Source organism: Micromys minutus, assembly GCF_963924665.1.
Source record: "Micromys minutus genome assembly, chromosome: 32".
Classification (NCBI taxonomy): Eukaryota; Metazoa; Chordata; class Mammalia; order Rodentia; family Muridae; genus Micromys; species Micromys minutus.
This window is the reverse complement of record NC_137967.1, coordinates 11,483,220-11,553,214: the sequence shown is the minus strand read 5'-3', so window position 1 is coordinate 11,553,214 and position 69,995 is coordinate 11,483,220. Positions and strand designations below refer to the sequence as shown.

The 69,995-nt window shown below is 48.8% G+C and overlaps 3 protein-coding genes across 5 annotated transcripts in view; 1 reads left to right on the top strand and 2 right to left on the bottom strand.

Annotated features, from left to right (window-relative positions):
* Positions 1–13,443: 13,443 nt before the first annotated feature.
* RGS9BP (regulator of G protein signaling 9 binding protein) lies at positions 13,444–14,157 on the bottom strand (the record flags this gene model as incomplete). Its single annotated transcript, XM_080908385.1, has 1 exon — positions 13,444–14,157. One exon carries the CDS (start codon positions 14,155–14,157, stop codon positions 13,444–13,446), a length of 714 nt encoding a protein of 237 aa, XP_080764511.1.
* A 1,026-nt stretch (positions 14,158–15,183) lies between these two features.
* ANKRD27 (ankyrin repeat domain 27) lies at positions 15,184–64,043 on the top strand. Of its 3 annotated transcripts, none has more exons than XM_080908351.1 (29): positions 15,184–15,304; positions 20,576–20,709; positions 29,283–29,393; positions 30,393–30,549; positions 31,314–31,465; positions 32,274–32,333; positions 32,419–32,472; positions 32,559–32,624; positions 32,927–33,003; positions 34,244–34,365; positions 35,537–35,615; positions 36,754–36,886; positions 40,487–40,579; positions 42,095–42,222; positions 42,699–42,781; positions 43,521–43,636; positions 44,575–44,667; positions 45,366–45,563; positions 47,317–47,376; positions 47,499–47,618; positions 49,119–49,163; positions 52,463–52,585; positions 54,045–54,242; positions 55,062–55,181; positions 57,904–58,065; positions 59,711–59,822; positions 61,482–61,560; positions 61,737–61,806; positions 62,853–64,043. In XM_080908351.1, exons 2-29 carry the CDS (start codon positions 20,608–20,610, stop codon positions 63,060–63,062), a joined length of 3,123 nt encoding a protein of 1,040 aa, XP_080764477.1. In that variant the 5' UTR covers positions 15,184–15,304; positions 20,576–20,607; the 3' UTR covers positions 63,063–64,043. The 3 variants fall into 3 exon arrangements, with proteins under 3 accessions (XP_080764477.1, XP_080764478.1, XP_080764476.1); XM_080908352.1 differs by having other exon boundaries at positions 31,311–31,465; positions 32,422–32,472; XM_080908350.1 differs by having other exon boundaries at positions 31,311–31,465.
* A 1,950-nt stretch (positions 64,044–65,993) lies between these two features.
* The window catches only part of PDCD5 (programmed cell death 5), a 5,085-nt gene continuing 1,083 nt past the window's right edge, over positions 65,994–69,995 (bottom strand). Inside the window, exons 2-6 of the mRNA XM_080908907.1 lie at positions 69,750–69,787; positions 68,759–68,820; positions 68,027–68,118; positions 66,994–67,065; positions 65,994–66,768 (exon numbers count right to left, since the gene is read on the bottom strand). Of these exons, the coding sequence (XP_080765033.1) occupies positions 66,721–66,768; positions 66,994–67,065; positions 68,027–68,118; positions 68,759–68,820; positions 69,750–69,787 (312 nt within the window). The 3' untranslated portion in view covers positions 65,994–66,720. The remainder of the gene's footprint in view (positions 66,769–66,993; positions 67,066–68,026; positions 68,119–68,758; positions 68,821–69,749; positions 69,788–69,995) is intronic.

The window sequence follows — 69,995 nt, the reverse complement described above, 5'->3', positions numbered from 1 at the left end:
AGAGCTCACTTAAGGTTATTAACTATTTCCTGGCTGTGGGAGCTTGAGGCGTGGCCTGCCCTAGAGAGTGCAGCCATCTCTGTTTCCAGCCTTCCAGGTAACAAATGGGTCAGAGATCTTTTCCCTTGAAAAGACAACGCCTGCGCGCTTAACTGGTTTCCCTAGTGCTATCCCGTGAGTGCAAAGACCTTTGTACTCCCAACCATTCATTGTTGGGCTTTTCAGTTAAGAGAGTGGAGAAACTATGCTGAGGGTTTATCTCAGTGGTAGAGGATTTGCTTTGACCCTTGGAAAACAACAGCCTGGGTGCTAGAGATGGTTCAACTGGTAAAAGACACTCTGCCAAACCTTCGGGACTGAGTTTGGTCCCCAGAACCTACCACCAGGAAGGAGAACACTGGCTTCTGTAATTTGCCTCTGACCCTTCATGAGTGCATAATGGCACAAAATAGAAACTTAAAAAGAGATTCAGGAATTATTGGGTTTTTACACTTAATTCATGTATGTGTTTTGCCTGCACGTCTGTTCACTGCATGCTTCCCCTGTGCCCGTGGAGGTCAGAGAGGTCATTAGGTTCCCTGGAATTGGAGTTACAGTTGTAAGTTGCCGTGTGGGTGCTGGAATTGAAGCCAGGTCCTCTGTACTCTTAACCTCTGAGCAGAATAATCTATTGCTTGTGCTATAGTGACTCAGTGGGAGATGTCATTCTATTTTGTAAAATGGAAACTGCCCTAAATCGTAAATTGCGAATAAAAACCAATTTGATCTGTGTCTTAGTTACTGTTCTGTAAAGCTAAAATTTAAATGGCACTTCCCCGGAATTTCCAAAAGATACATTGGAGGGTTGGAGGGTAGAATGGATGGCAACCAGTAGGGACCAGGTAGTCCAGCAGTGGCTGCCTCCCTGTCTGTACTCTGGAGAAGCTAAGAACCTGGTGGCCTCTCAGTCCTCAAAGTTGGATACCTCAGCAGTCCCACTGTGGAGCTGAAGGCCTGGCAGTTCCTGTAAAGTTGCTGGCCTTTGGTACACATAAGAAGGCTGAAGAAGCCAGGGTCTGATGTCACCAGAAGATTGGAGGGTTATGGAGCAGTAATAGATGGACTTGCTCTCTTTATATTGGGCCACCTGTTGGAAGGTGACGCACTGAGGCCAGACCTCCCTTAATCTTGACAGACACCCTCAGAGGTGTGTTTGCTGAGTGATTCTGAACTCAGTCAAGGTGGCGATCAAGCCATCATACGGCTCATCTCCCTCATACCCGGGAGACAAGGCATCCCTTTGTCCAGTGTAGGCACCCATCATTAGACTCTTACTGTTTCTGTCAATCAGACTATCACCGGATTATGATGCTTGCCTTCAATAATTCTTACTGGATGCCAGTAAGGAAGCTTAAAAAGACAGACCCCAAAGGGTTAAAATTTCCCAGGGAACTTCAAGGAGGGAAAGACTGAAGTTCTGGCACCAAAGGAAGAGAGGTGCTTGCCTTCCTAGAAGACTTTCACACAGCTTTGAGAGCTTCTCTCCGAGATAAATCACGTGATTCTTGTTCTTGGTTTTATATTTATTCTCTCTGTGGTGACTTAGGAAAAGAAGCCTGCAAGAGAGTGTCGCCACTGTGTCTCTGTTACCTGGGTTGCTGAGAAAAGCAGGGAAACTCCAGGCTCCTGATAAAGCCAAACTTACTTTCTGCACAGCCCATATTTAGAACTGTTTCAAATAAAGATGATGTTTTTAAGGGATATGTTCAGAACTCAGACCCACTTACAAAAAGCTATATTATTGTGCTCTAATAACATATATTCAAGTCAATATATATTTATACATTATAACATGTATAATATCTTATTATGCATGATACATTTATTTTATATGGCATACATATACTCTCTATATAATAAGTACTTTAATATATAGTTTAATAATATATAGACTTGTCAATAATATATACTTCTGGTCAGAAGAATAGAATACACCTCTGACCCTGGATAGACATTCTGATCTGGTCCCAAAAATAAAATATCACATACTCTGCTTTCTTCTCCTTCCTTAGGAGTTAATCCAGCTGGGCCTGTCAATCAACCACCCCTGAGAAAGGCTGACTCACCAGAAGACATGCTAAGAAGAGGGGAGGAATAATGATTTCCTTAACGAGATGGTGTACTTAACCTCCCAGAGAGCACACTCCTGTGCAGTTGGCTTGCAGAGTCCTTCTGCCCTGCATTTCAGATTTTTTTTCTTTCTCTTCATTGTTTTTTAATCTTCTTCTATTTTTGAGATACTTCCAAAGCCTAGGCATGCCTTCCTCTGTGTTCTAAACTTTCTTGCTCCTCTCTGACGATACACACCCCCTTGTCTTTTGTAGCTACAGCTGTCATGGCTTTCCCTCATCCTCTCCCTACTCCTGGCAGCTGTCGAGATTACAGCTTGCCTGCCCTGTCCTCATAAACTATAGTAAAATTGTCCTCAAACTTACACACAGTGGGAGGAGAGAACTGACTCTTGTAACTGGTCTCTGACCTCCACACAAGTGTCATGACACTCACACATGCACACACATGAGTTCTAAGTGACAGATAGATAGATAGATAGATAGATAGATAGATAGATAGATAGATAGACAGATGATTGATTGATGTTGGACAGATAGATGATAGATGGATCATAGACAGATATAGATGATAGATATAAGTATATGGATGATTCATAAGTGATAGATGATTGGTAGATGATGATAAATGATTAGAGAGATGAATGATAGATGATAGAGATCGGTAGGTGATAGAGATCGGTAGGTAGAGAGGTGACAGATATAATAAAACTTTGAAGGCATAACTCTGTCTCCCCCTTCCTGCCACTTTTCTTTGTCCTCTCAAACCCTGACCAAGTTGTCCTTGAGCTCCCCTCCTGAGTCCATTTTTAAACTCTTTTCTTATTAATGAGACTAAAAGTCTCAAAGGAGAATACCGGATTCTCTATAACAGGAGTATGTGAAGGAGGTTTACCTTAGTCCCCTCTTCTGATAAAGGGAAAAACAGAGGTCCTTGAGAACTTTCTTGCTCTGGGTGAGCAGTAGCTCAGTGGCTGGGGTCCTGGAAAATCAAAGGCCATCAAAGCCACACCAGTCCCAAAGCTTCCAGGTCCTCGGGAACTTGAAGAATGGGTTTTGTGGACATTGGGGAAAGTGTTTTGTTTTGTTTTCTAAAGGAGCTTGTTACAATAGGTTTAGGGCTGGGAGTTTAAGAGAAGGGAGCAAGTGGACCTCCTGTAGAGCAAAGGCAGGACTCAAGAGAAGGGTTGTCACCAAGGGCCTCTTGCTAGGGTTTACCCTGGTTAATCCAGTTGTCTCTCACATGGAATGTTCATGTGCCTTTCCATCCTAGTTGGACTGCTGGCCAACATGGTCCGAGGGTAAAGTGCTTGCTGCCAAACATTTGGTGGAAAGGAAGAACCAACACCTTCAAGTTGTTTTCAAACTTCCGCACACGTGGAAGTCGCACACGTGGAAGTCGCACACGTGGAAGTTGCACACGCATGCACACACAAACACACACATACACCCAAAAATAATAAATGAAAAAAAATGTAGAAGAGGAAGGAAATGATAAGTAGGAGACTGGAGCCATGGCTCAACAATTAGGAATATGTGCTGGTCTTGCAGAGGACTTGAATTCAGTTTCCAGCGCCCTTGTTGGGTGGCTCACAACCGTCAGACACTGAAGCTCCAGGGATCCGATACCTTCTTCTAGCCTACATGGGGCTACATTCACACCACTCATATGCACACTCACTCACACACACACACACACACACACACACACACACACACACGAGAGAGAGAGAGAGAGAGAGAGAGAGAGAGAGAGAGATTTTTTTAAGATGAAGAAAGCTAGCAAGCAAGAGAAGAATTCAGAACCCAGATCAGTGTTTCTCAAGCACTTTTGGCACCACTGGCCTCCAGTAAGGACAGAATTAGCCATAGAACCAAGGTTGCTTCTATTTATAAACTACAAGAAAAAGGAAAGTAGCCAGGCACGGTGGCGCATGCCACTCAGGAGGCAGAGGAAGGCAGATCTGTGAGTTTGAGGTTGATCTACACAGTGAGTTTCAGGACAGCCAGGGCTACACAGAGAAACCCTGTGGGAAGAAGGAGGAGGAAGAGGGAAGGAGGAGGGAAGGAGGAGGGAGGGAGGGAGAAGAAAGCACAATTGGTTCGTGTAAGAAAGGACGCATGCACATTATTACGTTTGAGAGTGAGGGGACTATTAGTAAAGGGGTCTTGCCTGAAGCTATGAGTGGCTGTCAGGTGGGAGAGCATTAGTAAAAAGGGGTACAGGGGGTACTGCAGAGATGACTGTCCATCCATGTTCACTGCCACCTTATTCACAGTAGCCAGGAAATGGAAAATCCAGTGACGTGGGGATCACAGTGTGACAGCCAAAGGGAAGGTCAGGCGTCTCTTTAGAATATCTTCGTTCCTGACAGAGCTTCACGGTTAGTGTGCACATGAGAATTAACTTTTGAAAGAATCCCTTGCAATCCTGGCTTCTGCAGAGTCTGAGAGAACAAAACAAACACACACACACACCAGGTTTCTTTCGTGCCAGGACCTGAATTCAAATCACTCAACAGAAGTTTACTCTCAGCCTTTGAGCACCTGGAAAGAGCACAGAGCCCCTAGTCACCATTCCATAAAAGCCTGACTCTGGCATCCAGGAGACAGAACAGGGAATCCAGCTCAGCTGCAGAGAGCACTAGTTACTTTTCTTTGTCCTTTCCTTTTGTTTTTGTTTTTTTTGCTTGTTTGTTTGTTTTGAGACAAAGTATCTCTATGTAGCCCTGGCTGTTCTGGAGCTCCCTAGGTAGACCAGGCTGGGCTCTAACTCACAGAGATCCAAAGGTGTGCACCATCACATCTGGCCACTGGCTGCTTTTGCAGAGGACCCAGATTGTTTCACAATGCAGCTCACAAAGCCCTGCAAGACAGTGGCAGGGGATCTGTTGCCCTCTTCTGGCTTCAGTGGGCACTGCAAGCAGGTGGTGCACATGCAGGCTAGAACACCCACACAAGAAAAACAAACAAAAAACTTTTTAAAGAAAAGAAGTATAACATATTTTAAAAACTGGGTCTGAAATAAAGGCTTTTATTTAAAATCTGAAGAGGCACTTCAATATGAGTGAGAATGAGATTGGGGGGGCGGGGAAGAGACACAGACAGAAAGAGGGAGAGAGGTAGGGAGAAACAGAGATAGGGGAAGGGGAGGGAGAGAGAGACAGGGAGGAGGAGACCGGGAGAGACAGAGGGAGAAGAGTAGGAAAGGGGAAAGGGACGAGAGGGATAGAGAGGAGAGGGGAAGGGAAGAGGAGAGAGGGGGAAAGAGGGCTAGAGGGGGAGGGAGAGAGGGGATAGAGGGGTAGGAAGAGAAAGGGAAAAGAGAGGGGGAAGAGAGAAAGACAGACAGACAAAAAGACAGAGAAAGGGAGATACATGCATACACATACACACACACACACACACAAAGAGACAGAGATGGAGATCGTGGGGAGAGAGATACACAAAGAGAGATAGAAACAGAGTGAGCTCCCCAGGGCAGAGAAAGGCCTTTAGAGAAATCCCCCTGCAAAAAAAGGAGAGCTGGCCTTACTTTGTTTTCAAGGGTGTTGGGAAGTTTCTTACCTCTTGATTAAGTATGGGAGAGAGATTAGGGGTTGCTTTTAGACCACAGCATAGACACACAGCTTCCTCCTCTCTTTAATACATTTATTTTATATATGTTGGTGTTTTGCCTGCCTATCTGGCTGTGTGAGGGTGTCAGAAGCCTTAGAACTGGAGTCACAGACAGGTGTGAGCTGCCATGTGGGTGCTGGGAATTGAACTCGGGTCCTCACACACAGTTATCTCCCATTTTATTTATTTGTTTATTTATTTATTTTGAGACAGTGCACCACGCAGCCCAGGATGGCCTCCGAGACACTATTGATCATCCAATCCTCCCGCCCCCCAGCCCCTAAGTGTTGCGATCATGGGTCTAGACCTTTCGCTCCTGGCTCCTCCTGCAAGAGACCCTAAAATGTTTTTCTTTTTAGAATATAAGTCAGTGATAGGAAACTGGTCTAGCATATTTGCAAGGCTCTGATACCATCTCCAGCAATTCGAGGTGGGGTGATGAGGTGGGAGGGGAGAAAGACAAAAGAAAACTGTTTTACTATTGAAGGAAGGAAAGTTCTGGTTATTTCTCATTAGACTTGAGAGCTTGGTTATTGCTACATTTTGTCTGTCTGTCTGTCTGTTCCAGAGAAGGTCTTAACCATGTAGCCCTGGCTGACCTGGAGCTCTCTATGTAGACCAGGCTAGCACTGGAGCCCACAGAGATCTGCCTGTCTCTGGAGTGCTCCAAGTTGCCTGTAACAAACCTCGTGTTGTGGTACATACCTTTAATCCCAACACTCAGGAGGCAGAGACAGGCAGAGCTCTGTGAGTTCCAGGCCAGCCTGGTCTACGTAGTAAGTTCCAGGACAGCCAAGTCTACATAGAGAGACTGCTACAGTTTGAATGAGAATGACCCACATAGGCACATATATTTGGATACTAGGCCACCAACTGATAAACCAGTTGAGTAGGATTAGGAGGCATGGCTTTGTTGGAGGGAGTGTGTCATTCACTGGGGGTAGACTTTGATGTTGTAAAACCTGGGCTAGGCCCAGTCTCTCTCTGTCTCAGTCTCTGTGCCTGCTGCTTGCTGCCTGTGGATCGGGATGTAAAGCTCTCAACTACTGCTCCAGTGCCATGCCTGACTGCTTCCCACTATGATGATGATGAACCAGTCCTTAAAACTGTCAGCTCCTCCCTCCAATTAAATGCTTTCTTTTATAAGGGTTGTCAAAGTCAAGGTGTCTCTTTGCAACAACAGAACAGTAATTAAGACTGAGACTTTGTTTCAAAAAACAAAACAAACAAACCCGTAGGAGTATACCCAGTTAGACACCCTGATTGTTTAAAACTTAGATCTTTAATAATATAATAACAATTTCCAGATGGTAATAGCATTTCAAGTTTTATTGTAAAAGCAATGTAACATTAAATAAAAACAGTGAAAAACATAATTCCTAATCTCACCACCTTAACAAACATTTCCATTCTTGTGTATGTCTTTGTAGAACTCTTCCACATACCTAATACATACATATCCACACAAGCAACACTCAAGTCTGCTTTCTGGCACCAGAATGTTCAAAAGACTCTTTGAGATCATTTAACAACAGGATTTGGACTATTTACATAGGTCATATAAACTTAAGGTCTTAAAATTCTCAAACACTAAAGAACTTGGGCATCCTCTCCCATAGTCCTACAGGGAAAACACCCAGAACCTTCCATGGAATGAGATGGACGTATATAAATGACAGGAGTATTTTTCCAGAGCTGTCTACTGTTCCACAGGCATTTTGCCAGTTCTCAAGAACTAGAAGAAACTGCATTTGAAGAACGGCTTGATCTGCGTTGTCCGCGGCCAAGCTTCCCGTGTTAATGGCTGTGTACGTCGGTACCGCAGAAGGATGCATGATGCATTTAGCTGTCTGGAAGCCTCTGGGCTCTTTTTGCATCCGAGTCTGTGGTGAGTAAGTCTATTGGTGGGGTGTACATCCCCTTCCAATGTTTGTGAAGAAAATTAAGCATATTGTTTAAAATTGCAAGCCGATAGTGGGCTCATTTGAAGTCCTTTCCCTGAGAAGTTATTAATGCCACGTATTATCTTCCATTTTTACTTATTCACAGACACTGTGCTTAGAACCTGTCCGCACAGCATGGAGATGTGAAATCTTTAATTTCATTACAGATCCACCGTCACACATTAAGAACATCCCTCACACACACACACACACACACACACACACACACACACACACACACACTCCATGGTAGGGAGCTAGTGTAGCCCCCAGACTTTGTGATTAATAGCAAGGGGCTCGTCTTCTCACTCTCCCAGAATCCCTTGAGGTGGCCTGATGGCTGTAAAAATAAGATTGGATTATTGTACTCTGCATGACTGGATGCATGCAGTGTCCTTGGAGGCCAGAGGAGGGCAACAGACAGCCTGTAACTGTATTCCTGACAGGCATGAGCTGCCCCGTATGGGCGCTAGGAACTGAATCCCCGTCCTCTGCAAGACACAGTCATAACCTGGGAGCCATCTCTCCAGCTCCCAAAAATCAACAAAGACTCAGAGTCAGACTTAAGAGTCTGAACTTAAGTCCCTTGTCTATTTCAACAATATACTCAGCATATACACAGGAACCTCTGTTTTCCCTCCACATTGCTGCCGCTTGAATCCAGAGCTGCAAAAATGCTGGTCAAGCTAAGCTGTACCCCAAATCCCACACTTGCGTTTTTTAGGGTCTACACTCTGTGTGTGCACTGAAGCTTAGTTGGTTTTGATTTTTTTAAACTAAATGCTTGTTATTTCTTACACGTATTGTTTATTTTATGTGGCAAGGAGGCTGCATACATGTCTCTCTCTCTCTCTCTTCGTGTGTGTGTGTGTGTGTAGGTCAGAGAACAACCTGTGGGTTCCAGGATGGAACTCAGCTTGGCACCCTTAGCCCGAGCCACCTCATTAGCCTGGCTTTTAATCTTTTTAAACTATTTCTCAAATATATTATTCTCAGTTATGTGTGTGTATGTGTATCTGTGTGTGTGAATGAAGGTGTGCACAGAGACCAGAGGTACCCAATTTGCCTGGAGCTGCAATTATGGACGGTAGTGAGTCACCCAGTGTGGGTGCTGAGAATTGAACTTGTGACCTCTGGAAGAACATCATGTGCCCTTAACCCCTGAGCCATCTCTCCAGCCCCTAAACTATTTTTAGGCAATAACCACTAAACTATAGGATTATATTCTGTGAGAATATACCTAAACCAATCAGCAAAGTAAAAAGTCCCAAACTAAATCATCCGACAAAACAAGCCTTTCTCGCTTTAGTGCAATCTGCTTGGCGTCACAAGCTCACAAGGGCTCCACAAGGGTGACAAGACCCCGGTGCCACCAGTGGAGGATGCGAGGCACAGGGATATCAAATGACTTGAGGTACTTGGAGAGAGTCAGAGTTCTCTGCCCAGGGTAGATGGCGGGCCTTCAAGGGAGAGGCATACCCCAAGGGATGCAGAAGTAAGCTCTTCCTCATCAGCCTCTTATACACTTAAAAAGCATCCGACATTCAACATGCCAAGGAGGAAGGAACAGTTTTTAAAAATGGACCAGTGTGCACATGGTAGGGGGGTGGGAATGCAGCATTACCAGGGGCCTCATGCAGATTTGACATCTCTCCAGCCAAAATTGCCTTCCAGAATGACACATCACATCCTTTACACAGCATGCTGTAAACCACAGGGGGAATCACAAAGCCGGGGCTTGAACTCTGCCCTAAGTATTTTCCCTTGTGGCATTTAAAAGCATAACCTTTTATATTACATTAAAAAAAGAAAAGAAAAGAAATCACCCAGCTGGCTGTGGGGGTCCACACAGGTAGCATATTCTGAAGAGGCCAAGGCACGGGGGCTCACGACCTTGAGGCCAGTCTGGGCTAGACTTTTAAAGCAAGGCATGGTGGCACATGCCTTTAATCCTAGCACTGAGAAGGCAGAGACAGGAGCATCTAAGAGCTGTCCTAAAGGTTTATGGGCAGCTTGGTCTATACAATGACTTCTAGGCAGCTAGGACTACGCAGTGAGATCCTGTCTTAGAAAAAAAAATTATCTGGGCATGTTCTTGCTGCAATATGACTATTGTAATCATTAGTGTTTCGCTAATGACCCAGAGCACATTCCCTTGATAGGTGCCTTGACACCCCAAGTTTTAATATTAGTTCATACATTTTGGGAAAGACCAGGGTTGAATCTGAACCTTCCAGCACGCTAAGCAAGTGCTCGGCTGTTAGGCTGTAACCCCAACCCTCTTTTCATTCTTTTATTCTGAGGTAGAATCTAAGTTGCCCAGGTTGGCCTTGAACTCACGCTCCAGCCCAAGCTAATTTTGAACGTGTGATCTTCCCGCGTCATTGTGAAGTAACAGGCCCGCACAAAATCCAGCCGAACTGATGCATTTTGAATCCTTTCTTGTCGATTTTACCAGGTATGAGAGCATACCAAATGTCTATAGACAAATTACCTCAACCGTCAAGGATGAATAGACCCAGAATTCTATCAGCAAGCTAGCTCCTCAACACAAGTAGACATAGCAGTTAAAAAAAAAACAGCCAGTTTTACAACTAGGCCTATGTCCTATAGCAGTTTTCTTAGACAGCATCATAACACCAAACTCCACCTCAAATTTAACATTTTCAATCTCGGTGTGTTTCCTGGGCTCACAGCTCTACTGGATTGGAATGTTTACTTAAGCCAGCCTCTTTTTGCAACATTGCGATAGATAGATTGCAGTCATCAAAGGACCATCCCAAACAGGTGGACATCTGATGACCCAGCTAATTAAATATCCAAAGAATGGCAAAGGGGTGGAAGGAGTAGCAACAGGAAGCTTGTTTGTCCCCGGTGCTCTTAACACGGCGGTTCTCAACCTGTGGGTCGCGACCCCCCAGGGGCTGCACATCTGATATCCCGCATACCAATATTTGCATTATGATACATAACAGTAGCAAACATTACAGTTCTGAAGCAGCAATAAAATACGTTTACGGTGTGTGTGGGAGGGGGAGGGTCACCACAACACAAGGAATGGTATTAAAGGGTGGCAGCATTGGGAAGGTTGAGAAACACGTGTTAATGGATTACCCAGTGCCAGATGGCTTGTGTCTTCAATACACTCTACAGAACAGTTCTAGGAAATGTCTGTTTGTGTGTGTCACCATGCATGTGCAGATACTCATGGAGGCCAGAAGAGGGCGCCAGATCCCCTGAAGCAGGAGTAACTGGTGACTGAGAACTGACCTTCAGTCCTTCGTAAGAGTAGCAAGTGCACTTAACCACTGAACCACTTGGAAGCTCCTTGACAAGAACAAAGAGTCACAGGCTAAGAACAGCAGGATGCCTTCCTCAGCTGGTTCTCAGATTTCCTAGCATGATGTCACCAAATGCCTCCAGACTTCTCTTGTCTGAGAGATAAGTCTCTAGAGAAGGTGACAAAGATCCCACGTTATGGTTTGTGTGGGAGGCAGAGTTGAAAAGTTTCTACATCGTCTCTAAATGTATCTTGGGCCAGCAGGGACAAAGGCTTAAAGTGGTACCCAATTCTTGTCAGTAAGTATTTAAAGGGTTCAGCCGGTTTTAAGACCTGTGGGTCTTTCAAAAAGCACAAAGACTCCTGCAGACAGATTCCACGTTTCTTCTTTGTGAGGCACCAGAACGTGTGTGAAGGGAGTGCATGTGGCCTAGGGTCGAGGTGGGGAACAGCGCCTTAAAACCAGGCGTCCAGATAGCAACCTGCCCCTATTCACTTGTGACCATCAGCCTCCCAAGTTGACCTGGTAAAGAATACTCCTGGTCCTCTTTCTCACTTAAACAAATCATCATCACCACCACCACCACCACCACCACCACTACCACCACCATCACCTCCACCACCACCACCACCATCACCACCACCACCATCACCTCCATCACCTCCACCACCACCACCACCTCCACCACCACCACCACCACCATCACCTCCACCATCACCACCACCATCACCTCCACCATCACCTCCACCATCAGCACCACCAATCTTGTGTTTATGGGGCTTTGCCTGCATGGATGTGGCCTGCTTGCAGCTTTTCCAGGAGGCTAAAATAAGGGTGTTGGGTTATCTGGGACTGAAATGACAGGAATCTGTAGCCACCAGGTGGCGCTGAGGATCAAGCCCAGGACCTCTGGAAAAGCCGCTTGAGCTGTCCATCCAGTCCCCTTCTCTCACTTGCAGAGGTTTAAAAAAAAGAAAACCCCATTTTGAGCCAAGCAAATCTTTGCTTTCGCTCCAAATAACCATTTGAAGGTTAAATGCATCCGCTTTCTCGGGACCATTTCCCCGGGGCTCTAAAGGAGCCCCGCCAGGAAGGTGGAGAGCATTTCTTACGTCTTGCCCTTTACCGGTGGAAAGCAGGGGCTGTTTCCGCCTTTCATGTGGGTGATTCTGGCAGTGTGAGCTGTGATCTCAAAATTCAGTTTCCTCTCAGGAATACAGATTCGAAATTTTTGGTTTTAGATATGTGTATGTGTGGATAGTGTGGATTTGTTAGGGGAAGTACCTGAAGAGTCCAGAAGAGGACGCTAGACCTCTCCTGGAGCTGAAGTTACAGGCAGTTGTGAGCAGCTGGTGATGGGTGCTGGGAACAGAACTTGCATGCTCTGCAAGTGCAATACGGTGTGTGTGTGTGTGTGTGTGTGTGTGTGTTTAGAGCTCTTTAAATACCAAATTAAAGCTGTTATGTTTTGAACTCAGCTGCCAGGCTCACAGCCCCTGGTTACCAGGGATACCAGCATCGCCCTTTCCTGTAGCACAGGGTCAGACAGTTGGGCAGCTCTCTAAAAAAACTAGCGCTCCTATTGGCTGCCGAGTAAATTCCAGGGATAGATAGGATTAAGAGCTTCAAAGAGGATTCCCCAGCCCTCCCTCAAAGGAGGGTCAAACACTGTGGTCTAATTCTGGGATAAAGTAAACCGGTGAGAAGGAGAACGTGCCTGTTTACATTATCAGTTTGGCCCTTCCCAAAGCAGCAGCATCCTATTCCTCCCCGCATCCGGGGACGGGTAGGGACGGACCGGTCTTCAATGGCGGCAAGTGTGCAGTGGACCCACCACGTCGAATTGAAACAACCTTCTTGGTTGTGACCCTAAATGGGGTCACGACACAAAACCTCCCATAGCTGCAGCTCCTGGTGACTAATAGGCAATCCCTGCCAAGGGTAATAGTGTACCTCAGAGAAAGCTCTTTACAGCATCCCTATCGGTACACTCTCCCAAAGCCTAGACCCCAAAGAATTAAGGTAAGAAAACCCACGCACATCTTACTGTAAATGCCCCACCACCACACACGCTATGCTTGATACAACCCCCCTCCCACCTTTACCAAATTGTCTCGTCTAAGGCAGAACGAGAGCTACCAACCAGCTTGAGGGTACCAAACCTGGCTGTTAACCCATCAACCCCAAAGGGATCTGGGGTCACTCACTGTGGACCGATTTCTATTAATAGGAGGTAAAGCTCCTACAAGCATTAGAGGTAATGGCCTGACCGCCCTGTGCTGTTAACTCCTCTTGGGCCAGCAGGTTAAAAAACAAAACAAAACAAAACAAAAAAACAAAAAACAAAATATGTTTTGCCCAGGTAGAGGTGGGCCTTGAGAGAATCATGTTCATACGCACACATCCGGGCTCGCTACCTCTCTCCTTAATGGTTCAAACCCCAAGCCCATGCCCTGGAAAGAGACGGGCCAGCGGACGGCCGTTGAATATCAGTCAGCTCAGCTTTGCCACACAAAAGGCGAGCGCCACAGCCACCAGCAGCACGGCGCTGAAAACGGTGGCAGCCAGGGCCCTGCTGGGGTCGCAGGGTCCCGAGCGCTCCTCTACCGAAATGCCACCGACGGAGGACGCGCCCGCACTGGCGCCGGACTGGAGCTCGGCGCCCGCCGCTTGTCGCGCCTGTACAGTCCAGCGGGGCACGTTGACTTTCATTTCCATGTTGTCGATCATCTCGCCCACCTGGAGGACTTCGCGCTCCAACTGGGGCAGGTCGGCGACATCGAAGTCGCTCTCGGCTTCGTGCCGCAGGCTGCGGGTGCTCAGGGCGCGCGCCGCTACAGCAGAGGAGCCGCCGGCCACCCCGGTGCGAACAAGTGGCCGGCGCGGCGCGTGCAGCGGGAAGGCGGCTCCCAGCGTCAGTGCGCGCTGCATGTCGGCTTCGAGCAGGTCTAGGCAGCCCGAAAAGGCCACCCAGAGCCGCTCAAACTCCGCGCGCTCCTCGGTAGCTAAGCTCCGGTCGCGGAGCGCGACGGTCAACCGGGCGCCGGTGGCCATGGCCAGCTCCCGCGCCTTCTGGCGGGTCTTCTGCAGTTCTTCCCGGAGGTCCTGCGAGTCCGCGGAGCCGCCCACAGTCAGCACTAAGTGATGGTAGCACGCCGTGGTCTTGTTGAGCGCGTCCAGCAGCGCCTTGCACTCCTCTCTGGCCATGGCGCTGCCCTCCGGAGGTGGTGCCCCACTTGCACCCTTCAGCGTCGCAGGTCGCCTCCAGCCCTGACGCCAAACTTGGGCAGAGCGGACTGAATGCTCCTCATGTCCTCGCCGCCGCTCTCAACGGCGCTCTCCAGGGACCCTCGACATGAGCCTCCGTCGTTCCCACAGGCAGAGGTAGTCTGGTTAGCTGCTCCACATCCACTCCTCCATTTTCCCCCTGATGCGCTCCGGGTCACGCGTAGAGGCTTTGCACAACTTTCTTTTTCACGGCGGCTCCCCGAGAAACCCAGAGTGCAGACCCCATCCTTGATCGACCCCAAGTCTCCAAGCTGAGCTGCCCGCCTTAGTCCTAGCCAAGGGCAGCAAGATCTAGTTTCCTAGGACACGCCTCCAGCCGCCCGTCTGGGCCCAGAGCTTCCTCCCACCCCTGGACCAGCGGTAGGCGGGGCCCAGCCCAGGGAGGTCAAGTGTGGCTTTCCCTCTTCTCCCTACCATTATAATTCTGGAACCTTAGCTCCCTGAAAATCCAAGGGTTCCCTCCCCCCTATTTTGCAGACTAGGAAAAGTGGGACTAGATAGAAAGAAGGCTTTAGTTTATTGGAGCCCATGCTAGTGACGGGAAAGGACCAAGGGACACTGTACTCTTAGACCCTGTAGGCAACAGAGTAGGGTGGCTCGGAGGACTGGGCACCTCCAGTCTGCATCAGCAGCAGCACAGGGCGATCGGCCGGGTAAGATTGTTACTCAGATGGAACTCTCTTTCTCTACCGCAGTCTAGCCCCTTTTCGGGGACCCAGCTTGGACCCCACCCCTAATATCAGATCTTCCTTAGGTCCCGCCCCTCGAATTCTGGGCACGCGCACTCCCTGACTCTGGGCGGGGCTAGCCCGAGTAGGAAGCGCGGAGGAGACTCCTGGGCCCCACCCACGAATGAATTCGATTTAATGATTGCTCTGTTTACGTGTCAGTCTCGGCTAAGGTGACCTCTTATTGGGCAGACTGGAGCAGGGTCCCGCCCAACGGCGGAGTTAAGAGGTAGGCTGAAGAGTGGAGCCACCGCACCCGGGTGGTGGGCACTCAGGTCCCAGCCCGCTGTCTGGGAGGTACAGTCCTAGCACAGAGGTGAAACTATGTAGCCTCTTAAGTAAGTGTCTTCTGCGGGTGTCCTCCAGCGCCGCCCTACTCTGGGGGGCGCCGAGGTCGGGCGGGGCCTGGGAGCGGAAGGGGGAGGGTTCCCTGCGCTGAGCTGGAGCTCCAGGCTGGGCTGATGGGCCCCCGGGGCCCAGACCCGTTGCGGGCTGAGCCTCCCAGCTCTCCCGTTCCTCTGCTGTCTGCAGCGCGGCGCGCACGTTGTCCACTGCGTCCAGAGGGAAGCCTAGGCGGCGCGGAGAATGCATTTGTTCCTGGGGCTCCACGGCAGGCCTGGGTCCCCCAGAGCTAGGACTTGGGGCAGTGGGCAGAGCCATCGCTTCCAAGCCATGTGGCCTGGAAGGTTTTCCGGTGGCCAAACTGGATACTGGGGGAGGAGGCTATGTGCTCAGGTCCGGGTCTAGGCCAGCTGATTGAGTTTCCGCGGGGGCTGAAATTGGAGAGGGTGTCCCTGCCTGCTTTCCACGTGGCGAGGTCCTCTCGTCCTGTAGGTAAGAGAAGATTTATGGAAAACTCAGGTACCTAGAGACGTTCAGTCACCCAGAGTCTGTTCAGTTTCTTGGTTGAAAACGGACTGCCCAGATGCGCGCGCGCCAGGCGGTGCCCCCCTAGCTTCTGCAGGGGACGTGGATACTCAAGGCGGGGTGGGTGGCAGTGGAGGCAAATGACACATCATCATCTAGGAGTGAGGGGCTCAGGGTAAGAGGGCTTATGAGACTGGACAGACATAGTCCTCAGTGGCTGGGATGTCTGTTTCATTCTGTGGAGAGATGCTCCTGTTTTCTTTAAACATTGTAAACTTCCTATTGATCCGGAGCGAAAACAGCACATATTAGAGGTTTGAGAGTCCTCCAGAGCAGGCCGAAGTGGTGTGTCAACCGACAGGGTCTAGAGCCCTGAACCTCAGTACTTTCTGGCACAGGGTGATGATTACAGCCACACAGGAGCCACCTCTATGGGTTTTGAAAGGGTTTCGGGACCAAATGGGTGAAGCAGGGGAGAACTCATCCCTTTGGGAAGCTGTAGGGGGGCATGGGGAATGATGGGATTTCGAAAATGGACAAAGACCAAACGCCAAGTATGGACCATTCAGCTGGTTGGGGGGGGGGGGCAGATGGAAAGTCAGAAAAATACTACATGGACCTTGCTGTCGGAGAAGTCCCTTGGGTGTGGTTCACCAGGACAGGTGTGTGTGCAGTCTGAGAGGCAGAGGTAGAGGAGTAGCCATTGGGAAAGCAGCCAGGGTGTTGGAGTTGGGTGAAGGTTAGACCTTGGGCGCGCTCCCCCAGCCTTGAGGTCTCACCTGAGTCATCTAGCAGGCAGCATCACTAGGGAACAGCAGTGGTGTCTGCACAGGGCCTGGGGTCAAGGTCATAACTGGGTCTCTGTGTATTTACCAGATTGTGCTGTCCTCACACCAGGCCACTGCGGGCTTTTTTTTTTTTTTTTTGCTATTGATTTGTCTGGGTTCAGTGATTTTGTGCTGTTAGGACACTCCCTGGTTATTAGCCGGCGACATTAGGTTGGTGTCCAGTAACATCTTCCTCTGCAAGGGGTGCCAAGGAATGTGACCAAACAATTAGAGGGACGGACTTAGAGAGGAGTCAGTTCAGAGGAATCTGGATTAATGTGTCACGAGGTTGGCCATCTTTGGGAGCTACTAACACCGGGCTCTCTGAGTGCCTGCCCATCTACCTGAGATCCTGGCAGGGAGATGGGTATGTGGCCGTGCCATCTGCATCTCTGCAACTCTGGGAGCAAGGCGATGAGGTGATTCTGAGCAGTGATCAGACCCGTCCAAACTTAACTGGCTCCCTGATCCTTTCTCCCTAACACCACAGGTTTGAGCACCTTGTTTATTTTTACCTGTGTGGCTGTGGCCTGGGATTAACCCTTCGCCTAACTGGGAGAGCCAGCCGTCCTCTCGCTTCCTCTTAGCCTCGAAGTAGCCTGGGTGTGGGTGTTAGAGCTGAGTGCTTTAGCATGGGGTTTAAGGACAGTACAGCCCCCATTTGTAACTATTACAGGACCAGAAGGACTGGGGGCCAGAAGGCACAGATTCTATCTCGTGCTTCCATTGATATTAAAAATAGATGAATAGAAACTGTTCCCTTTTTGTGCCCCCGCCCCACCCCTCCCTTTGAATCATGTAGCACTTAGAGGGCCTTGCTCGCTGCTTGGAGAGTGTGCCTTTGATTCCGAACCTCTAAGGGCTCCTGTTTTCACTTGGCAGGGAGTACATCTCTGGGAGGCACAGACTCCCCTCCGTGCTGGATTCCGAAGAGCAGGGCTGTACCCAGTCCCCTGATGGTTCCTGACTACCTAGACTCATCCCGGTTGTGTGTGTAGTCTCTCCTGCAGATGTTCAGACTCTTGTGAAGCCCCATATGGCTGTTTTGACCGCAGGGTAGCTGGCCTCAGGTAGCTCACGTTCAGGGGTATTTGGTATTTCTGACTCATGCTACCGATTTCTCTGTTTATTTTCACTAGAGGTCTGTCAGGGATGCTCAAGAGACCCTTGGTCCTGGATTCTTAAGGCTTCTATGAGCTGTCCTCAAACCTCCTGAACCCATAGCATTGCTTTGGTCCTCATCTCTGTGGTTTTCCCATCCCCCGCTATTCCGGTTCCTCTCTGGCCATCTCTCCTTGCTGGGGAGTGACAGTTTGGGTGTTTCGCCAGCGTCACGCCTCCTTCCCCAGCTTCATCTCTCCATCATGTACATCCCTGTTTCTCAAGTGGTTTTTGTCCGGAGCATCTTCAGCTTCCCGTGGAACCAGGAAGAATGCTATTCCCTTATGAGTCGGTCCTCCCCAAACTGGCATTCTCTGCTTCTCTTGGGGGATCATAAGAGGATTATTTGGCTCCGGCAATAATTGAATTCAATGAATCAAACACCTGATTTGGGCCCTGGGGGCCCAAGGCAGGATTATTTACACCCTTTAAAAAATTTTTTTTTGGCTCTTAAAAGTTCCCTTAGATCCTCCTGTGGGAGGGGCTAAGTCCCCAGTGAGAAAAGTCCCCAGGGGGGCCAGTTGTCAAGTCCCTGGGCCAAGAGACTTGGTGTTGGGCCTGTGAGTGTCAGGCAGACTTTTCCATCTGGGTAGATGGAGTTTGGTGGTGTGTGTGTGTGTGTGTGTGTGAGTGTGTGTGTGTGTGTGTGTGTGTGTGTGTGTAGGAATCGGAGAACAGGAGCTGGAGAGGTGACTCAGTGGTTAAGAGCACTGGCTGCTTTTGCAGAGGAGCCAGGTTCAATCACTAGCAACCATATGGTGGCTCACAACCATCTAGAACTCCAGAGGGTTATAATACCCTCTTCTGGCTTCCACATGTACCAGACACGCACAGGATTCACAGTCACACCAGGTCGGCAAAACACCCACGCTCTTACAGTCAATAACAAAAATAACACTTTAAGGAAGAAGTTAGAAGACAGCTTGCAGGAGTCAGCTCTGTCCCGGGGATCGAACTCAGGTCATCAGGATTGGCAGCAAGTGCCCTCATCCACTGAGACCGCATTCATTTTAATTTTAAAGGAATCAGTCTTTCTTGAAAGTATATTTTAGATAGGTTACAATATATAAACTGTAAAAAACCAATTTCAGTTGTTTGTTTTTTTTTTTTTTTCCCGCTAAATGTGGCCACTAGATGTTTATAGCATGTACATCTCGGGCGTGGTGGTGCACACCTGGAGGTACAAAGATCACATGAGCCCAGGGGTTTGAGGTCATAAGGGTGCAGTAAAAACAAGTCCAGTTGGCAGGCAAGGCACTTGAATCCGTCCCCATGGCCTGCCCACATGTTGGAGGGAGAGAACCAACTCCTGGGAGTTGTCCTCTGACGATCACATGTTCACTGTAGCACACGTTGTCCACCCCCACCCCCACCCCCATGTGCAAAAGCAAAAAAAAAAAAAAAAAAAAAGTAGAAAACGTAATATCTCAGAACAAACCAAATACGCTAAAAATTTCTATTTGACAATGTAATAGTTCAAAAACGGAACGTATGCAGTGAGAATTTCCCTCTCGACGGTACAGTCTGCGTCTCCAGTTGGAGTTTTTGCCTACCCCTTTCTGAACAGCCCAGGTCTAGACCATTGAAATCGAGTAGGGTGTGGAAATAGGATGCACCGGGGGACTTGGGAGGATGGCCGAGTCGGCTTTCCCCGACTGGTGTGGAAGACAGAGACTGTGCCAGAAGCCATGTTGGGACAGTCGCTTGCCATATGGAAAAATGAAATTAGCTGTCGATTTATAGTACGTGCAAAAATAAAATCCAGACTGGAGATGGAAATGTGAGAACGTTTAGGGCTTTTCGAAGTTACCGGGGTTTGTGGGACCTCAGTGGTCCTGGTTTCAGGTGGTCTTTGCTATGTAACCGGCTTAGAACTTGACAGCTCCCAGCTGCCCTCATTTCGTTCATCTCTGGGTGTTGTCATTGGCGGAACCGTGAGACTGCATTTTCCCTCCTGCATGGTTCAGTTCATTCGATCACATGGTCTCCGCCTCCCCCCCCCCATGGCTTTTTCCTTCCTTGGGCTGTTTCCCAACATGCTGTCCTTGGGGTATCTTGAGAATGAGGGTGGAATACACAGGGCCCCTCGAGGCTGATGCTCAGAAACCCTAGCCAGTTACGTCAGGCCACAGGGCTGGCTCAGGATGGAAAAAAACATGGAGAAAGCTGGGCATAGGGTGCAGATTTGATAACCCCAGAGCTGGGGACACTGCAGTGGGAGGACCTAATTTCCAGGTCGGGTTGGGGTGTGTACACAGAGAGACCTTGCTTCAAGCAAAACAACAAAAACAAAGTGGTTGGGCATTTAGGCCGTTGGTGAGATGGGGAGGGGGGAGGGCTGTGTGTGCAAGCATGTGGGGGGAGGGCTGTGTGTGCAAGCATGTGGGGGGGAGGGCTGTATGTTCAAGCATGTGGGGGGAGGGCTGTGTGTGCAAGCATGTGGGGGGGAGGGCTGTATGTTCAAGCATGTGGGGGGAGGGCTGTATGTGCAAGCATGTGGGGGGAGGGCTGTGTGTGCAAGCATGTGGGGGGAGGGCTGTGTGTGCAAGCATGTGTGGGTTTTGTGGGTAACCATAATCAAAAAAGCACAGTCAGGTGATGTGGCAAAAGTCTTTAATCTCAACTCTTTCGAGACAGAGGCAGGTGGATCTCTTTGAGTTCAAGGTCAGCCTGGTCTACAGCGTGAGCTCTGGGTGGACTAGGATGGAGTGAGGGCCCTGTCTCTAGTCACAACTTTTCCCTCCCTTGTTCCAGGAAGCTCCCTTGGATCCCCCGCTGAAGTCCATATGGCTCTGTATGATGAGGATCTCCTGAAAAACCCTTTCTACCTAGCCCTTCAGAAGTGGCGCCCGGACTTGTGCAGCACGGTGGCGCGGATCCATGGCATTGTGAGTCCACCGACCTTCAAGCGTGAGAAGTGCGGCAGGCTAAGGGGACGTTTAGAGGAAGTCAGTTACAGAGCATGGCTTCCCCATGCTGGATGTGTGCATGAGCAGTGAGAGGCCATCTAAAGCTCCTTCCTGGGTGAAGCCTCCCGAGACCGAAGCGTGGTGTCTTAGGGTTTCTATTGCTGTGATGAAACACCATGGGCAAACAGCAAGTTGGCAAGGAAAGGGTTTATTTGGTTCATACTTCCGTGTCCCGGAGGCAGGAGCTGATGCAGAGGCCACTTACTGGCTTGCCTCACGTGGCTCGATCAGCCCGCTCAGGGATGGCGATGCCCAAAATGGACCGGGCCCTCCCCCATCAATCACTAAGCAGGAAAATGCCTTATATCCAGATTTTATGGAGGCATTTTCTCAACTGAAGCCCTCTTCTCAGATGATGAGAGCTTGTGTCAAGTTGACATAAACCAGCCAGTACGTCCTCCGTTGTCATCCTGTCTCCAAACTCTTGCCCCTCGTCTATGGTGGATCATACCTTTGTCCTGGTACTCGGCTCTCTTACTTCCTTGTGGTCTGTGAGTGCTTTTAGAACAAAGGTGTCCTAGGCCTCCCCTGGCGCTCGACAGTCCCCCTGTTCAGTTGGGCACTCTCCTGCGGAAGCAGGGAGCATGTGAATGCACACTTAGTGGCGTGATTGGTTTTTAACTGCTCCTTGGTTAAAAGCACGTGTGGCTTCCACAGAAGACCGGGCCACAGTTCTCAGCACCAGCCTGATAATTCACTGAAAAAATGTCATCTTCACACACCTACAGTAACCCGAGGAGAAAGTCTGAATTGAGGAATTGTCTGGATCAGGCTAGCCTGTGGTCCTGTCTGTGGTGGGGACTGTCCCCCTATTAATTGATTCACAGCCCACTGTGCGCTATGCTGTTTCTTAAGTCTCGAACTGCCGAAGAGTGAAGGAAACTAGCTACCCATAAGCAGCAGCGGCAAGCAGGGTGCATGGGTGCGTCTGTCTCTTGCTGTTTGACAGTGGGTGCCATGGGACTGTCAGCTAGATTTCCTGGCTCCACATCCCCCCAGCGATAGACAGGACCTCGAAATTGTAAGGCAAGTAAACGGTTTCTTCTCCTACGCCGCTTTCGGTCAGGATGTTTTATTCCCCAGCTGTAGGCTATAGTCACAGCTCAAAAGGCGGCCAGGGATCAGGGATAGAAGCATTCGGGAGCAATGGTGGCATCGGGAAACCTCTTGTTGCTGGGAGTAGGGGCACTCCTGTGTCTTGGTGTTGCAGATCCTTCCGGTACTTGGGTTGGGGGCTTTAGTCAGTTTTCGTGATAACTTGACAAAATGCTTAGCACCTAGTGGGGAAGAGTTGGGTGCTGACCAGTGGTGTCAGAGGTTTCTGTTCATGTCATGATTGTTGACCCTGAACCTGTGGCGAGGTGGGACATTGTGTGGTGGTGGGAGTCTGTGACGTAGCACTTTCTTCACCTCAGGATTGGGAGGGGAAAAAAAAACAAGGGAGGGACTGGGGACCAGCTTAATCCACAGAGGCATGCCTACCAGTGACTTGCTTCGACCAGGTAGACCCCTCACATCTAAGCTTAAAGAACCTTCTCAAAGGGGCCACCAGCTGGGGACCAACGCCTCTAACACATGAGCCTGCCCGTGGGGGAACATTCCGTATTGCACACTAGTGGCTGTCCTGGCTTGAGCAGGAACTTAAGGCAGGCACTGAAGCAGAGACCACAAAGAATCGCTGCCTCCTGGCTTTTTCTCCATGGCTTGCTCAGCTGCTTTCTTACACATCCCCGGACCACCTGCTTGAGGATGGCACCGCCCACGGTGGGCTGGGCAGTCTCACATCAGTTGTTGATCAGGAAAACGCCCACAGTCCATTATGATGGAAGCCTCTTTTCAGCTGAGGCTCCTTCTTTGCAGATAACTCTAGCTTGAGTCAAGTTGAGAAAAAAAAAAAAAAAAAAAACAAAAAAAAAACAAAACAGAAAAACAAAAAACAAACCAACCAGGACAGTGGGTGGGTGGTGGCAGTAGCAATTGCTGCTCCTCCTCCTCTTCTTTCTCTTCTTCCTCCTCCTCTTCTTTCTCTTCTTCCTCTTCCTCCTTCTTTTCCTCCTCCCCTTCCTTCTTCTCTTCCTCTCCCTCTTCTTTCTTCCTCTTTTTTCTTTTCCTTCTCTCTCTCTCTCTCTCTCTCTCTCTCTCTCTCTCTCTCTCTCTCTCTCTCTCTCTCTCTCTCTTCAATGCCAAGGAGGAAAATCAGGATATTGTACATGCTAGGCAGGGGCTCTATCATTGAACCACACTCCCAGCCCCTCACTTGGGGATTCTAGGCAGGGCTCTCTCATTGGAACTATCCTAGTCTCTTGTGTGTGAATTTGTGTGTATGAAGGCAAATCTGTATGCCTATGTGGAGGTCACAGGACAGCCTCGGGTGACATTCCTCAGTCGAGAGAGCTCTTCTGGTTTTGATACGGAGTCTCTCATTGGATCAGTGCACACCTACACAGCACACCTAGGCTGACTGTCCTACCGTCCCAGGGTTCTCTTGCTTTCTCGGTGCTGAGAGTTCATGTATGCTCCACAGACCTGTTTTGTCAGGCTTTTCCACCTGAGTTCTGGGGGTTAAGATGCAGTCTTGCATCTCAATGACCGAGCTAGCCTTGGAGACCCCCCCCCCAGTTTTTCCCCCCATGCTTTCTTTTAAATTGAGTAGTTGGAGCGCCTTGGTGTTGTCTTTGACTCTGCTTGGGAAGTCCCTGGTGGCTTGTGTGTCCTGTCTCTTCTCACCTCGCACTGAGCTTCCACTTCTCTTCTCGTGTGGTGACTTGATCAGGTCAGGCCTCTGAGGATGTGAAGCCAAAGGAGAAGTTTAGCCAGCTCAGCTCAGCCTCCGGTTGCTGGTGGCTTTTCTGGAAAACCAGAAGTCACTTGTGCCTGGTTTCGCCCACAGGAGTCTGCTTTTCTACAAGCTTGTTCTGGGTTTTATGAGTCGTATTCTCCTTCATATGGTTTAACCAGAGATTCTTGGGTTTTTTTTTAACTTGGATTTTGGAAACCATAGAATTCATTATACATACATACATACATACATACATACATGAGACGAAACATTATAAAACAGGCCAGTAACTCAAACATGTGAGTCTGAGGCCAGCATACGTTACATAGCAAGACTCGGCTCATACAGCTCCAGTAAAGAAACAAGGCACCCACTCTACAGTGTGCACCTCAAAACCGGCATGGAATAATACGTGTCAAGCTCAAGTCTCCACTGAGCATCCTCTGGAAGAGCAGTGTGCTCTTTACTGCTGAGCTGTCTCTCCAGCCCCCATTGAAGGTAGTTTATTTAATTCCTTATATGTTCTAGACAGCATGAAACTCATGACCTCCTGCTTTGGCCTCCCAAATACTGGGATTACAAGCACTCACCATGCCCAGATTTAGGAAGATATTTCTTCCATAAAACTTCAATCGTTTCAGAATGTCAAGATCATATAAAATCTGAAAAATTACTCCCACAGGTAACCTGGATTAAGCTGGACACATTGCAGAACTTAAAAGCGTTGTTACAGTCACCTGATGAGTATATGTTGGAAACCTTTTGACTGGAACACTGCTTACAAAAATGGCTTTAACAGAGTAGACATGGAGATGTGGATTTGGTAATTGGATCTGATTCCTACGTTCTAAGTCGTGAAACCTCTTACAGAGGCACACACCATTAGAGTAAAGTAATTCTGCAGGAAAACGACAAACTTCCGTTAGAAGCGGGTGAGCACGAAACACCAGTGTGAGACCGTTAGCGTGGTTAAATGTTTCCGAAATATCTTGTCCAAATATGTAGCCAGCATCACGTGGAGAAATAAGTGCCCCAGCCACCACAGTCATCTGGATCTGACCATTAGAGATCATACATGGACAAGGATAAAAAACAAATACGCAGTATGAGTTATCCTGTTTAATTGAGTTACCCTTCCCACATGTGATTACACTTTTTTCCCCCTAAAAATCAAAAGTCACCTCCTGTGGAACTTCTTGTAAGCGATCCAGGGCTCTTAGGCAATCCAGTGTATCTGTGGCTGGAGAGAGGCCACCGTGGAGGCCGAATGTCTGTTTTTAAATTGAGAAAAAAAAAAGTTTTTGTTTTTACAATTGCTAAACGAATCAACAGTAAGCGATGGTTAGGATGTTGGCCGTGACAGCCTCTTTTCCCCAAATGGTACTAACCGAGAGATGCATGACCTGCAGCGCAGAGCAGAACTGAGTCACCAGCAGTGACCTCCCGGCAGTTCCAGTGCTGCAGGCTGGGGACCCGAGGGCCTGCTGCATGCCGTCCGGTGTGTATCCGGTGCTGCTGCGGCACAGGATGCTCACCATGACACTGTGTTTATGGTCACACTCCTGATGCACAAAACTTCGTTTCTTTCACAACATCAACATCCTGCTGATTCCTGTTACTGATTACAATGGGGTTTCTAGAAAGTTCTTCACCTTTCCTGTCAGTTCTGAGAGAGCAATGTGGGACCAACAGCTTAGTGCTTAATTTCTGTACCAAGAGCCTGCCACCAGGGGCCAAGAAGCAACCAGCTTAGAATCTTCTCTGGAGTTCAGAGCCCTTTATGGGAATAATAAATAATAGCATTGACTTTTCTTGTTGCCGTGACCAGCCTAAGGAGAAAGGGTTGATTTGGGATCTGTTTTGGGGGATGATGTCCCATGAGTAGTCATGATGGCTAGGGTGTTTTGAAGAGGCATCTCCATATTATCGAGAAACAGGAAGCCGACTGCAGGACCGGAACCAGGTGGAAACAGATATGACCTTCCAAGGCCCTGCTTTAGCGACCTACTTCCTCTCTCTAGGCTTTACCCTCTCCAGGCCACAGACAGAAGTGCATGCGCTGGGGACAAAGTATTTAAGATGGAGACATTATATATTCAAACCATAACCATGGGAATTGAAAAACAAAACAAAACACTAGGCTGGAAAGATGGCTCAGTGGTTGAAAGCGCTGTCTGATCTCAGAGGACCCAGGTTTGATGCCGAGTCATTACGTGGTGGCTCACAACTGTCTGTAACTCCAGTTCCAGTGGGTCTGACGCCCTGTTCTGGCCTCTGCGGGCAGTGTGTGCAAATGCAGTGCACAGGCGTACATATGCATAGGCAAAGCACTCAAACATAGGGGCCGGAGAGATGGCTCAGTGGTGAAGAGCACTGACTGTTCTTCCAGAGGTCCTGAGTTCAAATCCCAGCAACCACAGGGTGGCTCACAACCATCCGTAATGGGATCTGATGCCCTTTTTGGGTGTGTCTGAAGACAGCCACAGTGTACATATAATAAATAAATAAATCTTTTTTTTCTTACAAAAAAACCATTCAAACATATAAAATAGAAATGATGGAATAATAAATGTATTTCTGTAGTGTCAGCCGTCTCTGACACTTCTCCCTACAGCCAAACTGGTCTGACACCCTGTTCTGCCGGTCTGCCTTAGCATGGCACCTGACCGGTTTCCTGTCCAGCCCAGCCACTGCTGGAGCTGACCCCATTCCAGGGCTTCTTTCCTGGGAGGACTCTTCTTCCGGCCCCCTGGTGGAAATGCCTCCTCCCATACTCGCTCTAATAGTCACCTCTGTGCTTATTACCCAGGCTAATAATGCACCGGGGGGCTTTCTGGGAGCGGCTTAGGCAGGTCTGTCTTCAGGGACTCTTGTCCATGGGCAGCTGTTTCCTGACTTGGTAGGAGAGCTGTATAATTATGACCTACCCCCAAGGTGAGACACACATCCCATGACTCATTTCTATTCATTTGATTGGGTAAAATGAGTTTGTGCAGGTTACTTGCAGGGTTTGGGGGTCACTACAGATGGCTACCTTTTCAAGATTCCCATTTTACAATGGCTCTAGGCAGAGTCTATACAGACTTAGGTTCAGCTGCTGCCTGTCAAAGCGGTACAGGCGACTATAGGCACAGACAGGCTTGGACACGTTAGTGGATCATTCTCGGAGGTTCTGCTGGCCTCAGCAAACACTGTCAGTCACGGTACAGCTGTGGGAAGGATGGTTGTCTCACCACAGTCTGCTACATAGTGCAGCTTGCTCTGTGCTTGGCTTGCAGTACAATGGAGTCACTCACTGGGAGGCAAAGGATTGGTTTGTAGGGGAAAAAAATCTCAGTAAGCATCACCTGTCAGAGCCTATTGGCCAATGAGCTGAGGCAGGAAATAGGAGGTGGGACACAGGCAGGAAGAGAGAGGATTCTGGGAAATAGTGAGAGACCAGGAGGGGGATTTTGCCAGGAACTAGGGGAGACTGATGGAAACCAGCAAGTAGCAGAACTGAGGAGAAGATGAAGAGAGAGATTGGAACAAGATGCTCAGGAGGATACAGTTCCAGGCTGGCCTGGGCTACCTAGCAAGACCTTCTCTCAAAATAGCAACAAAAAGCAAGCAAACAAGCACAGAACAAGGGTTGGGGCTATTTATAGCTTATTTGTGGGGGTTCTCTGTAGTCCAGGGTCCTGTTCCCTGGAATGGAAGGGGTTAGCCTCCTGTCCAGGTCTATCAGGAAACTGGGGAAGGACAAGTGTGTGAAATTGGAGGGGCCCCTGTTCATTCAATGAACACATGTCACTTACTGTAACTGGCATTCTTGATGTGAATCCAGCATAGTGGGTACTGGGCACGGGAAGGTTGTGCCAGCCAGCAAAACAGGATGTACATGTAGTTAGGGGAGAGTTTCTCAGAACACACAGATGTCCCTGGTCCTGTGGAAGCCAGAGGAAGGCTAGGAGCAGGCCTGTCCTGTGGATAGATGGTGTATTCCCTCCTTAGTGCACAGGAGCGGCCATCACAAAGCCTCTGAATCTGACATTACATGTCCCCAGAACTGCTTCTAGGCATCTGCTTGCTGGAACCCGCTCTCTGGCTGCAAGGTCTTCTGTGTGTGCACTTGGTGTGAGTTGCCCTTTTTATCTAGTCCTGAGGCTCCATAGAGCCAGGAGTTGTTTTCCATTTTGAAGTTGATACCCTTTAGTTTTAAAGTAAGATTTCAGATCTGAGGGGCCTGGCGAGATGGCTTAGCAATTAAGAGCACTTGCAGTTCACCGCAATCATGAAGTCCAGAGTTCAGATCCCAGCACAGGTATCAGCTGGCTTACAAATACCTGTAACTGTAGCTTTCAAGGAATTGGACATTCTCTCCCAGCCTCTGTGGGCACCCAGACACACATGCTAAGTAAATAAAGTTGAATCTTTTTTTTTTTTTAAACATAAACAAATGGATACAATTTTGGAGACAGTATCCCAGCCTCAAATGACTAAGGCTGCCTTTGCAGGGATCAGCCCCCTGCTGTAGCTCCTTTGAGTGCCTGGTTACAAGCATATGTTACAATGTCTATTTTTTTACTCATTGCTGGGTACTCATTAGGGAGTTCAGCCAACTACGAGTTCAAACACATAAAAGGAAGGTTTTTGTTTTTGTTTCCCTGACTATCAACATTGAACATTTGGACCTCAGAGCAGAGGCCTGTTGGTTAAGAGCACTTGCTGCTCGCACAGAGGGCATGACTTCAGTTCCCACCACACCCATGGAGTCCTAATGGTCTTTAACTATGTAGTGCATAGATGGCCATTCTGGTAAAATTTGTACAAAAAAAATTTTTTTTAAGTTTTAAAAATAATGTTTTTAAGAAGAAAAAACTAGGAGGTAATTAGATTTATGGTGGGCATTTGTGTGTGACAATGCACTGTGGTTCTGATTTTTATTTATTTTTTTTCAAAAGTTCTGTGTATATGTGCATGTCCGTGTGTGGGTTTGTGCATGTGCGTGCAGTACCCCCAAAGGCCAGATAGGGCGTTGGATTACCATTCATGACTGACAAGTGGGCTGAGAACCGCTGGGCAGTCTTTCCAGCCCCATTTTCTGTTTCTTAAAAGAATGTTCATTGTTCAGAAATGCATTCCTAAAATATATATATAGATGAGTCACTTCTCAACCTTATGTGATTTTCTGGAATTTGCTTCAAAATAACCTAGAGATTGCGTATAGTTCGTGATGACAAAAGACTGGACTCTGAATTCCTAATTTTTGAAGCTGTATGAAGAACATCTGGGGCTCACCATATTGTTTTCCGGTCTGCTTCTACAAGTTAAAGAAGTTGAGCTAGGTGTGGCGGTGGGCGCCTTTTATCCTGACACTGGGAGTCAGAGGCAGGTAGATCTCTATGAGTTCAAGGCCACCCTGGTCTACATAGTGAATTCCAGGACAGCCAGGGATAATAGAGAAACCCTGTCTCAAAAGAGTATTTTTTAAAACAAGAAAGAAATTAAATAAATTAGGGCTCATGCAGTGGTGGAAGTGGGGGAGGGGGGAGCAAGTAAAAGCATGTGCTGTCAATCATAACAAGCCACTCCTCTGCCCTTAACTAGAGCCTTTTTCCAAGTAGGCTGGCTTCCCCCAGCAAATCCTCAGCAGACAGATTCCTGCTGAGGCTCCTTGGAGAGGTTACTCTGTCCAGCACTCCCTGAGCTCCCTTTGCCCTTCTTTTTCTAGGTCCTAGTGCCTTGCAGGGGAAGCCTGCCGACCAGCGTGCAGGCCTCCTGCCCATTCGAGTCCTATGTCTTGGTACCCACGGAAGGACGGTTTCAGACCTTGGATGGAAAGGTACTCAGTTCTTCTAGGGTGGCCCAGGATTGATGGGGGTGGGGTGGGGCAGACAGAGATGGGATAACCCTGTTTTTTCAGCCTGTTACATTGTTGGCATCGAATACTGACTTTTCTGTGTTCATAGCAGCTTTTGACAAAGGTTATGGGTCCCCCGCTTTTGTTAGGGAACCTTTGAGACGGGGCCATGTTAATAGTGAGTAGGACCTAGACTCTGTCACGGGAGGTGTGGTGGGGCTGGGGTTCTCTCCTCCTTTTCTCAGCCAAGGGAGTCATGTTGGGGGTCCCTGGTACACCCCTTCTCAGGTGTGTATCCCGCTTTTGTTGTGGTTGTGTTTTTAGAGACAGGGTCTCACTGTGTAGCCCTGGCTGGCTTGGAACTCACTTTATAGGGCAGGCTGGCCTTGAACTCCCCGTCAACAGCCTTCCATTGTCTTCCAAGTGCTGAGGTTAAAGGCATGCACCACCATACCCAGCCCATATTTATTGAGTTTTGAGACAGAGTTTTGCCGTATGTGCCAGACTGGCTTGGAACTCATGATCCTCCTGCCTCAGCCTCCCAGTGTTGAGATTACAGGCATGAGCTGCCATGCCCCGCTGGCTGTGTGTATGCTTTCTGTTTGTTTTTTTAATGGACTTGGCTGGCCCCATCCCCACAACTAATGCACACTCAGGGGTCTAGGCCACCCTAATTACTCTTCTCACTGTGGTTGGTCTGCAGTATGACCCAGGGCTGGAGCCTGTGGGGCTCGTAGCTACTGTGGCAGATCTGAGAGGATGAGGGTTATCAGTCCTGCTCAGTCGGTTGACACCCCACTGTGGCTCATGAGGCTTGGCACACGACCATCACAGATTTTTCTCACCACATGTCTTTCTTGCTTCCTGGTCACATGTCCAGCTCACCCACGCTGGGGTGGGATGGCAGGCTCTGCCAGGAGGAGGCCGCAAGGGTCTCGGTGACCACCCGAGGCTGGTCCAGTGACGTTTTCTTCATTCTAGGCTGTCCTCATCGAAGGAAACAGGGTGAAGCTAGGAGCAGGTTTTGCTTGCCTTCTCTCTGTGCCCATCCTCTTTGAAGAGACTTTCTACAACGAGAAGGAAGAGAACTTCAGCATTCTCTGCATCGCTCATCCTTTGGAGAAGAGAGAGACTTCAGGTACAGAGAGGGAAGACTAACCTTTTCTCTCGTGCGCATGCACACACCCCTCCCCCCAGCCGTTAAATGCTTGAATGTCACACACACACACATACACACACACACACACACACACACACACACACACAAATATCAAAGAGCCCATTAGAGACCTGCTTAACTGATCTGTGTCTTCCCTTGCTAAGGCGATGTGCAGATTGGGAGATATGATAGGACTCCAGGCCCAGAGGCCTCTGTGCTCTGATCAACCCTTGAGGAAGATTGTCCCTGGAGCTGTGCGGCACTGGAACGCTCAGCCTCAGGACTTAACCTTGTGGCTTTTCTTAAACACGCGGCACTGTTGCCTGTCTGAGAGCTCATTGGGTTTCGGTGGATTGTTTAGTTGCCCCTGGAAACAGCACAGTCCCTGTGCCAAGTGCACCATGAAGCTGAACTGTCTGGAATGGGAACTGGCTTCACCTCAGCCCCAGGGGTTGTCCCTGGCGTCACACATTACTGTCATTTTTGTTTCCTGAAAAGACCTTGTGTGGCTTCTGCACTCAAGACCCTCCTGCAACTGGGCGGTTCTTGGGCAATATTTTGAAACGAGGATATTTCTTTACCTTCTTCCCTGGTCCTTGGGCTTCCTCTTTTGGGAGTATGTGTGTGTGTGTGTGTGTTCTAGATCTTTCTGGAACATGGAAAGGATACAACACCCGCCCCCTCCATCAGTCAGGAAACTGAAAACTCTAGCCAGCCTGACCGTCATTCTCTTTTCTCAGAAGAACCTTCAGCACCACCAGATCCTTTCTCCCTGAAAACCATCGAAGATGTGAGGGAATTTTTGGGAAGACACTCGGAGAGATTTGATAAGAACATTGCGTCTTTCCACCGGACGTTCCGAGAATGCGAAAGAAAGAACCTCCGCCATCACATAGTTAGTTCCCGCGTCTCCCGTTCTGCCTGGCTGGCCGCTGTCCCTCATTCCAGTCCAGACCATTAGTCTGTCTGCTCCACAACTCCCCTGGATACCCACTGCATGGTGGGAAACTTTGTTAAAAATGATTCCATTACACAAGTAGCATAAGGCTCTCCGGGAAGTGAAGACTCTGTGTGAAGTCTAAAAATGAGTGTCGTGAAGAAACTAAAAACTCCTACTTCCTGTGGCCATCTGTGTTAACCTCAAAGAGAACCTTTCCCTCCCAGACGCCTTTTAAAGAAAGTTGAGAGCCAGGAGGAGTCTTTAGTGGGGCAGCTTGAATTCAGATTCCCAGGAACCACATAAAAGTCCGACACAGTTGCATGTGCCCGTAATCTCGATATGCTCAGGAGGGGAGGTGCAGGTGAGACTGGAGAATCCTCCAGAAGTGCATAAGGCAGCTGGTCTGAAGTACTCAGCATCGTGCCAAACAGCCAAGAGAGGTCCTGCCTCTAAGCAAGGCGGAGGAGGGTGGGGACTGATACCTGAGGTTCACCTCTGACCTCTGCACACACAAATACATAAACACATAAGTCAGGATGCTAAAAAGTAGAGGGCGGACCAGATGGTTCCGTGGCTAAAGGCACTTGCCACCAGACCTGACAAGTGCGTGTGTGGGGTTTTCAGACACATTGTAAATTAGTGCATTTTTATATAGAGCTGAATATCCCTTTTGGAAGATGACTTGCACGAGCCTTAGAGCCTGTCACCCAGGCTTTTGTGGTAAGAGAGGTCTCCTCTCTCTGCTCTGTTTTGTGTTTCATAGGACTCCGTAAACGCTCTCTACACCAAATGCCTCCAGCAGCTTCTCAGAGACTCTCACCTGGTAAGCTCAAGTCTGGACGGAACAATAGCGGTTTTGCACACATGCAGATCCAGACTCTCAAACCAGCGTTTCTCTTGCCTTCTAGAAGGTTCTTGCAAGGCAGGAGGCCCAGATGAACCTGATGAAGCAGGCAGTAGAGGTAAGGAGAGAAGGGAGGGCAGTGGCTGGGGCGCTCTGCGTCACCCGATACACACCACAAGTCTCCTCCGCCTGTCGACTCTACAGATATATGTCCATCATGATATTTACGACCTGATCTTTAAATATGTGGGGACCATGGAGGCAAGTGAGGTGAGTCTGCAGTCTCTGTTCTCCAGGATGAGAGCCTGAACCTAAGAAATCCCAAGAGTTGGGGGCTGGAGGGATAGTCCAACACTGCTTTTGCAGAAGACCTCAGTTTGGTCCCATGAAGGGTACCACACAACATTCCGTAACTCCAGGTCTGGGAGACCTAACATCTTCTTCCGGCTTCTGTGGGTCCCTACAATGACATGTTCCAGAATAGCTGGAGCTATGTAGAGAGACCCTGTCTCCAAACAAACAAAACCAACCAAACGCCTTTTAAACGAAAGAAATTTGAAATCTGTTACTAGGATGCTGCCTTTAACAAAATCACAAGAAGCCTTCAAGATCTCCAGCAGAAAGACATTGGCGTGAAACCCGAGTTCAGGTGAGAGTCCTCACAGCCTCGGAAGTTGAGCATGCTTGTGGCCGTGGCGCCATCTCTCCCCTCCAGCACTTGGGAGGAGTGACTCGGGGTGACTCGGGCAGCCATGGCGGTCCACCGATTCGACGTGGTCACAGCCAAGGAATCGTACACTTGGTCCTAGTGATGCCAGATGGCCGGAGTTGAGCCATGACTGCGTTGTAGTGGTCTCCTCCTGTGTTTGTGGGCCAGTGTGCCAACTGGGTGGGAGCTAAGGGAAGAGGGGTAGGTTATACCCATTCTCCAGATGGGCATGGGACTCACTCAGCAGGGCCCCACATGGAGGCTCTCTGCCTTCTCCTGCCACTCCGAGAGAACCCAGCCCCCGAGGGTTCTCACTCTTCAGAGGAGTCTCATTGGGGAAAATGTGTCTAGACTATTAATGCATAAGCCTCTCCTCGCAGTTGGGTTATTTCCATCTTGGGCTTTTATTAAATTTTTAAAAGTTAAATTTTTTTTTGTTGCCTTGTAAAATTCTTTTTCTTTCATCTTTCTTTTGTTTTAGTGTGTGTGTGTGTGTGTGTGTGTGTGTGTGTGTGTGTGTGTGTGTGTGTGTCTTGCCTGCACGTAGATACACACACATGTGCAGTACCTTTGGAAGCCAGGGCAGGGCACCAGCATTCCTGGGGTTAAGAGTTGGAACCAGTAATGAGCCACCATGTGGATGCTGGGAATCGAACAGGGATCCTTTGCAAGAGCAGCCAGCTCTTAACCACGGAGCCACCTCTCCAGCCCCATTTTATTTTAAAATTGTGTTTTATTATTTGTGGCTGTGTGTATGTGAGTGCAGGGGCCCCCAGAGGCCAGGGGAACTGGAATCACAGGCGGTTGTAAGCTGCCCAATTGTGGTTGCTGGAATCAAACTTTCTATATACTCCCGGTACCTGCCAGACTGACTTTGAACTGTAATCCTCCTGCTCAGCTTCCCGAGTGCTGGGATCAAAGTGACCGACACCTCTAGGCCAGGCTTCTGGATTTTTTATATTTTTGAATTCCTAGTGAAGCTCTCTTGTCTGCAATCCTGAGCAGAACACCACCGACCTGCGCCCAAGCCCTTCTCCGTCTTTTTTTTTTTTTGTTGTTGTTGTTTGTTTTTTGTCAGTCAGTACTTGAAGCTGTAAGAAATGTCTTAAGCAGGTATTGACCAGGACAAGAACGTAGGGCCCTCCGCCTCGGCCTGAAATCTCTACTCTGTAAATCACAGCTTCAACATCCCTCGGGCCAAGAGAGAGCTGGGGCAGCTGAACAAGTGCACATCGCCGCAGCAGAAGCTGCTGTGCCTGCGGAAAGTGGTCCAGCTCATGACGCAGTCTCCTAGCCAGAGAGGTGGGTGCTGGGAAGGGGCCGGGCTGGGCGAGGCAGCGGATGCGAAGGTCTGTCCAGGAGGAGCACTTTTACGGGACCAGAGTTGCATGGGGCGTGGCCTGGAGGACGGTGAGGCAGAAGCAGCTTAGCAAAGCCGGAAGTGAGAAAAGCAGCAGCTTCAGCTGGGCTGGGCTGGGGGTGGGTGTTAGGCTAGCTCAACTCATTTTGTATAGATATTTAAAAAAAGAAAAATCCAGGGTGAAAGTCAAGTAGGGGTTGGGATGGCACTTAGTGGCTGAGCTCTTCCAGGTGTTCATGGCCCTTCCACCCAGGCTCCATCCCCAGAGCCACTATGAGGTTAAGTCAGGGGAAGTAGAGAGACTCTGGAGAGGGGTATTCAGGCAAGCATACAGTGCGCTTCCGGCAGCAACGAGGAAGAGGCTGGAGGTGGGGGCGCCCCACACCTGGGTGATGGGTTCAAAAACTGTCTCAAAAAGTAGATTCGCTCTCGGGAGGGACCCCGAGTGGCAGAGGTGGCTGGGACATTCGTGGTCTTTCCGTACCGTTTGACATTTATTTAAGTAGGTTCCGTTGTTGATGTTTTGAGACAGGGTCACATTATGTCGCCCAGGCTGGCCTTAGCTCACCCATTGCTGGGATTACAGATGTGTGCTATCCAGCGTTTTATTTTTTTCCTTTTAATTAATGATTTATTTAATTGTTTTTTTTTTTTTTTAATTGTAAGTGCTCCATTGCATCTGCACGCCAAAAGAGGGCATCAGAGAGATTCTTATAAGTGGCTGTGAGCCACCATGTGGTGGCTAGGAATTGAACTCAGAACCTTTGGAACCTAAGTGCTCTTAACCGCTGAGCCATCTCACCAGCTCCTCCTTTAAGTTTTAAAGCCAGGGTCTCAATATGAAGTCCTGGCTGGCCTGGAACTCACCATATGTATCCCAGACTGGTCTCAAACTCAGGATCCTCCTGCCTCTCAGAAGCTGGGGTGACAGGCCTGTGCTGCTTCCTCTGGCTCATGGTGCATTCTTTTATCCCTTTCACTCTGACGTCTGTTCAGGACACGGCCCGGAATGCGATCTCACCAGAGCGGGGCTCCGGTCTTAGTTGGTGGAGGAGGGGCTCATCCTTCCGTTTGGGTCTCACGGAGGCTGTGGGCCTGTGTTTCCCTTTGCAGTGAATTTGGAGACCATGTGTGCTGATGATCTGCTTTCTGTCCTGTTATATCTGCTTGTGAAAACGGAGATCCCTAACTGGTAACATTTGCTTGTTAAAATACTGCTTACCTATTCAGGTTTCTTTTGAGCCGGGTCTGGCTGGCCCCCAACTCTTGCTTTTCCTGCCTCAGCCCCCGAGTTCTGGGACTTCAGGGGAGATCCACTCTGACTGGCATACAGTATTTGAAATTTGAGACAGAGTATCTGTCTGCTCTGTGAATTTTGGATTCGGGGTGATTCTGGGCAAAGCTGCCTTTAGTGATGTACCTCTTCAGGGCAGCCTTATCCCCCTCCACCCTTCCATGGACAGATGGGGAAACTGAGGCCCAGGGAGCTTACATTTCACTTTGGGAAGAAGGTGGTGAGTTCGTTGCTGTCACTGTGCGGGAAGCAGACATCGGCTCACAGGAAACCATAATTGACTTTGCCACACTGGCTAGGTGTGGTAGCTCACCCCTTTAATCCCAGCACTCAGGAGGCAGATGCGCATGGATCTGAGATCCCCAATAATCAGCTGTCCTAGTTACGGTTCTATTGCTGTGAAGAGACACTATCACCAGGACAAGTTATAGAAGAAAGCATTTAACTGTGACTTGCTTCCGTTTCCAGAGGATTAGTCCATAAGCATCATGGCTGAAGTATACTGACAGGCAGACAGGCAGGCAAAATGCTGGAACAATAGCTGAGGGCTTACATGATCTGTAAGCTGCAGGCGGGGAGGGGGGGGTGAGGGAGAGAGAAGGAGGGAGAGGGAGGAAATGAGAGAGGGATTGAGGAGAAGAGAAAGAGAGCTTTTGAAACCGTGAAGCCCACCTCTAGTGACATGACCTTCTTTAAAGAGGCCAAACCTAATCCAACAAGGCCACACCTCCCAATCCTTCCTAAACAGTTCTATTAACTGAGGGCCAAGCATTCAAACATGTGAGATGTGAGCCCGTGCGGGTCATTCTCCTCCACCTTTCTAATAGTTAGCCTTTTCCAGGGAAGTAACTCGTAGTTTTCTTGCCCTAATTGTGAACAATATGTGCCGTGAGAGGAAGCCGGACAGCAGCCCTATACCCAACCTCTACCCCTAGTGAATCCACTCAATGGAGCGCATTTATCAACCCATACAAGTCAATAGTGTTTGTAACGTGTTCATTATCCGACAGTAACCCCCTTTTCTTCTTTTGGCTAGGATGGCAAATTTGAGTTACATCAAAAACTTCAGATTTAGCAGCTCGGCCAAAGATGAACTAGGATACTGCCTGACCTCGGTTGAGGCAGCGATTGAATACATCCGGCAAGGAAGCCTCTCTACGCAGCCGCCTGTAAGCTCTCCCTGCTAACCCATTCTTCCTCCCTCTATGGCCGTCGGGGAACCTTTAGAGAGTTGGGTTGAAGGGATGGCTGTTCTATCATGGTCTCCCAAACCTGGAGTCTCGGCTGTTTAATTGTTATGAGGTTTGAGAGCTACTCAAGAAACTGAACACTAAAGCCCATAATTGATTGTGAAGGCTGGTGTGTTACCAGTGGGGTTTACATTAGCCCTGCCATCTCCAATGTAGGGAACCAGATAGGCAGATCGGGACTTTGTAAGGACAGTAGGCTAGGAGTAGTGATTAATGTGTGCAATTTGAGGACTCAGTGGCCCCATTATTGTTTCTTTGGTTGGCAAGCTTTGGTGAGAGAGAGTGGATCTGTTTCTATGTAAATTCAGAGAGTCTTAAGCCGAGATCTCACCATGGGCCTGTTTTACCACATGCCGACAGATAAATGGTAAGACTCAATAGTACACAGGAAGATCTCCAGGCTGAAGTCAGCCATAGTGGTGGTGCATGGATGTAATCCCAGCGCTCAGGAAGCTGAGGCAGGAGGATTGCTGTGAGTGTGAGGCTGACCTGGTCCCATGGTGAGTTCCATGCCAGCCTGGGCTTTTACTGTGGGCACTGTGCCAGAAGACAAAGGAAAAAGAAAAAGTAAATATAAATATAATATGCAAAGAGGAGAATGAGGTTGAATTCAGCCTGGACTACATGTTGTAAGGCTCTATATGAAAAAACACACAGTCATCCCCTGGGTGTTAAGCAGGTCAGGGCTGACAGATGTCTGTACTTGGCGTGGCCCGTTGACCCAGCCCACGTCTGTGGGTGCCCTTGTCTCTTGTGACTCCACGTGGGAGTCTGTCCGTCAGAATGGACTCTGCTCTTACTGCAGACTGGCTTCTTTGATTTCACAGAGTCTGAGTAAGAATGCGTGAAGCCAACAGAAACGTGGTGATGCCCTTTCCCTGTCGAGAGAGCCTGCGGGTATCTCCACAAGGCAGGCGAGGCTTCGGTCAATTGAATTGGTTTCACCATCAGCTCTGTGTAACGTGTTTTCACAGGTGTGACCTCTCCAGGGCGCTGTGAAACTTAAGCTAGCCAAGGGCATCCTTAGGATGTTCATTAATAGAAACTTTGCTTTCCAAAAACAATTCCTGCAGCCATGGTGGCAGGGTCAAGGCAGAGACCCTTGGAATAAACGGACCCTTGCTTACTGAGTTTTTAAAATTTGCATGTGCATGCGCGCATGTGTGTGTGCATGCATGTGTGTGTATGTGAGAGAGAGAGAGACGCATGTGCGGGTTCCTGAAGAGGCAGAAGAGGGTGCTGGGTCAGTTGGGAGCCACATGATGTGAGCGCTGGGAACTGGACTCCATCTTTCCAGCCCTATTTTTTTTTTTTTTTTTTTTTTACATTTTTAAAATGTTATGTCCCTGCTTTGTTTTTACACACCCCCGGTCTGCCTTGCTTTCTCATTGGCTTTTTGGCTTTGGAAAGGTGTTACTCGGCATGGAACTTGGGTCCGTAAGCATGCAGGCTTTTCTGGGCCCTTGCTTTTGGAGATGATTCTCTGCTTAGGCTGGCCTGACCTGGAGCTGCCCGTCCTTCCCTGCTAAGATGAAGGCATTTGTTACCACGCCCGCCTCTGAGTTCTTTCCGTGTTTGCTCATTTCCCGTGAGCCTCCGGGATATACTGCTTCTGCAAGCACTTGTTCCTTTCACAGATTTAGTCCTGGGTGCTCCACCTTTCATTGCTGACTTTAGAAAAGGGCCCTGGCTGACCCGCTATACCATGCCTTTGATGGTTTTCTGGTCCTCAGCTGCCAGTCACTGTCCAAAGCAGATTGCTGGAGCTTTATTTAAGCACGCCGCAGCCGGGGACAGAAACAGCTCCTGGCGAGGTGCTGGCAGCATTTGTACATCACATTAGTCAGTCCTCAGTGGAGAAGGGCAGACATAAAGGATGATACCGGATAGATGACCCTGGAAATGATCCCTCCTGCAGTGCGCTGTGGGATTCCTCCATAGCCTGGTCAGAACTTAGGAACATGTAAGGAAAGAACTGTGTTCTGCCATGTTGCCAGGCCCTGTGAGTTTCCAGCATCACCTGTCTTGAAAAACTTTTTCTTCGCCTCTCGCCAAGACTCTTTGGGAAGGAGTTTATATGTCATTGTCCCATTTGGTTCTGGGGGGGGGGGCGCCCAACTGAGCATGGGATCATTGTGGTAGGATTGATTCTGTAAAGGCACAAGACTAGGGGCGTGGCTCAGTGGCAGAGCCCCTGTCTAGAATCCCCCCCCCCCCCCCCCGTGAGGGGCTGGGGGCGTGGCTCAGTGGTAGAGCCCCTGCCTAGAATCCCCCAGTGAGGGGCTGGGGGCGTGGCTCAGTGGTAGAGCTCCTGCCTAGAATCCCCCAGTGAGGGGCTGGGGGCGTGGCTCAGTGGTAGAGCTCCTGCCTAGAATCCCCCAGTGAGGGGCTGGGGGTGTGGCTCAGTGGTAGAGCCTCTGCCTAGAATCCCCCAGTGAGGGGCTGGGGGTGTGGCTCAGTGGTAGAGCCCCTGCCTAGAATCCCCCAATGAGGGCTTATGGGTGAGACTCAGTTTTGATTACTTAGCTTCAAATTCTGCAGTGAGAAGCTCGAGTCATTTCTTCTAGGTGGGGCTTTGGCTTTGGCCTTGCACTGCAAAACCAAGCAAGCCCACAATGAGACAGAATACGGTATTGAAAGTCTTGCCTCTAAACCTGTGTGCATACCATGACCATTAGGTAGTAACAATGACTAATAGCTAATAAAGTATGCATTTCTAGATTTTTAAATTTTATTTGTATGTGTGTGTGTGTCTTAGACATATGTGTGCAGTACCTGTAGAAGCCATAAAAGGGCGGCAGATTCCCAGCAGCTGAATTTACAGGAAGTTGTGAGCCACCTGATACAGTAGCTAGGAACTGAACTTGGGTCGTCTAGAAGAGGAGCACGCATCTTGCCATCTCCCCAGCCCCAAATTCTAGATCTTTTTGTGTCCGGCTAAGCGTCACCTTTGATGGGAAAGACTGAATATATGAATTTGGGTGGATCCTTGAAATGTGCTAAGTGTTTTTGGGAGTGAGAGAGGAGTCAGGAATTCCTCAGTATCTTCCTAGATTTTTTTTTTCCAGTGAATGAGACAAATGTTTTCACAAGCAGATTCATGAAACGAGATTCCTCCTGCCTCTTGACGTCAGTAGAAAGCAGTGTCAGGGGATGCTGTCCACAGCCCTGGATACAGCAGCAGAGTCAGGGCATTCAGACGTTCGAAAGGGAAGTCAGAGAGGGGCGGAGGCCAGGATGAGCCAAGTGTCATTCTGGATGATGGTGGCGTGTCTGTGACAAATCCCACCCCTGTAGGTGACTTTCTTCACCTTGCAGTCTTGATGCCCCGGTCATAGTCTCCAGAGCTCGCTCCCCAGTGTAGCCATTCTCTGCTGAGGGGGATCCTTCGTCTCGGAGAACAGATCTGGGTGGGAGAGCCCCTGAGGGCCATGCCTGGGAGGGATGGTGACAGGGCTTATGTCTGGGACGTCCCGGGGAAGGGTCTGTGACCGGCGCTGTGATGTGTGGTGACCACAGGACACTGAAGGATTTGGCGACAGACTGTTTCTCAAGCAGAGGATGAACTTACTGTCCCAGATGACATCAACACCCATCGACTGTCTGTTTAAGGTAAGACACCAGGATGGCTTCGGAGGTGACGTGTGAGCATTGTTCCATCTGTCAGCGTCCGCAAAAGTCCTGGGGAGATTAATCTGTGTTCTCTCTGGGCGAGTGGTCAGGAGACTGTCTTTCCCAGCACGCACTGTACAGTTACTACCGCATAGCACCCGGGCTGCTGGGCCTCATAACCTTTGTCTGTCATACAAGGCCAGCTCAGTGGGACCCCTTTCTGGTACCCGATAGAGCGGATACCTTCTTGTGGTAGGCTTTAGCTGATGTCCTGGAGCTTTGGTCATGAGTGCAGGAAGTTCCGGGTTTCTAGGCTTCCGGGAACCAGAGTCAATGTCTAGAGAGAGCACATCTGTCAGTCACAGAGGCCGAGCCCCGTGGGTTTGTATGCTGGGGTGGGGTTTCCTGATACTGTAGCTGTTTTCTTTGCTTTAAGCCTAGGACCCATTTGATTACTATAAAGATAATACTGGGTCTGTCTGTCTGCCTGTCTGTCCATCCATCTGTCCATCTGTCTCCCTCTCCCCCTCTCTCCCTCCCTTGTCAGTACTGGAAACTGAACCTAAGACCTTGCCCATGCTAAGCAAGCGCTCTGTGGCTGAGCCACACCCCAGCCCCTCACTGGTGGATTCTAGGCTGGTCTTCTGTAGCTGAGCTGAGCTCTCAGTGTGCGGTGCTTTGAGACAGTGTCGACCTGTGTAGCCCATGCAGAACGTAAGACTCATGATTCTCTTGCACTCTGCCCCCCACTCCCCCCCCCCCAAGTGCTAGGGTTTGCGTCACCCAGCAGAACCGAGGCTTTTGCTAATGAAGTGTCAAAGTCCACACCGAGCCCTGAGTTAGATCGTGTGCCTCTTAGTATTTTGGAATCTTTGTCAGGTTTTTTTTTTTTTTTTTTTTTAAGTGACTGCATTTAAGGAAACAGTAATTGAATGTGAGTGAATTCATGCTGCCCTGAAGCTGTCACCCAGGGTGGCTTCGTCTCCGTCCCCAAGCCCGTGTCTCCATCTGCCCAGACAGGCCGGCAGCCAGTCTCAGAGAAAATAACCATGTCAACGCCTCTCAGAGACGCCTTAAATCCCAGCACTCGGAGGCATGTGCATGTGGAGATGAGTTTGAGGCTAGCCTGGTCTGCAGAGTGAGTTCCAGGACAGCCTCAGCTACACAGAGAAACCCCGTCTTGAAAATGGAAAGAAACAAAAAGAGTCCAAGGATAGCCCAGGCTGCAGAATGAGACCTATGTTAGAATAAGCCAGGCTTGGTGGTCCAGACTTGTCATTGTCATCCTGGCCTTTCAGGGTACAGAGTTCAAGGCCAGCATATGTACCTTGGTGAGATCCTCTAAGGTGAAGAAGATACAGGTGTGGCTCCATGATGGAGTGCTTGCCTAGCGTGTGTGACACCCTGGGTCCACCCACAGTGGTCCAAACCAAACCGAACCGAACCAAACGAGCCATTTCTTGAAAAGCAAGTGATTCCTTAACATTCATAGTATTCGGGATGCCCCCCCTTTAGCACATCGCCTCTGGTAACCAAAAGGAAGTAGAAAGACTTCTGAGCCAAGATGACCAGGACAAGGACGCCCTGCGAAAGATGTGCCACCCACTTTGCTCCTGTGAGGACTGTGAGAAGCTTGTCTCTGGGTAAGAGGGGCCTTGGAGACTCAGAGAGCTAGGATTCACAGGCTGCAGCCATGCCATGAGACTGAACTCTTTCCGTTGTCCCTCGACTGTCGGCCCTTGTCACGAGTGCAGGGTGACATGCCTGCCTCTTCCTCACCTGCATCCCAGGGCTTTGCATGTATCCCGCCTGAGCCTCACCAGAGGGTTTTAAGATGGAGAGGGGTGGGTGCCAGTTCCTTCTAGTGACTTTTTGGCTTCCCTTTATGCAGTAAGGGCAATTTCACAGTGCGTTGAGGCGTGAGAGGTTCGTGGAGAAGGGACGCTGAAGCTTCAGGGCCTCAGAGTCTCTCCCCACAGGGGCCCGAAAGGGTCTCATTGCTGGATGGCCTCCAGTTTGGTACCGTCTAGTGCAGCCTGGCAGGCGGGGCTTTGCCACGCCTTTCTCTGGTGAATTTTTCCACCATGTTTTTTTTTTGTTGTTGTTGTTGTTGTTTCAGGAGGCTGAATGACCCGTCAGTTGTCACTCCTTTCTCCAGAGATGACAGAGGTCAAACACCCCTCCATGTGGCTGCCCTCTGTGGTATGTGGCCCCAGGCTGGCACCTGGGAAGCAAAGGGATGGTACCCCATGGGCTAGTGTAGGCCCAGGCGATGGGATCCTTGGCAGGGGCTGTGTTGTGGGTGCATCCCACAGGGCAGGAAAGATTGACAGATGACCCTCTGGTTTTGTTGGCCGCCATGCTACCTCACAGACCGGAAGAGGACTCACGTGGCTCTCCAAGCTCGGGGCCGCCACTGGCCAGTGAGGGCAGGCTGGAATATCTGCTACGACGATCTCACGGAATTGTGGTTTGAGGTTCACATATCTCTGTCCTCAAAGATAATCGTGAGCCAGGTGTAAGGATGCAGACCTGTAATCTCAGCCACTCAGGAGGCGGAGGCAGGAGGATTATAAGTTCAAGGCCGGTTTGAGCTATACAGTGAGACTCCAACTCAAAACTTTTTAGGGACTGGAGTACAAATGTAAGCTACCGTGTGGGTGCTGGAAATCGAACCTGGGTCCTCCGGAAGAGCGGCCAGTGCTTTTAACCACGGCCCCTGGTCCACTGCTGTTTGTTACTGAGAACAGACGTGGGTGTGATCCCTTTATAGGGCATCCCAGTGATTCGAGTCTGCAAAGTCTGACTCAGCTCTGGCTCCTGTACAGCTGGGACTGTGTCTCCTCGTGGGTCTCCTGCCAGGGCCATCCTGAGTCAGGTGGTATTGTAGGTGGAAGCCCCTCTGTTTCCTGTACCAACAAGAGGTCCTTCTGTTCTGCAGGTCAGGCATCCCTCATTGACTTCCTGGTCTCCAAAGGTGCTGTAGTGAACGCCACAGACTATCATGGGTCCACTCCCTTACATCTGGCATGTCAGAAAGGCTTCCAAAGTGTGACGGTGAGCAGTAGGGCTGTATGTAGCATTGCATGGTGGCTTCATGGCTCTGCCGTGCACAAATCTAGTGCTACCTGCCAGGCATGAGGAACCCAGAAGCCAAGGGACCTCCCCGGAGATGGGTTGAGATGGGGAAATCCCTGATCATCTCAGGGTGGGAAGGGTTTAGGGTTCTGGACATTTTCCTTTAAACTTTGTGTTGACAGGACACAATGATTTATGTGCACATTACATATGTGTGTGTGCATATGAGAAACAGTGTACATGTAGAGATCAAAGGGAAGCTTGCTGTCTGTTTTCCCATTCCACCATGTGGATTGCAGGAATTGAACTTAGGGGGTCAGTCTTGGTGGCAAGCGCCTTTATCTTGCCAGCCTGCAATGCCTTCATTTTAATAGAGGTACAGATTGAGGATCCTTCACCTTAATGCTTAGGTGTTTTGGATTTTGGATCCTTTTGGGTTTTGGAATATCAGGCACTTGATCCAAAGGTTGTTTGGTATAATATTTGAAGTGTCTATGTATTCCTCTGCTTTTGCACATATCAGATGCCTCTGATATACTAGGTATGGAATTTTTTACTTGGGTTGCATTAAAAGCTCAGCGCTTTTCAAGATTGGGGAGTTGGGGGTATATCTCTGTGCTGAAGCACTTGTAGGTGAGACCTTAGGTTTCTTCCCTAGCATGGGGGTTGGGAGAAGAAGAAGGAAGGAAGGAAGGAGAAAGGGAGGGAGGGAGGGAGGGAGGGAGGGAAGAAGGAAGGAAGGAAGAAAGGAAGGAAGGAAGGAAGAAAGAAAGGAGGGAAGGAAGGAAATTTTGGATATAAGGCCAGGAGTGCACAGCCTATGTAATGTTTTGGATATGACCGTGACCTCTCTGGAAGGACACAATTGTGTGTGCTCTTTCTGGGGCTCAGCTGCTGTCTTCTCTCTCCTACGCCAGTTGCTGCTGCTGCACTACAAGGCCAGCACTGAGGTGCAGGACAACAATGGCAACACCCCGCTGCACCTGGCCTGCACCTACGGGCAGGAGGATGTAAGTGGCTCCTGCCGCCCCCAAGCGCTGCTGCTTTTCGCGCCTCTCACTAGGCCAGTGTTGTGTTCTGTGTTATAATGACTGAAGCATTGGTATGTGATTTTAAGGTTTTTGTTTGTTTGTTTGTTTACTTTTTATCCTGTGTGTGCGTGTTGGGATGAAGCGAAGGTCACAGAGGAATGCTGCTCACTGGCTTGGTTCCCAGGCTTGCTCCGCCTGCTTTCTTACGTAACTCAAGACCATCAGCTCAGGGATGGCCCCTCCCTGATGGCCTGGGTTTTACCTCATCAGTCACTAATGGAGAGAATCCTGCACACTTGCCTAAGGCGTGTGATGGAGGCATTGTGACAATTGAGGTTCCCTCTTCCCAGAAATCTACAGACAAAAACTAACCAGCACACACCTTTACAGGGGTTCTGGGATGGACCCCCCCCCCAGGCTTGTGCAGCAAGTGTGTTTACCTGTAATTGAAAACAATTCCATATTCAGTGTATTAATGGATGCTATATATTGAGAAATGTAACACCTTATTGCCTGTGATGGTACCCCAAAGTTAAATCGGTTTTACTCATCCACACTACATCTGGCTCTTAAACCCTGTGTATTACGTTTTATCCCAGCATCTAGGAACCCTGTGGTTCCCATTTTTGCCTTGGCTTTCCTGTTGGAGAACCGTGACTTTTGCTGTGTCTCTGCAGTGCGTGAAGGCCCTGGTCTACTATGATGTCCAGGCCTGCAGGCTGGATATTGGTAACGAGAAAGGAGACACAGCCCTGCACATTGCCGCCCGCTGGGGTTACGAGGGCATCATAGAGACGTTGCTGCAGAACGGAGCCCCCACGGCAGTCCAGAACAGGCTGAAAGAGACACCTCTCAACTGTGCATTGAACTCGAAGGTAGCTCTTTCCACCTTTGGACAGCCACGTGACTCTTTAAAAGAACAAACAAACCAAAAAAACTGCTCACCGACTGGCCTCCCTGAGAAAATGGACGTCAGCACCTCAGGACAGAGCTTGGCCTCCATCCCTCTGTTGTATTTGGGATGCCATCAATGGGCTCTTCTTTTTGATACAGTTTCGAGTTTTGTTAGCCATTTTTTTTTTTCTCAGGGTGGTTGTTATGAACAGCTCCCAGCAGAATTGGCTCTGGCCCCTGAGCGCTAGGCCTCTAGCAGCCAATGGCCTGTGTGACAATGGGTAGTGGCTTTGTCTGTGAGGAGCAGAGAAAGCAGACGGGAACAGAAGCACGGCAGAGACAAGCACTGTTCTCTTTCCTCATCTCTGCCTCTAGAAACTTTATTTCAGTTAGCCCCGAAACTGAATGGATGAATTAGGTAGATTAGAGAGTGAGTCTCAGTATTCTGCCCAGGCTAGCCTTGAACTCACAGCCTGCCTCGGTCTTCTGACTGTTGGGACTATAGGCCTGGCACTACCATGTCTCTAGACTTGGCCTCTTGAGGAAGAGGAGGAAGTTCTGGATTTTTCCATCTGCCCAAGGGGATGGAAGGTTTGCAGGACATGAGGCTTTCTTTCTTTCTTTCTTTCTTTATTTATTTATTTTTCTTTCTTTCTTTCTTTCTTTCTTTCTTTCTTTCTTTCTTCCTTTCTAAAAAGGATTTGTTTTATTATTTTAAATTTTTATTTATTTTAAATGAAAGATACTTCTTTGAAAAATTAATTGATTTTTAAGTGCATGTGAGTCTGTTGTGTCTAATGTTCTTGGGGCACAGATAAATGCATCAGAACCCCTAGGACTAGAATTACAGGCAGTTTTGAGCCTTCGGCATGTTCTTCAGGCCCGCTGGAAGAGCAGTGTTCTTAACTACTGAGCCTTCTCCACCCCTATTTATTTTAATTTAAATTCTGTGTACGCATGCTTGTCTGTGCGGGTGAGTGCAGTACCCCTGGAGTCCAGAAGAGGGCGCTGAAAATCCCTAGAGCTGGAATTACAGATGGTTGTGAATTACCCAACCTGGGTGCTAGGAACTGAACTCAGGTCCTCTGGAAGAGCAGCATGCGTTCTTAACCCATGAGCCATCTCTCCGGCCCCTGGAGAGTCTTGCTGTTGTTAAACTTCAAGTAAGCACGGCAAGTAAATGCAGAGACAGAACCAGAGCACCAGGCTTTAGTGGTCATCATGGTAATCATAAAAAGGATTCCCTCAGCCAGTGCTAAGGTTATCTGCACAAGGTGGTCAGTCTGAGAATTTTCTAGGCCTCAAGGTGTCCATTCAGAAGATTCTTTGTCATTACAGAAGAAGGAATGGTCCCCGGGGACAATTAGCAGACAGTTCCTTCATAAGCCCGGCGTCACCACTGTGAAGCAAACCAACGTCTGGCAAAAATAAATGGCACTTTTCAAACAGTGGGAAAGTTCTCAACTGTTGTTTTTAAAATCCTAGCTCCTTTTCAAAAACAAAAAAAATTTTACATTTTACGTTCTATCTCGTGCGTGCATGTGTGGGGACCGAACTCAGGTGACAGAGCTTGGCGGCGAGTGCTTTTAACCTGCCAGACAGTCTGTCCAGACCCCAGAGTTAGCTAAGACCATGACCTCCCCTGGAGACAGGCAGGCGGAGTGGGCTGGGGATGCGGATAGCGTGTTATAGCTCATCTCATCGGATGCCTTTCCTGTCCCCATTGTCCCCTAGATTCTGTCTGTCATGGAAGGTCATCATCTATCCTCTGACAAGAGGCCAAGGCCTTCTGAGGTAAGTCTGTAAGTCTGTACGGCCATGAGTGACCTTGGAGCTTGGCATTCTCCTCCAAGCCTGACATGTCTGTGACCATACACCCACGTCCCTTTTGATGCCTGTGCCTCCTTCCCCTCCAGGTCGCCACACCGTCCCCTACACGTTCCGTGGAGTCCATCAGCCAGGGCTCCTCCACCTCCAGCTTTTCTTCCCTGTCGGTGAGCTTCAGGCAAGAAGAGGTCAAAAAGGACTACAGGGAGGTGAGCCCAGGAGATGGTTGGGCCCTAGTGTGGGTGAGCCCAGGAGATGGGTGGGCCCTGGTGTGGGTAGGCCGGTCCCGGTACTGTGGGCCTGCAGCCTGCTTACCAGTTACAGCAGGTCAGCGCCTTTGAGATGTGCCCAACTGTGTGTCGTGTAGTCTTCATCTTTTCTGGCTCCTCTGCTCTCCGTAGAAGTATTTGGGATGTGTGAGCATGAGTGGGGGGAGGGATGGGGGGCACAGAGACACAGAAAGAGACAGAGACACAGACCTGAGGCAGGACAAGAACTAAGCAGACACTGTTTCCTAAGAAAAATATACATGTATAAAGCCGAGCGTTCTAGTGTCAAGACTGTCAAAGCTCATCTGTCCCCACCCCGTGAGCATCTCTGTTAATAGCCTTGCGCACATCATTCCTCACAGTCTGACACATACATGCGTCACATTTTATAAAACCAGACTTGGGCTCTTTCATTTTTGGGTGTTTGTTTGTTTGTTTGTTTGTTTGTTTTCTATGACAGGGTTTCCTCTGAGGAGCCCTGGCTGTCCTGAAACTAACTATGTAGACCAGGCTGGCCTTGAACTCAGAGACCTGCATGCCTCTGCCTCCTAAGTGCTAGGATTAAAGGCATGGGCTGCCATACCTGGTTTTTCTTTTCCTTTATAATGCTTGCTCAGTATTAGCACAGTCAGTCCGTCTCCTTCAGCGGAGGCAGATTATTACCTCACTGTTCCATTGCTGCTCTCTGGAGTCACTGACTACCTGAGAGGGGTCATTCAGCCCCTGTACCCTACCACCAACCACCAGAGTGTTCTCCTGGTGCGGGCATCCAGCGAGCTCTGTGCAGAGTCACAGAAAGAAAAGTCACTGTGTGCCCTAACAGGGCACCCAGTGCCTCAGAGGCCTGCTCTTGCTCTTGGGAAGAGGTGCCCACTCCCACACTCCTCACCTCTCAAACTGTGAGAGCTCAGCGCACAAGAATCAGGGTGGCTGGCTTCTTCAGAAGTGATCCCCACCTGGCTCTGGTGACAGACACCTCTTGGCTCCTCAGGAGAGTGAGGCAGGAAGCCCACCTTGGCTTGGTTTGCTTGGGCTGTAGTGTGAGTTCAAGGCTTAACCTGAACATCAGGGTGACTCTATTTTTAAATGCAGAGTAAGGAGAGAACAGGGGGTTTCTTCCAGGGAGAGCACTCACCTAGATGCTTCAAGCCCTGGGTTCCCCTCCCAGTGCCACCAAGCAAACAGAAGAAAGCCTTCCTGTGTTAAGGTCACTGTTCGGTTCCTGTGTAACCAGCAGCTCCAGTCTGCGTTAAGTGGGGGATGGTTCCATGCAGCTTACAGAATGTTCTAGATGAACACTTTTGGGGATATGACTGTCTGTAAGGCACTGAGTGAGCCCCCAATCAGAATGTTGCCAAGGCTCTGGGACGTCTTGTTTCTGCTGTTGTTTTATTGTTAAAACCCGTTCCCTGACTCGATTTTTTTTTCCCTTCCATTAAGGTAGAAAAGCTTCTAAGGGCGGTTGCTGACGGCGACCTAGAAATGGTGAGTCTTTCCGGAGACTGTCTTTCTCATCCCTGTGACGGAGTGCCTGGCATCCGGAACTGAAGAGAAAGAGGGTTTCTTCACAGTCTGCCATTGCAGGGATGGGGCCTGGTGGTGGGATCACGAGGCAGCTGCTCTTCACACATGGGATGGACCAGGACGGAAAGGGGGAACCAGAGGCAACCAGGGGTGGGTGTGATCTCCAAAGGTCTGCCCTAGTGCAGGCCTAGACTCCTAAAGGCTGCTCCACAGCCTTCGGGGTATGATAGGAATGACTATCAAAACAGGAGCCCGAGTGGGACATTTTGAGATTAAAATCCCAAGAAAGTGCATCTTTCAGAGCTCTTAGTTTGAAATGGCCGCAATCTTGTCTCATCCCCTCTGTTTGAGTCTCTAGCCTCTTTGGTGGCTCAAAGGTGGCGGCTTTCTGTACGTGCTTTTTCATGGTGGCGCTAGGCTTTCCCAGGGAGGCGGTGCATAGCATGCATGGCTCCGCCCCTCCCCGCCCCTAGCCTTCCGGACTTCGCCATTCCGGGAGTCAGTGCTGGCAAGAATCCAGACCAGGGTTTGGGAAAGAGGAGCGCGGAGCCAAACATAGCCAGGGTTGCGTGAAACTCGGCTGCAGTTTCTGGACATCAGACTCCTTCCAGGGCCAGCAGGCTTGAGGACCTGGATGTCACAAGCGGGATGGGACTCACACCAACATTCCATAGAGGCAGTCCTCCCAGGGGCGCCCGTGGCAGTTTCTCTTTGCTCCCTGGAAGCTGCATGTCCTTAGCAAACCTGGAGCTCCAAATGAGTCATCTTCTGAGGGTGACATATCTCTGAGTTTGAGGCCAGTCTGGTCCATAGAGTGAGTTCCAGGACAGCCAGGGTGAACACTTTCTCAAAACAAAACAAAACAAAATACTAGGAAGTGAGCTTTTTGTGGCCAGAGGGATGGGTTAACAGCATTCATTGCTCTTGAAGAGGACCTGGATTTTGTTCCCAGTACCCATAGCAGGGGACTTACAACTGTGACCTACCCCAACTCCAGGGCACTCTAATATTATCTGGCCTCTGTGGGCAGCAGGCATGCCTGAGATGTGCATACACACACGAGGCACGCACACACACACATGCACACACATACACACACAATATAAGTAAATCTTTCAAAAAAAAGAGTGCTTTTCACCGATGACCAAGAGGGCCTTGTCTGTTCCTTCTGTTGTCATGGTGACAGGACAGCTAGAGAGAACAGAATTGTATCAGCCTAAGGTTTCAGGGGGACCTGACCGTAGTTGTTGGGTCCCACGTAGTGGGGCAGAATACCACTGTGCTTGAGACATCTGTGTGGGAGATAAATCTCTTCACCTAGAAAAAGCCTAGAAAGGGCCTGCGAGAAGGCTTAATGAGTAGCGGGGCTTGCTGCACAAGTCTGGTGACGTGCCTGTGTCAATCTCTGAAACCCATCACAAAGTTGTATTTTGCTCCCACCTACACACTTGTCATGTGTATGACCCTCCCCCCCAGACCCCAGTCATGCATGCACACACACAAAAGCTCACATGCAATAACAGTTTTTAAAGAGGCAGAGCGAGAGGGAGCCGAGTGTTGGAGACCCCCTAGGCTACCTGCTCCCTCCAGCTAGACCCCACCTCCAGTAGTTTCGGGAATTTCATGAAGCAGCACTATTAGCTGGGGTGTAGACACCCAAGCCGGAGCCTGCATGGGACATTTCATATCCACACCATTGCAGAGGCGGTAAACAGGAACATCTGGGTCTCATAGCCTTTGGGACAGAAGAAATGTACACAGTTGCCTTGTGTCAGCCTTTCTCAGAGGCTGATGTCAGTCCATCAGAATGACACCCAGCTCCCTGGAGGACATGAGAGTCTGCACCTAGCTGCTGTTGGACTGGTCCTCTCATGAGACCATCTGGAAACCCCAGCATGTTAGTGGCCCTTAGGTATTTAAAAGCCTCTGTGGGGTCCTGATAGTCTGTATAGCAAGCAAAGGCTAGCCCAGGTCATGACACATCTGCTCTGCCTCCTGCTGAGATGGGGTGCAGGCCACTTATGGAAGGGGTAAACAGTGACCCCAAGTCACCATCCAGACTGACCTTGAGCAGGCACAAGGCCTCTTTCAGGCCGCTTGTCAATTGAGATTCAACCTGGCTGATTTTGTAGTTGCTACCCCAATATAGGATCTGGGAGGGCCATGGGGGATGGGAGGCTTGGTATTGATGGGGTCTCCATAAGCTCTGCCCTCCTTACAGACATTAGCTGACCCCTGAAGACCTGCAACGAAGCTGGAAATGCTTGCCTGTGGCTGCTTTCTTTCTTGAATGAACTCTTACTGGTGGTTTTCTTTGTAGGGGACAGGGTCTTAACTATGCAGTCAGGCTATCCTTGAACTTGCAGTCCTCCTGAGGGGTGGGATTGCAGGCTTGGGCCAGCACACACATTGTCTTCTCAAGTTTCAGGACGTGGTAACTAGCGGATGCTGAAACCCACACATACCCTGTCTGGGGGCTTCTTGGCTTTGGCCCTGCGCGCTGGTACTCGCAGGACTGTGGTGTGGGGTCAGGGATTCTGGTGTGTTCTGGAACACAGCATTGAGGGCTCATCCACAAGGTTTCTGCTGGACGACAAGGAAGGATCTGGGGTTGACCTGGTGTCTTAGGGTTTACTGCTGCGAACAGACACCATGACCAAGGCAAGTCTTATAAAGGACAACATTTAACTGGGGCTGACTTACAGATTCAGAGGTTCAGCCCATTATCATCAAGGTGGGAACACGGCAGCATTCGGGCAGGCATGGTGCAGGAGGAGCTGAGAGCTCTACTTCTTCATCTGAAGGCTGCTAGGAGACTGGCTTTCAGGCCACTAAGATGAGGACCTTAAGCCCACACCCACGGGGCTACACCTTCTAATAGTGTCACTCCTTGTGTCTAGCATATAGAACCCATCACGCCCGGTTAGGTGTATAGGGGTGCGTACTCAGGGCCGGGGTCTAAAAGCCTGCCCCCCAAGCAGCTTCAGTCTGCCCCTTTTAAGATGGGGCAAAGACTCGTATGCTGGAAAACAATAGATTAATCCTCCTATGCTACCCAGAGGGGACTTAGAACCACAGGTTAGTGTAGATTTATTGTTGAGGAACAAATGTTCTCAACCTGCAGTGGTCCAGGAGGAAGTGTGCGTGCGTGCGTGCATGCGTACGTGTGTGTGTGTGTGTGTGTGTGTGTGTGTGTGCACACTGCTGGTGAAGGTGTCAGAATAATCAAGTTCCCGTTTCTCCTCATTGCCCCCCCCCAGGTGCGATACCTCTTGGAGTGGACAGAGGATGACCTAGATGACGTGGGTGACGACATCAGCTCGGTGGATCTTGAATTCTGTCACCCCTTATGCCAGTGCCCCAAATGTGCTCCAGTTCAGAAGGTTAGGCTCTGCTTGGATCTGTGGGGTGGGGTGGGAGGCATGTTCTTTTTTTCCTGGCCAGGAAGTCCTTTGCTTTAGGTAATTCATAATTGACACAGGCATCCCAGAGGAACTGACTAGTCAGGTGAGGGTTGACGACATCCCTTCTTCAGTCCTTTTGAACCCACCATTTATGTATGTATGTATGTATATATGCATGTATGTATTCATGTATGTATGTATATATGTATGTATGCATGTGTGTATGTATGTATGCATGCATGTATGTATGTATGTATGTATGTATATATGTATGTATTCATTCATTTTTGATACAGAATCTCACTACGTAGCCCTGACTGGAAGACATTTATGTAGTTCAGGTATAGATCAGGGTGGCTGGTCTCGAACTCACAAAGATATGCCTGCCTCTGGACCTCATGAGTGCTGGGATTAAAATCATGCACCACCATGCCAGGGTTTATTTCATGCATGTGGGTGTTTTGCCTGCATGGGTATAAATGTACCTCATGGAGCCCAGAAGAGGGCCTCAGATGCCCTACAACTGCCATGTGGGTGCTGGGAATTGAACTCAGGGCCTCTGGAAGAGCAGCCGTTGCTCTTAACCACCGAGCCATCTCTCCAGCCCCCTTTTTATTCATTTTATTGTTTTTCTTCTCGATGATCTCTGCCCTCTCAACATGTCTTTAAAACCGCTAAGGAAAAGAAGGCAGTTTCGGGATTAGAAATGAAGGTCAAGTGGGAGGTTAATATGTTAATGGCTGTTTGGGAAACACATAGGCGGCCCCGGTTGTTTATTCGAAGGCTGGCTTCGGACCCCCTTTGTAGTTGAGGATGACCTTAGAGTCCTGACCCTCCTGCTTTACCCAGGACAAGGAGTACAGCGTGTGCTGCCTGCCCTGACAGCTTTGTACATAGTGTCCTACCAAGCACTGTCATGAAGCGTGTGTATACATCTGCTGCTCACGAATGCCCACACTTCCCCTTATCCCTGGACACCCGTGATCTGTCTCCCGAGCTTTGGGCTCTGTCACTCCTGATGCTGGTGTGGGTTTCCTTGGCAGCTGGCCAGGTTATCAAGCCCTACAGTGAGCCGCTTTCTGTTCCACCGGGTGAGGGTTGCACCTGCGCACTGCGTGCTCTGTCCAGTCTTATTCATCAAACAGACGTGGTTGTCTCCACTGCATTTTGTGGGGTACCCTTTCTACGTTTCCTGTCTTTGAAGCTTCTTCCTGACATGAAAAGGCGTTCTTGTGGAGGTCTTACTCTGTTGAGGCACAGAAGTCATTCTTTGGGCATCCCATCTCCTTCCGAAGAAGGGATGTCACTCCTGGGCCATGTTGAGTCCAGGTCCCTCTGTGATCTGGGGAGGGGGGCAGGGAGGCGATTTGAATCGCCACCCCCCAGCCTAGCCTCTTAAGTACTAATGCCATCTACTTACCCCCTCTGCCTTTTCTAGAAACTGGCAAGGATTCCTGCCAGTGGGCTTGGTGTGAATGTGACCAACCAGGACGGCTTCTCCCCTCTGCACATGGCCGCCATGCATGGACGGACAGACCTCGTCGCCCTCCTGCTGAAACATGGTGCCTACTCGGGTGTCAGAAACACAAGCCAAGCCGTCCCCCTCCACCTGGCCTGCCAACAGGGCCACTTCCAGGTGTGGACCCCATCTCCTGAGCAGGAAAATGGCTGCTTGGCTTTGGCAAGACCCTCACTTGGTGACAGTTCGCTGGGGCAGTGTTGGGGGAGACCCAGAGGACAGAGCAAATCTGTCCTTCCTGAGATAGAACCCCTGACCAGGGGCTGGTACCAGTGCTCCCCCCCCCCCCCCCCCCGCCATTCCGACTGGGTAGTATAAAGCTGTCACCGTGCTTCTGACGCCAGCAACAACATGTCTCCTCTGCCAAGGTGCTGGCCTCTAGACTACCTTTAGATCTATGCAGAACAGCTTAGCATTTTATAAAGCACATTCAAGGGCTTACATAGCGGCTCAAGACAGAATTTTGCAATTACTGACCTTTGTAACTCAGCCTGGTCTCAAACTTCCGATCCTCCTGCCTCAGCCTCATGAGTGCGGGATTACAGGTGTGTGACCTCACATCTGGCTGGCTTTGAGCCACTGCCTAAAGCAGTGTCTTCCTTTAGGAAGCTGTCTGTGTGTTTGTGACCTCCTGTGCCCTTTGAAATTCCACTGTGGGGTTTTAAAGGCAGGGACACGTTTCTGGTCTGCATCTCTCTTAGATGTCCAACAGATCGCTTCCCACCATGCATTGGGAGCAATGGCTACAGCTCTCCTTAGGTAGCCATAAAGATGGAGTCCCTAGTGCCTGGTGCATTGTGGGTACATAGGCCCCCACGGATGAGAGTGCCCCCCCGTTACTCATCCCCTTGATCCAGAGGACCCAGGTCACCTGAGAGGAAAGATTTCTTTCCCTAAGTTATAATTAAGATTGAGTTTTTTTCTTCTCTGGACTAGGTGGCAAAATGTCTCTTAGATTCCAATGCAAAACCTAATAAACAGGACCTCAGCGGAAACACGCCCCTCATCTGTGCCTGCTCTGCCGGCCACCATGAAGTCGCTGTACTGTTGCTCCAGGTAAGAGCCCTCCCTGACACACCAGGCCCCCCTTTTCTCCCTTTAAACATTGTTCGTGTGTATAGTCTTTAAAGACTTATTTTTGTGTATGTGTGTTTTGCCTGCGTGTTTGTATAACATGTACGTGCAGTGCCTGCAGCGACCAGAAGAGGGCACCAGATCCCCTGGAACTGAGGTTAACAGGCTATTGTGAACTGTCTAATGTGGGGGCTGGTTATTGCATCCAGGTCCTTCATCAAAAGTGGTTTGCACTCTGAACCACAGAGCCATGCAGTAAGAGTTTTGGAATTTGGGTGTTGATAGAGTCCTTGGCGGTTGACAGTTCCAATACAGAATGTAAAAAATGTAACTAAGAGTACTAGTAACTAATTAAAGGCATAGGCAGTGCCTCTGGACAAGTGGATAAGGGATAAATACTGGTTCTCATGTGTTCGATGCTAATAGTATAGAACAAGCTATAAGTACAGGGCAGATTTGCAAAGAGACTGTGACCAAAGCCACTAAGGGTCTCAGCTCTCAAAATACTTGGTGCTTTAATTGTGAGAAAGTGGTCATTAGTAATAAAATTGTGAACAAGGCATCTCTAAGGTCAGTGTTTTTTTTTAATTAGATACTCTCTGTATCCCCTTCTCCCCCTCCTATTCTCCTCCTCCCCCCTTGTCTCAATGAAGGTTCACTCCATCCTCTAATCACCCTTTCCACCCCAGTGCCTTGGTATTTCCCTACATTGGGAAAACGTGCCTTCACTGGACCAAAGGCCTCTCCTCCCATTGATGCCAAACAGTGCTATCCTCTGCTGCATATACACCTGGAGCCATGGGTCTCTCCATGTGTGCTAAATGGATGGTGTTTTAGTCCCTGGGAGTTGTAGAGGATTTTGTTGGTTGATAATGGAAGGTCAGTGTTTTTTATAAACCAAAATGGAGGCCTAAGCTTCTACACCAATGGCGTGCAGGCAAAGTGACAAGGACTACTATTAAACCAGTGAGTGTAGGTCCAAGAGAGCTATCCAAGGACATCTCTTGCCACTGGGAAACTTGCCTTGGGGCCTGGCTTGAAGCCCCGTAGCAAAAAGTGTAAGCCGATCGATCACCTGATCACCTCTAATCAGCCAGGAAACACTAAGCAGGCAGAAAGACCCTCAACACTCAGCAAAAGAGAGATCGAGAAATAGAAAAACTGAAATTCAATCATCCTGTCCTACTGTACAGAAGTGTTAACACCATCGTGGAAGCCTGGGGAAGTTTTGCTTTGGGGATGTGGATTTGTATCTGTCCCCACAGGAAATGAAAAGCTGTGGAGGCCATCAGAATTGATAAAGACTAGAATTGAGCAGGGGAGGTCTCTTGAAAACCTTGGCCACTGATCCAAAGAGCATTTATTTCAGTGAGAATGTCTGTTTATGATTTCCCTCTATACCCAGCATAATTAATGGCTTAAAACAGAAAAGGGGAAATGTAGTGAGAGATTTAGAAATTTGGGGGTTCTTTAAAACAACAACAACAACATAGAACTGTTATAAGAAAATGTTTCTGATTTATGGGATGTGGGGCTGCTTCAGACTGTCCACAGCCGCTGACTATGATTTGCCTCGAGCTCTAGCAGGAGCGTGATTTTGTCAGCTGCAGGTAGTTTCTGCAATTGTGGGCATTTTAGAATTCTCAGGACTTTTCAGAGGGTATATTAAAGGCTAGGGCCCTGAGAGGCAGGGTGGGCTGTTGGTTGTTATTGGTGGAGGTTTGTTAAGTAGTCATGCACAAAGAAGGAAGGCACCTACACAAACCTAAAAATTGGAGGAAAAGACCAAAAAAAAAAAAAAAAAAAAAAAAAAAAGGAAAAAAAATTAACTTGATTTTTCAAAAGAAGTTCCAAGAATTGTATACTGAACCACACACCCAGGAAGTTGAGTATGAGGCCAGCCTGAGCTATATAACAACACCATCACAGATTTTTTTTTTTTTTTTTTTTTTTTTTTTTTTTTTTTTTTTTTTTTGAGACAGAGTCTCATCATAATGCCATGTGTGGAGCCAGTAAGACCAGTGGTGTTAAGATTACTGGCTATTTTTTTTCTTTTTTTCCCTTTTCTTTTTTCTTCCTTTCTTTTTGTCTTATTTTTCAAGACAGGGTTTCTCTGTGTATCCCTGGCTGTTCTGAAACTCACACTGTAGACCAGGCTGACCTCGAACCCAGAGATCTACCTGCCTCTGCCTCCCGAGTTCTGGGATTAAAGATGTGTACCACCATGCCCGGCTTATTGGCCAGCCTTTCAGAGGATCTAAGTTCAACTCCTAGTACCCACACAGTGGCTTCCAACCACCCGTGCTCCACACTATCTGGCACCCTTTTTCTGGCATACACACTATGTCCATATATGCATGCTGGTAAAACATCCAGACACATAAAATAAAAATAAACCTCCTTGAAAATGTGGACGCCCTGTGATTCTTGCCCTTAACCCCAGTACTCCAACCTCAGGATGGGAAGATGGAGAATTGGCAAAAAAAAAAAAAAAAAAAAAAAAAAAAGTCCTCACATTCATTAGCGCAAAAGTAAGAGAGACCCTGCCTCAAAAACAGCCAGAAGGAGAGACCAACTCCCAAGACTTTGTTTTCTGTTCCGTACGTGTGGCGTGATGCGTGTACCTCTGCCGTTGAGTGGATTTTTTAAAAGTCCTTTGACAGCGAACCGTCCCACGGGTTGTCCCGTCCCTTCTCTTCCCTAGCACGGGGCCTCCATCAATGTATGCAACAGCAAGGGCAACACGGCCCTGCACGAGGCTGTGATGGGACGGCATGTCTTGGTGGTGGAGCTGCTTCTGTTTTACGGAGCATCTGTTGACATCCTGAACAAGAGGCAGTACACAGCGGTGGACCTCGCAGAGCAGGTGAGAGAGAGCGTCCGATGGCCGAGGCAGCCCCACGCTCCCTGAAGCACACCTTGTGTTCAAACCTGAAGCGAGATCACAACAGCCAGGTCTTAGGCGCTCCCGTGCCGAGATAAGTGAACATACCAGACGCCCACGAACAGTCGCCTGGCTGGGCGTGCTTAACACTCCAGTGCTCTTTCTTCCCGGGGTCGCTTCAGAGGCCTAAGGGAACGGGAAGGGCTACTATCAGACGCCTAGGCGTGGTGCACACAGATGCTGTCACATCTGAGAAGCGGCAGGTTAGACATGGCTCTGGGTTTGCCAGCCCGGTAGCATGAGGGAGAGTTTTAGTTGTGGATTTAAAGCCCTCAGATTCTGAGAGAATTGAGGTCCCCAGCTTACTATCGCCAGTGCAGCACGGCGATCGTGGGGAAAGAACGTCGCTTCCCTCTGTTCCTGTCTTCATGGTGAATCTTGGCTTTAAACTCCAAACAACCCAATAGAGATGTTGAAGTCACTATAAAGCCAACCTAACTATACATCTATTTAATTTTAAGGGCAAAGGCATGGCTCAGTGGTAGAGCCCCTGCCTAGAATCCTCCAGTGAGGGGCTGGGGGCGTGGCTCAGTGGTAGAGCCCCTGCCTAGAATCCTCCAGTGAGAGGCTGGGGGTGTGGCTCAGTGGTAGAGCCCCTGCCTAGAATCCTCCAGTGAGGGGCTGGGGGTGTGGCTCAGTGGTAGAGCCCCTGCCTAGAATCCTCCAGTGAGAGGCTGGGGGTGTGGCTCCGTGGGGCTGGGGGCGTGGCTCAGCGGTAGAGCCCCTGCCTAGAATCCTCCAGTGAGAGGCTGGGGGTGTGGCTCCGTGGGGCTGGGGGCGTGGCTCAGCGGTAGAGCCCCTGCCTAGAATCCTCCAGTGAGAGGCTGGGGGTGTGGCTCCGTGGGGCTGGGGGCGTGGCTCAGCGGTAGAGCCCCTGCCTAGAATCAATGAAGGGCTGGAGTGGAGTTCATTGTAGAGCCACTCCCCATCATGTGCAAGGTCCTGGGTACCACCATCCCTAGTACCTCAGAAAGTAAAACTTTAAAACATTGTCTCAATCTAGAGAGTATATACTTTTGCTAAAGAGAGTATGTTGGGTGACAAGGTGACAGTGAATTTTAGGTGTCCCTTGAATGGGTTGAGGTGTCTGTGAAGGTTGGTGATAACTTAACAGATACGGCTTAGTGTTCCATTTGGTACTTTCTCAAAGACGGGTGATTGATGCCGAGTATGTTCTACTGCGGATCGGGAGGCTCCTGAACAGCGTTCTGACAACCATATAGTAACGGTTTCTACTGTGCTAACCCCGGTGTGGGCAGCAGTTGAATGTGCAAGCTAGGGTTCCTAGTACAGGTCAGAGCGTCTGAATTCTTTTTCCGAAACAGTTTCCCTGTTGCCCAGGATTGAACTCCCGAACGTAGGCTAGTTCCCAGCCTCAAGTGCTGTTAGGTTGCCAAGTCATGAGCCCTGATTACATCTTTATTGTTGTTTTATTGTTGCGTAGGTATTCAGGGAGGGGTTTCCATCACACAAATCTTGACATTTAGGCGGGAACCCGAATGAAACATTGAAGCACCTTAGCGACACCTTCCCTTAACTTAGTGACACTTTCCCTTTTAAACTGTAGAATTCGAAAATAATGGAGCTGCTGCAGGTAGTGCCGAGCTGTGTTGCGTCTCTAGACAGCGTCGAGGAGGCAGACCACGAGGATTATGTGACCGTTGAGATCAGGAAAAAATGTAAGTGCTTCTGAATTCTCAACCTGCATCCATTTGGGAATTCACGGGTAGGTGGTGTTTTTGGGGTGTGTGTGAGTGTGTGTGTGTATGTGTGTGTGTGTGTGTAAGTGAGAGGTCAACCTTTCCTCAGGAGCCGCCCAATTTGTAGTTAGAGAGTTTGGAGTTGGGTTGGAGCGGCCTAGAGGAGGCTAGCCTGGCTGGTGAGGACAGGCAAGGCGGTGGTGTGTCTGCTTTCACAGTGCTAAGATTACAAGCACGCACCCACACACCCGACCTTGCGTGAATGGCTGAGCACCGTGTGTGTTTGGTGCCCTTGGAGATTAGAACATAGTCTCAGATGCCCTGAAACTGGAGTTGTACAATGGTGCTGGGAGCCAAACCAAGGTCCCCTGGAAAAGCAGCCAGTGCTTGAACCCCTGAGTTTTGCTAACCCTCAGGCTGGGACGCGAATCTCCGTACTTCGATGGAAAGCTGTTTAGCAGCTAAGCCATGTCCCCAGCCCTTCAGGGTTTTTTTTTTTTTAAGTTTTGGGGTTTCTGTGGTGTTGAGCATGAACCTGTGGCTTCACACATGGTAAATAGGTGTAACACTGCCGAGCCGTGTCCCCAGCCCTGTTTTCATTGAGTCATAAATGAAACATGTAATTATCGTCATGACAGCAAGGGATGCTGAGACCCCAGAAACCACGCCAGATCGATGTGTCACCTGGGAGATGTGTCTCACAAGGGAGATGTGTCAGGTGCGGAGCTGTTTTTGAGCTGCTTTTCTGGTTGGCTGTAATGATGTCTCCTGCAGGAGGACCAAATACTCACTGTCAGCTCAACCATCCCGGCTTCCCCTCACAACCCGAGAGCAACGGTCTGGAATCTCTCTTGCCTTATGCCTTAAATCTGGGTGTTCTATACAATTTCAGGATATGTAGGGTAAATGGCAGCTTCCTCTAGGCCTGAGCCACTTAGACTTTAGAGTCTAAGGATTTCCTTAGCCTGTGCTAGGCAAGCGCCTACCGCTGAGCCACACTCCTGCTCTCTTAAGATATTTCTTTCTAGTTATGTATGCGTGTGCATGTCTGTGTGTGTACGTGACTGAAGGTGCTCATGCTTGTGGAACCAGAGGTGTAGGTGGTTTTGGGTCCTGTGATCCAAAGCTGTGTCCTATCTAAGAAGTACAGTGCCTTAGCCACCGAGCTCTCCGGCCCTTCATGTCTTCAGTTTGCAGGAGCACCAAGGTTGATAGTGACTAGATACCTGCCCAACGCTGCTTGGCACGAGCACTTTCTTCTTTAAAAGGTTATTTAAAAGGGATTCTGTTTTATGAGCTTTTCAGATTGAGTATGAATGAGTTGCAACAGGCAGATAATCCACTGGTATTCCTAGTAAGTCCCAGGGTGGCAGCCTTGCCGGAACTGGCTACGGCGGAGAAGCATCCATATAGACTCTGTCTCACCAGGGTTTGCCTAGCAAGGAATCAAGGAATAGCCATCTAGTGGGTTATAAAAGCAAATTTAGCGCTTGGCTTTCTAAAGTTCTGTATGCTAGGAAATTAGGGAACTTGTGTGCCTGTGTGTGTGTGTGTGTGTGTGTGTGTGTGTGTGTGTGTGTGTGTTGCAAAGCCACCTTTATTTATGAAGTTTTAGGTGTTTTACTGTTTTATTTACAGGGAACCCCAAAATGTACGACCTGCCAGAGGAACCTTTCAAGAGACAGTTTTGCCTCGTTAATCCAGGGGGGCGGTTCCAGTGAGTATCTAGTTCAATTTGACTTTGGTGGGCGGACCCTGGGGTTGACTTCTGGGGGATCCTGGTATAGGTGTGGCTTTAACTGCTCGTGAAATGCTGCCATCTTGTGGCCAGTGGGCTTTACGTCACTTCCCAGATATTTCACTTTGTTTCCAATTGTTTGTCTTGCATCTCAGGGAGAGAACTTCAAGGGAGACTATGGGAAGGGATAGAAGTGTGCCTAATCTTACCGGAAGTCTCCAGGAGGTGAGTGATCGCATAGTAGGGGCTCATGACCTAGCTTAAAAAAAAAAAAACAATTGACAAAGGACATTTCTTAACAGTCACCTTCATCTTAGTATCTCCCTTGTTGAAAGACTTAGCAACAGTTAAGGCTTAAGCTGTGCAGTGGAGCAGACAAGACTGTGGACTAGGAGTATTTATAATTACAGCTCTGGACAAGCCTGGTGGTGCATGCCTTTAATCCTAGCACCTGGGGGAGGGGTAGGGTGACTGGATCTCTGTGAATTCAAAGGCCAGATCGGGCTACATAGGGAGATCCTGTCTTCAAAATGGATAAAATTACAGGTCTGAGCTGAAAAAGTCTGGGAGACATAGGAAGCTGCAATTCGGTGTTTACAGAAAGAAGACTGGGCCAGAGTTTATTGCTTTTTAATATTTGAAATAAGGACAGTGTAGATGACATGTTGTACCACACACACACACACACACACACACACACACACACTTCTTCATGTACCCAGCTTCCTACTGAATGAATTAGAAAAGGCCCGATATCCGCCCTATTTCACTTCGAAGTGAGGGTTCTCAGAAACGCATGCCAACATTTCATTCATACTGTAATGTAGACTATTCTCATGGTACTCTCCCTGCCTCAGTTTCCCCAGGGCCATAGGTATGAACTGCCATGCCCAGCTAGCATGATAAAATTCGATTCCATATTTAGCTTTCCATAGCCTTGCTCATATCCTGCTCCTGGATGCGACATGTGTCAGCTTGGACGTCAGTCAGGTGCCCCCTTCCCTTGCTGCGTGACAGTCAGATAGATGTCCTTACCGTGTGGTTTCCTTGCTGGAGCAGCAACAGCACATATGATGAGAGATTTAGAAACTCACAAAGCACTTTCTGCATGCCCCACCGTGCACCACAAGTGCCATCACCACATTCCAGCGGTGGCTGTGCCTGTGGGATTCTGAATGCATCGTCTGACACCTTGTGGGAGGACAGGGCGCTGCCATCCTGGTGGTTTAAAGCACAGGAGAGCCATGAACTAAGTTTTATCTTTTCTTCAGCCAGGAAAGCAAAGAGTCACAGGAAAGCAGACTGACTTGACCTCTGAGGAAGGAAACAAGAGGCTCCCAGAGAGGCCTGAGCCAAGACAGACTGCTCCAGGACACCGGCCGATGGTTCGCAGACACACAGTCAACGATGCAGCCATACTCCAGGTCCCAGAAGTGACTGGCCGCCTGACCACCCAAGAGGCTAGTGCTCCTCAGTCTTAGCAGAAAGGGACTGGTAAATCTCCTGAGACACGAGTCTACAGTAAGGTGGTGAGCGTGAACAGTGTAGAACTAAGTATACTTTTCAATAACCAGCTTGAGAGACAGCCCCTTGGATTTACCACCCTCTCCCTCTTCAGAGCGAACTAACATACTTGAACAGGAGCGGGAGGGAGTGGACAAGCCCTCCGCCTCGGCATTTGGGTTTCCCGGTCACCATCAGTTCTGAGCTCCTTTGGCTGGAAGGTGATAAATGTCTGTGAGGTGGGTAAGTAGGCAAACCTTACGCTAGGAGGATGCCCATGTCCAGGAGAAGTCAGAGAAGCAATGTCAGTCTTAGGGGACTGTGGCTGCCAGACAGAGAAGGATCCGGTTGGGATGAAGAAACGGAACCCGGAAACACTTGAACCGGAAGATGCCCGAATGCTGTTTTGTTGTCCGTCCAAGTGAAAAGAACCTACCGTTCTGCCTTGCTCTACACCACATGTATGGGGAAAGTTGGCCGTCACTTTCCCAGCAACATAGACCCCTGGGTCACTGCACGTTCACCTGTATCCATTTCTGCTCGCTCTCCTTTCCGTTAAGAGCCTCCCCGACACAGCACACCTGACGGATGGTTACTGGAGAGCAGCTTTGGCACATCTTATGTCTTTTGATTCAAATTCAAAACTTACAGCACAAACCAGGTCAGAGTTTGAGTTAGAATGTGTTACCATTGATTCCTTTTTATAACTTTCTATAGATTCTATTATTTTTTTATGTTCCTGATCCTAAAGTGGCAGACATGGGTTCATCCCGAGTCCATTTTCAAAGGACTTTGTAAAGGGGAAATGGTTTTGTGCACATTATTGGAAATACTTGTGAATGTATAGAAGGGAGGGGCTGATTATTTTTCTACAAAGTAATTTATGATTTCTAATTTTCTAATGTGCCTTGGATATGTGCCAAATGATGGAAAAGAAAACAGTAAACTTTGACTCTTGACTGTGTCGTGAGTTTTTTAAATTTTGCTGTGCCATTTCTCTGTGACTCTTCCGTAAACCTGCTGTTAGAATTTCTCCCTGGGGGAGATGGAACTCGCCTATCCCTTCTAGGATCCCTGTGACAAACCAAGATATGATTACTCTGGGGAATCATTGAGTTTATTAGGGTTCCGTACAGAGCAATGAGTGAGAGGTTACACAGATGAGATCTCCTGCCTGTATAGATGGAGCCCATCCCAAGTCTTTCCCTGCCTTTCTGAATATGCTCGAGCCCCTCCTTGAGGCCTTGTGCAATTTCAGCAGAACTGGACACAACCGGCTAGAGGAATAGGTAGACATTCAGCCGAGGGTCCCGATTTCCCACCCCGCCCTCCAAAACTCACTCTCTCTCTCTCTCTCTCTCTCTCTCTCTCTCTCTCTCTCTCTCTCTCTCCCTCTCCCTCTCTCTCTCTCTCTCTCTCTCTCTCTCCCTCTCCCTCTCCCTAAAGGAACAGTAACATTCAACAAATCTAGCTGCAGTCTTTTATAAGTGGGCACAGCTCCCATGATGGTAGTGGTAGTCTGGCTCATAGTCCCGCACAGCACCATGTCCTCACGGAAGGATAGTCTTGTATTTAAGGATGACTGGGCTGGACACCTGGATCACTTGGAGCAGACAATCACTCATCTACCTGCTCCAGGTTGACGGGTCACTGGCATTCATGATTCATATACTCACAAAGACACCTTTTCAGGTTACACTTAAGTTGCCTTGGCTGGTCTTGGACTTTGGTTGTGATCCTCAGCTGTGATTACAGGCCAACACCCACACACTCGGACAGGAAAGAATGGACATGGTCTCCTGATAGAATGAGTGTGGATGCTCTTGGTTTGCTGACCTCTCCCCCACTTCCCACTTAAGAGAACGGGTGTTCCCCTGCTTCTCCACCTGCGTGCCTCATGCTCACTTAGGCCAAAGGAGGGCACCAGATTCCCTGTGAGTAGGGTTGTAGTGTTTGTGAGGCGCTCTGTGGGTACTTGGAATCCCATCCATATCCTCTCAAGAACGGCCAGTGCTCACAACAGCTAAGCCATCGCTCTAGCCTGCCTGTCCTTTTTAACAAAACCACTTTATTGATGTGTGCTGATTTGTCTGCAGGACCTCGAGGTTTATCCACACAGAGAATCTCAACCTCAAGAGGCAGACGCACACATTTGAGGGAAGGGCTCCAGTTTGCCAGTGCAAACTCTTCAGGCACAGGCTCGTGTCTTGCTCAATCACTGCAGGGAGGAGGAGCTTACACGGGTTATTCTTGCAAGTCTTTCCAGTTGCTTTTCCCACCTAAGACTTGACATGGCCACTAAAAACGAGCCGTGTTCAAAGCTTTGTGTGTTGTTTGCAATCCCAAGCATTGCCAGCTTCACGCCCACAGGCCAAGTGCATGTAGCACATGAGCTGTCTTCAGGACCCTGTCCTTGTACAGCCAACTTTCCATCCCGAGTGTCTTTCCACACACCTCAGCCAGTCTTGGCATTAGACTGGTAACTGTACAGAAAATATAACAAAACTTAAGAGACATGTCAGGTATCTTAATAGCACTTGATATAAATGAGCCATAATGCAAACTTTAAGTATCACTTGTCATTTCTGAAGTCTTAAGCAGGGTGGAGAATGTGCATTTAGCACCGTTCACTTAGTATTCATGAAGCTGCTCAATTCCCAGCACCACATTGGGCAAGGTGTAGGGCTACACATATGTAATCTCAGCACTAGAGAGGTGGAGGCAAGGGGATCATGAATCTGAGGACATCCTTGGTTACATGGTAAGCTAAGACCAACTTTGGGCACAACGAAACCGTCTTAAAGACAGTAACAAACCCAAAACATTATACAGCAAAAACTGCCCACAAAATCCTTCAGCAGGGTTGAGTAGGAGAGTGCAGTCCTGAACACAAATTGACGACTCATCTCTTTGCATTTTTTAAGGATTTATTTTTTAGCATGTATGCGCAGGTAGGTTTCTGAGGCCAGTGGGTGTCTGATCCACGGGAGCTGGAGGTGCAGGTGGTTGTGAGCTGCCCAACATGGGTGCTGGGAGCAGACCTGGTGTCCTGTGCTCACTTAGCCGTCACTCTTGCCTGTTCCTCTTGTGAGCACGTCACGGTCTCACTGTTCAACAGTTACCACAGGGACGGCCTAGTTATTTTGTAGAAGTACTTTAGTTGTTTTGGATCCGAGTGGTAGTTGTCCGATAATATAAACCCATGGTTCTAAAAAGTAAATTAAAAGCCGGGGTTCTGAAAGGCTGCCCGCAGGAAGAGGAGACATCCTGCCTTAAGAATGCTGGATGTGCTCAGATCTTAAAAGCTGATTCTGTTGCCAGGGGTTTCGTTCCCTTGCCGTCCCCGGCTACGGAAGCGTGCTGGCATAGCTTCTATTTCTCCTCATGTTAATGTCCCGGCTGCAAAGGACAAACTTGCATTGATTGCTACCATTTAAAAGCTCTTGGTAAGAAGGGGGAATAAATCATTCAAAAGGCAGATCTTCTTTTAAGGTGCCTGTGATTCTGAAACACCCAAACTTTGAGTTTGAGGTACAAGTTTATTTTTTCAAAAGGCATATATAGACAGGGAACAAGGTAAGCATTTACAAGATGGTGACTGTCCTGACACCTCTGTACGTCTGTCTGAGCGAATCCTTAGTACTCGTCGTCTTCATCCGAGTCCATTACTTTCCTTCTGTTGAACTGGAAATTAAAGGAATGTCAGACTCTATAATCCCTCAGATTTCCCGAGAAAAACACTACTCGAGCGACCCTCTGAGGTAAGAAGTGTTAACAATTACACGCCTGCCACACAGGCACTCTCTTCCCAACCACATCACAGAATCAAGGTGTCCAAAAGCTCAAAGGCACTTGGACAGCTCAGACAGCTGGAAACAACCTCGCCTTCTGCCACGCCCCGGAACTTACTTTCACCGTTGTTTTCTTATCTGTCTGTTGGCTGACTTTCTCAAGTATTTCTATTAAACCTTGTTCTGACACCTATAACCAGAAAGAAAAACAGGGTTTCAAAACAAACATCTTTAAACAGAACAATCACTGTAAGGAGTAGAAGGAGGAACAGAGAGAGGGCTCAGGAAAGTGAGCAGGCTAAGTCCATATTTTGTCGCTGCTAGCAAGGCAATGACAACCACTGTGTCAAAGATCACAGACACATAAGCCACCTCTGCTCATACCCCAAAGACAGCATCCTAAGAAAAAGATCCAGTTCTTTCCAGCTCCAAGTGCAGGCAGGGCTCTGTGCGGCCACTAAAACTTGAAGACTAGATTTCCCAAATATAATCCTTCTGGTGACACACACACAGGAACCTCACACCGGCGCACAGGTGGTATTTTAACCGATACTGACAAACCCTATTAGCCGTGCAGAACAATTCAAGCCAGGAGACTAACAGCACTGGGTCACACTGACGCAATGCTAGGAAAGGAGACAGACGAGCACTTTTGGACATGCCTTCTTCACTCAACATTTACAGTGTGGTGATCATTCTCTCCTTTAAAACTTTTCTGGAGGGGGCTGGAGAGATGGCTCAGAGGTTAAGAGCACTGACTGCTCTTCCAGAGGTCCTGAGTTCAAATCCCAGCAACCACATGGTGGCTCACAACCATCTGGGATCTGATATCCTCTTCCGGTGTGTTTGACAGCTACAGTGGACTCATACAATAAAATTAAAAAAACAAAACTTTTTGGAGTCAGTAAGAATCCTATATTCGAATAAGAATATTACTTGGTGTGGCTGATTTTTTTTTAAGTTTTAAGAATTCATGTGCATGCTTAGAGCTAGAGTTACAGGCTTGGTGAGCTGCCTGGTACAGTGCCAAGAACCAAGCTCCAGCCTTTTACAAGACAGCGAGAGCTCTGGCTGCTGAGCCACCTCCCAGTCCCAAAGCCAGGGTTTCATCCTGTGGGAACCGCATGCTCCTTTGGACAGGCTGGGCTTACCTTCCCACTCAGCTGTCCATACCGTGCCATCTGTATCAGGTAGTTCTCCACTGCTTTAGTTTTTTCAGGCTTCACAAGTGCTAAGTTACTTACTAAAGAGAAAAAAAAATATGCAAAAAAGCATAAAAATTAAATGCACTAATTACACCTTAGGACTATCCACTGACACCTCCAAGGTATTACTTCACACGCTATGTCTGCTAACAGGCAAAAGGTGGGTAAGGCAGACAGTATGGCGTGGCCTTCTAAGACCAGAGTTCAGCCACATCACTCAGTGGCAGGAGGGCCAGAGTCCCCAAGTTCTAATCTCCACGCTTTCCTGCTTCTGGTCATGTACAGCTGCCTCTTCTAAAGATGCTAGTGTATTCTGACTAGCTCATCCTTTGTTTTCTAGTTTTCTTTTTAGATTTTACATATGAAAACTCCAGACATAACACCAACACCCAGTATATACTCAATCCCTGGCTCCCATCACCATGACAACTCCTAGCAACACTCTTGTGACCGACTCTGTTCAACAGTCAATCCTTACAAACTTTTCTGAAAAATATTCTCAAGGGGCACCTTCGTAAGGAACTGTGTTCCAACTGTAAAAACGATCACTCTCCAGATGTATACACTTCATACTTACAAACATTTGCTCGGATCAGAGCAGTAACTTCATGTATGTATCTACTCATCCAATCACCACAAGCCAATTTTATGGGAATATAAGAAATTGAAGATGCTTACACCTGGCCCGGGCCGACTGTTCCAGGACTTGGGCTAAGATACTGTTTCTCATTTCTGCTTCCCTACAACAAAACAGGTCACACAAGATTAGAACTAAGCTGTCAGCATCTGAGCACATAAAGCATTTATTGAATGCTTTTTTTTTAAAAAATCACTTCGACATAGGGTCTTGCTAAGCCTTGAATGTGAGATCCTTCTGTCTCAGCTTCCCAAGCAGTTGAGGTTAAAAGCATGAGCCACCACCGGCTTTTTGTGCTCAAAGAATAAAAGAGAGACCCTAGATGAGGAATCATTTTTTTAATTAATTAGTTTATTATATGTAAGTACACTGTAGCTGTCTTCAGACACACCAGAAGAGGGTATCAGATCTCATCACAGATGGTTGTGAGCCATATGTGGTTGCTAGAATTTGAACTTAAGACCTCTAGAAGAGCAGTCAGTGCTCTTAACCACTGAGCCATCTCTCCAGCCCTCTAGATGAGGAATCTTAAGTGGAAAAGGAAAACCAAACAACTTCCTGTGAGAAGGTGGACTTAAAGGGGTTAACTTTGCAGGTTGCTGGGAGGAGCGCAGAACAAGGGACCACCTGACAGGGTTCAGACCTGAACATACCCTCAAAACCGGTTGGCGTTAAAGTAGGGTGTGATGTAGTCTCATCAAATGTATGTTTGTACTTGCATGTGAGTAATGAGTTAGTGTTCACTGAACACGTACAGGGAGGCTCTGGGTCTGGAATCCCTATGAGGTAATTCTATTTTTATACTTAGTCAAGAGCCAGTAGGCAAGACTTCAAAAAGGGCGTTACTGGAACTCCATGGGTATTTATTGAATCAAACTAAAAAGGGAATGAATTGCCTTTACGTGGAATTAACAGAAAATCACTAGGTCCTGAGATTCATCAAGAGTCATAGACCAATTAAAACTACTAAATAAAAGAGAAAGCTCCAACTATGAAACCACCCTTCCAGAAAGTTCCAATTCTAGCCCATACCTTTGTTTTGCTTCCTGTTGGGCTGCATCACCAGGATCCTGAAAAATAATTTTACCATTTAACAGAGTGGAACTTCAAAAGAGGAGAGAAGAACAGAAGGCATCGAAGGGGTGGGGGGGGGGAGTGGGGCACATTTGTAACTATAGTTAGCACTTAGGAGACACAAGGCTCTCAAGTTAGTGGCCAGCCTGGGCTTATAAATAGAGACCCTGTTCAAAATAAAGTAAAACAACAAATAAGTGAAAG

Coding starts and splice junctions, on each gene's coding strand:
- ANKRD27 (XM_080908350.1), top strand. CDS start 20,608: ATGGCTCTGTATGATGAGGATCTCCTGAAAAACCCTTTCTACCTAGCC. Junction 47,377..47,498: donor AGAGGCCAAGGCCTTCTGAG/GTAAGTCTGTAA, acceptor CTTCCCCTCCAG/GTCGCCACACCGTCCCCTAC. Junction 59,823..61,481: donor CGTTGAGATCAGGAAAAAAT/GTAAGTGCTTCT, acceptor TTTTATTTACAG/GGAACCCCAAAATGTACGAC.